Genomic DNA, 60,948 nt, shown 5'->3' on the forward strand with positions numbered 1-60,948 from the left:
TTTAATTTTCAAGCTGCCACCACGATGTTTGACCAAGTTCTTTGATCTCAAAATAGCGTTTATCGTATCGTTGCTGATCCGATTTCAAATCTTATTTATGTTCTGATTATATTCAGAAAAAAATTGCTCGACTGTTGCCGAGGAGTAAGGCATAGTGAGAACGTTTTATTATTTGTAGGCATCCTATTTTTGTCCACCAACCCTGTACATGCTCGTTTTCTGAAGTTGTGATTTGCTTACGGAGTAATTTTATCTTTAGGCTACAGAATTAACTCTCCACATCTTTTTAAATCCCATTGCAGAATCCTGGAAACGCTTCTAACACAACGTTGATGCTAGTCAAATTGGAAAAGTTTCTGGAACTTAACATTGCCATAGACTTGAGCGTCGAATCATCAAAATCGAATCTTTTTCTCATTTGTTTGATCAGCTCCACGAAAAAACTGCTACAAATATCCTTTGAAATGATCTGCTTTTCGCTGTCCATTGTTCTGATAATTTCTTCTGCTGCTATTCCAACCTAAAATTCTTGTCGCTTTTCAAATGATCTTCATATTTAATAGCATTGGACATTGAAACAACGTAAGATTCCTCGCAGATATTAGTGAAAATGATCAAATAAAAATCTTTCAGCTCTTCATGTAGCATCGTGAATTCAGGTTTTTCAGCCCTGAACAAACGATTAAATCTGTTGATCTGGGGCAAACATACGTTGCACCATCCGACGCGAATCCTTCCAGACGATCCTTGTAAGGAATTTCGACCTTATTAAACTGATGAATCATTGCATTGTAAATGCTTTTATGATCAGCAGCACCAAGCGATACTGCGGCGTAAAAGTCGTCATGTACCTCAGTGTTGCTTTGTTGAAATGTAAGGAATTTCACAAATGGAAAAAATCTGAACTTTTTGGCGAAAATATGTACTCTGTACCATACAGAATCTGTACCAAAAATAACGAAAAAATCTGTACCATTCCAGATAAATCTGTACGTGTGGCAACACTGCATCGAACAAATCTGAGGCACTAGCTCCTTTGGTGGTTTCTGATTTAGATAAATCTGCATAAAGTACCGTAACTTCACCTAACTCTGCGCACTTTCGTCTTTTTTAGGCTAAATTCACCAATTAACTATTGATTGTGCGTAATTATACTGTTGAATAGTTAGATTGTTCTTTTGTTTTTGTTATCACTATTTTTTTTCACCGAAAAAAATTTGTTTAACGGAAAAAATATTGAAAACAAATCCGACATCACTGGAAATTTCAAATTTTTGTTCCTGATAGCATCGAAGCTAAAGGTCAATTTATAAGTTGCTAGTAGCTGACTTGACAGTGAGCATCTTCTGGGCCGGTGAACTCGCTTGACAATTGGTTGACTCGCCTTGTCCGTTCACACAGTGTGAGCTACTGACGAGAAACTTGATACTACAGGCAGGACTCCGCATAGTCATAGACAACTGAGGATAGTCAGCTGACTATCTGACTGACTATATCCGTATTCAGTTAGTAATGACTTTTTGCTTCTTCACGCAGTTTCTCCGCCAACACGACTAAACAGTCAGTCGGGCGTTTAGTCGCTATTTCCCTTTACCGACTCGACTATATCATTTCATTGTCCTCATTGCATATTGAAGTGACTGCCCTCAAAACGAATTCGTTCCTCTCTTTCTCTCTCCCATGTACGTTTGTATGCATCAATGATTGAGTTTAACGTGGTTTGGCATACACTACAGGTGAGCTAGATTCGTTTGTATCGTACACGAAAATTACTCACACGTATAAAATAGCGTGCAGTGTGTGTGCGCTATTCTGCACGCCTAATACTAACGCTAGGACCTTTATAGCATATTATAGCATAAATCTCAGTTCGTTGGTTTGAGTTCACGATGGGTAGACAATAAACCGTCCATTGATGGGGTAACTTCTTTTTTGCATCAGTTAAAATAACCACTGACTGGACTAGTTCACCAGTCATCCTCGCTAGTCAACGCTAGTCAATTAATTTTCTAGTCAAATCACTTTTTGTTGTGGGCGACTGCCGAAGCAGTTCTAATCGAAGCGAAGCTGCTGAGAGTAGAGTCGGTCTTCATTTTTCACCTTCGAAGATTTCTGGCCCTGACTACAGCATTGGCTTACCAGGGATGCCAGATAATTTTTCAAATGTCCATCAAGTAGACAGAAACAGCAATCAGGTCCGAATTTGACAGATGATTGACCCGAAATCGACTTCGCTACAGTTTTCGTCTCAGGTTGTGCATTTATCATTACACAATTCTATCGCGAAATACACGCTGACCGTGTATAAAAATGCTTTGTGATGAATTTCTTCGAACTGAAGGTGCTGTCCGAAAAAGCAGAACGGCAAGAGGATTTGGACCAGGAGTTGGATGCAAAGAAAAGGAGCAACAAATACAATATTGAATGAACTCTACGATAATGATCCTTTAGAGTACAGAGCAGTGTTGAGAAAAACACCTGATTAAGTGGGAACACTGTTGGATTTCATTGGTCCAAAAATACAACGCCAAGATACACTCATGAGAGTGCTATACCTGCAAGAGTGAAATTAAAAAACGACATTGATATACCTTACTTCTGCGATATCATTCAGATTGTTGACGATATTTTATAGAATCTCGAAAGCATCCATAGCTAAGATGATTCCGGAAGTGTGTGATGCTATAAATCGCAGTCTAAAAGATTTTTTTAAATTTTATTTATGTCGCCTTGCCAGCAGCTTCGTGTACCAATTCGTGAAATGAAAATGATGGTAGATTTGCAGGTGGAATAAATACGCGTCAAAAATTAAAGTAATGTTCTTTTTTAAATAGAATATGCATTCTGTTTCTTAGAACAATCCTTTTTTTTTTCAAAATTGCAGGTTGTGAGTGAATTTTGAATTAAAATTGTGTCTGATAATGATTTCATATTAGAGATTCTCAAGAAAATTATCTCAAAAAGGAAGCGTGCCCCGCCAGCGTGCAAAACAAAATAACAACGATTTCGTTTAGAAACTATGAGGGTCAGGGCTTGGAAATATTGAGCTTGTTAAATAATATTGAAAATAATTTTTTATCAGTGTAACGCGTTTATTTTGCTTGTCGATGCTGCTGTCATTCACTCGACGGCAAACAAATTCATAACTGTGTTCATTCATATTCATTCTGTGCTATCTGAGCTTTTCTTAAAGCTCGAGTCATGATAATTCATTCACATTTATTCATTGCCATTGAATTTTCAGGAATGTTGTGACAGTTCATTTCCAATATCCCGATATGTGTGTGATTTTCTCATTGAGTCAGCCTTGCTTATTTTTGAAGTTACTCCGAAAGGGCAACGCAAATAGGTGGCGCAAACGGAAATGCCAATAAAAGAGCAAGATCTGCATGCACACTCACAGCTAAGGATGGCATAGGCTTGGACGGCAGGGAGGCATTGTGCAGAATCGATCCGAGTAGCGAATGCAGCCATGTCAGCCAAAGCTGGATGTTGGCAATTTCATCCGCTAATCCTATAGCACAGTTTAATCCGTTTGCAGAAGGAAGTTCGAAATATTCCCATTGCGGTCGTGTCTTGGACACCACTATTTTATATTCGTGTGTTCGGAATTTGAGTCAAAATTCAAATGTTTGAAATTTGAGTCAAGACAATATTTTTTTTACATCAGAATTGGAGTCTTTTGAAGCATTTCTGACAAGTGGAATTGAAATTGCATATTCACTATGCAAAATTAAAGCATTTTAACTTAGATGGAAACCTTGCATGCTTGAACAATTTAATTTCTTGTCACTATTATGAGCATTCTGTACTTCGTTATCTTCCTCAACGAATTTCTCCGTTTTGTCAGTGTCCGAGAACGATGCTGATAGTGAATGAACTGGTATATTAATATCAATGAATGACAAAACTAGGGATATTTCCTTTTGCTCACATTCCGTGAACGCAGAACAGAACGAAGAAGGTAATGAACAAGACTAAATGAATCAACTGTGAGGGGCTTGCTGTGATTGTGAGATTCGGCGTTGGTTCATTTTCGGTATCCCGAATGCAATGGTATAATGATCGAATGTGGTCGGGAATTCAGCTGAAAAGATTGATGTGATACAGATATTTCCAAGCACTGATGAGGGTTTTATTAGTTTTTCCAATAATTTTCAAGTCTGTAAATATTTTCGCATATTTTCGAACACCTTAAAAATAGAGACATTTCTTTACATTTGCCATCCCTGAATCGAACGCTAAATGGTTTTTTTGACGTTTTGAGGGATGCGAATGCGAGTAAATTGAATAAACTTTGAAGTAGCTCGCACGACGAATCACACATGACACTAACTGGCATGATGTGTTCACAAGGTGTGAGTAGCTGCACTGCAGTAACTGACTAGACCAACTCGTATGCTTACTCGCACCGTTTGAACCCAGCTTAAGACGCAACAAATTCTTCCATTTTCCCAATCAAAAGAAAAAAAGTATTGCAGGTCCTAAATTTATCCGAAATCAGTAAGTTTTATTTTTTTTTGTATCTGAATGTGATTTATTAGAAGCGATTAAAATAAATTAACTCTCAGAAAAAGAGGATTCAAAATGCGCAGAATGAAGCTTTTAATGTTTTGTTCATGTTCCATACTCTGCGCAGGATGAAACAAAGATGACTCCGGGAAAGGAAAATATACGTCATTTCCGTCAGCAGCTTGTTTTGGCCAGGGAGATGACAAGAAAAGGAATTTCAAAACGCCGAGCAGCCAAATATCAAGCAATCCCGGAAAGTACTCTCCGTGCACAACTGAAATTGTGGAAAGGTAACGTGAAACGCCCTGAAAAACACTCAGTTTTCCGGAAGGAAGAGGAAGAAAGCATCGTCCAGTGGGTATTCGAGGCATCCAAAACCGGGTTTCCGATTAACAAGAAACGTTTGAAGACATCCGTGACATATTTTCTGCGAACCGTTAAAAGGAAGAACCAGTTTAAGGGGAGTGTTCCTGGATACAAGTGGGTGAACGGTTTGCTAAGACGCCATCCCGACATCTAGCATATCCAAATTCAGCATCCAACAGGTAGCCTAACGGAATCCTTCGTCAACTATGCGATCGTGTCTCGGACACAACCCTCCACGGTTGCCTGACATAAAATGACAGTTCGATCGCGTTTTAATATTCTTACTACTATGCATCAATCCTCGGCAGCTGTCGAGTGATTTTTTTCTGATTGTAAAATCAGCAAAACTAAACATCTAAATTAATAAAGCAACGAAACGATAATCACAATCTTGCTTTTTTGGAATATATTTTTCCCCAGATCAACGGATTGAATTATTTATTCCAGACTGGAAAACCTGAATTCACGAGGCTACATGAATAACTAAAAGGTTTTTATCTAATCATTCTCAGTAATACCTGCGAGGACGTTGTTTCAATGTGCAATGCTACTGAATTTGAAAACCTTTGGCAATAATAGTTTTTTATGGCTGCAGAAGAAACTATCAGAACGATGAATTGTGAAAGCAGATAATTTTTAATGATATTTGTACCAATTTTTCATTAAGTCGATTGAGCAAATGAGGAAAAAAAAAGGTTTGATTGAACATCGCAACGGCAGATCGAAAATTTTATTGAATGATGGTTTACAATTCAGAAAGACTATGTATAAGTATCATAAAACGCACGAGTTTTTCGAGGCTTGGAAAAGTTAATGTACATTTACAGCAAATCTAGTATTTGTACAAAGTGCACCCGTGGCCGAGTGGTTAGCGTCTCACATTATCATGCCGGGTGTTTGGGTTCAACTCCCGTCCTGGCCGGGGGCTTAAGAAATCTCAACTTAGTATTAATAAATGACGCTAGTTAATGCATACGTTGAGACGGCAAAAGTTCCATAGGGAACGTTAACGTCATTCAAGAAGAGAAGTATTTGTACAAAGAAGTAAATGTAATATTTTGTATAAAATAAATGAGTAATGCTAATGAAAAAGATTGTTCTATGCAACGAATTGTTTCGATGGTAAAGATTTTTGGAAGAAATCGTACAGGTGAAAAAGTTTTTTACTTCCGGTACAGATGAAAATGTGGCAACACTGGTCATAAGTTGCTTTTTTCCTATGCCCACTACACTTCATCAATGAATTCAATTCTAATATTGAATGATTTATGGATTTCTGAACAGTTACAAAAATACGTTTCAAAAGCAGTTGTTCCCAATTATCAATCAAATATCCAGCTTCTTTTAAAGGGGTATTCTAGTGTAGAGACACGAATTTCGAACGTTTTTTTCGAGCTCCGTAGAAATAAAACAAAGAATACTTTTAGTATCCATTATATGATTATTTCTTCATCTATCTTTTAGCAATAAAACAAAAATTGAACGGAGAAAAATATTCATAACTAGAATAGTTACAAGCCGATGAAGTGAGGAGTTCAAAAAAAAGTTGTGCCATGGCGCACACGAATTCCAGCCCTTCTGGTTATCTACACCAAAAAATCGAACATATAACAAAAATCTCGGATAAGTCAAAAACATATTTTTTGACAAAATGGCGGCCATTTGAAAAACAATGCGATTTAAAACGTTTTTTCAAACACTCATAGAGTTGAAACTCTTAAAAATGCTGCACCCGTCAGCTACGCGGTGGCTTTCATTGGAAAGTGTTGTCAAACTTATATCGGAACGTTTAGAACCACTCCGAATTTATTCTGAAGGTTGATCAAGTCGATAAGACCCGCATAAGATCATCTATGACAGTCTAAATAACTCTTCGATGGTTATTTATTTAACGCTCTTGTCTTATGCTCTGAGCATGGTGAAGAATTTCAACAAATTATTTGAAAGCCAAAAGCCGGAATTATTTACTTTGTATTTGAGCATTTCAAGATTATTCAGGACAATTTCAGATTTTTTTTTTTTTGAGACTATATGAAAAATTTATTCACTCTGAACAACGTACAGTTCGATCGGGAAAATTATGTCAGTTTGGATTATGTATATGTAGGATCTGCGACAGAAATGTTGATCTATGAATATCTGACAGTAACTGAATTCAAGAGCGATTCGATAATTTTTTTACATTACACTATGTAATCAAGTTCTAACACGTTCTAATTTCAATTATCCATTGATCTTCAACATGACGATAGCTGTTCCAAGTGATTTCATAGAAAAGGAGCATATGTATGTCAATTCTTCTCTCTCACGAATCATTCCAGATATTTGAGAACGGAATGCTATTCAGGATAATGAATTAAGGCAGATCCGAAACCTGGTGTTCGCGACCGACAGCGCGAAAGAGGAGCACGTGTTCTCTAATTCCAAATTTCATGTCCATCCCTATCCTTTTCCCATACAAACCACTCCCTTCCTTCTGAAATGCAGTGTGTAGTGCATTACACAACCACGACCAGCAGCGAAACTCGAAATACAGCACCCGAACGTATACTTACCAACAAGTGCATTAGAACCGATCCCTTCCAAAGCAATATTCTTCATTCCAAATCCAACCTTTACCCGTGTAAGATCGCGAATAAACCATCCAAGTGTTTTTAGAAGTTTACCAAGTGTTTTTTTCCGAAGTTTTCCATTCTCCGAACAAGCCACGTACCAAATCCTGAGCTATCATTCTGGCCTCCTTCAGCCGAAGGAACCGCTATCTTCCTCAATGGTGTGATCCACCACCTGGAATATACTGATTTCGCTGTAAACGAACGCAAAAATACTTCTTTTTTTTGAGGCAAAATTTTCTCACTAAAAAATATGGAAATAATTTTTCTTATCCCAAATTGAATAAAATTTTTACAACATTTCTGATTCCGTCGCATTCCCCAGAAAGAAATAGAAATAGAAAAGGGACAAAACTATGAGAGAAATTCTAGCGTCCAAAAATTATGTACCTAAATCAAATTTCGGACAACATCATATTTCGGACACTTTGTTCTAATATCTTGAAATGCTTAATTCACTGATGATATAACTATAAAATTAATATCACAATTGCTTCTTTAGAGTAATACCTTTGTTTCACTATAATTTCATATGAGAACTACATTTGAATTATAACATAATCGGCAAAAATCTGACAACACTACTCATTATCGTTTGTGTTTGACGTCTCCTTAGCGTGAGCACGTAGAATTTACCCGTTCATCAATATTTAAATTTCTTCCGTGTTTAATCAGTTCTTATCATCGTTAACTGATTACTGTGATTGCTTGGTAAGTGTTTCGCAGTTGACTGTAAAATATAATCAAGTCTAATGTAATTATCGGTCAAAAAACTCCAAAATAAAGTGTCCGAAATTTGAATTCAGTCTGTCCGGAATTTTATTTTTTCTATAAATAGTGTCCGACATTTGATTCTTATTCGCTTCATTTGGAAAGAATTTTATTCGATGATTTTTTTTATGTTTTCAATTAAATAAGTACCAAAGTAAAAAGCTTAAAAGCATATTGAACTAATTTGTTGAAAATATTAACCAAATAATACTTGTATGCACAAGTGAAAAATCCACTCGTGAATACTACAGTGGTAGAGTTTACTTTAGCCGCACCATATTTTTCCTCAATATTTTTAAAAATAAGTCAATTCTTTGTAAAGTTTTGCTCACAAAAGACGAATATTGTTTATTTTCATCGAATTCATTCTAAAAAAAGTATAAATTCACTTTTTGTTTTCTAAGTAATTCAAATATGTGGAAATATGTAGCTAATATTTAGTATGTCCACCTCTGCCAGCCAGGAGGTCATTCAAGAAGCGGAATGTCCTTCTCGGCAAACCATGCATTCGATTGCTTGGAAACGTGGATCTATGCATAATCCTGCTGAAAAAAGCGACATCCTCGGTAGCGTTATTCTCAATATGGCCAATCAAAACGTTCTCCAGTAATTGAAGATACTTTTCGGAGTTCATTTGGGTGAAAATGAAACAAATGATAAGCTTGCTGTGATAGGAAACGGCTCCCCACACTGTCAAACTTCCGCCCCCAAAGTTTCGCTTCGATCTCACGACATGCCGTTGACTTAAATTGTACCATTAGCAACTGTAACAGTCCGGACCATCCAAATTGAACTTTTTTCGCCGGAAAATACAACATATCTCCATTCTAGTTTCCATTCCATGTATTGCCGGGCGAAAATGAGATGGTGGCGGTCAGTTTTGGATTCCCTTGAGGTTTCTTCAACATGATGTTTGGTGGCTCATTCAAGGTGCGCGCAATATGCCTCTCCGTTACTGGAACAACCGATTCTGCCTTAATGAATGAGCAGGACATCGTTCCTGGTTGCTTCGTGTCTTATTCGACCTTTAAGACGCAAGGTAACTTTGGTGTTCCCATTTGTTGGTCGTTATATCCCATATTTCTGGCATTACGAGGGTCACTATTTATATTTCGGGAATAGGAACAAAAACAAATAGTTAAGCTGCGAATATATTTTTATTGTTTTTCAAAGTACTCGCCACGATGATCGATACACTTTTGCATGCGCTTAAACCAATTTTCAAAGCATTTATTCCAATCGACACGAGCCTTTTTTTGAGCGATTGTCAAATTATGTGGGATCCAACGTGAACATAATTTTCGCACAACTAAGTGTTCATGTAAAATCGCATATATGCTGGTGGAACTAATGCTTAGGGATGCCTCAATCTCACAATAGGTTACATGACGATCTTGCTTAATCATTTCGTGCACAGCATCGATGTTTTCTGGCACTACAGTCGATTTTGGACGACCTTCACGAAACTCGTCGGACAGCGAACTACGACCACGATTGAATTCACTATACCAGCGATACACAGTGGTTTTTGATGGAGCTTCATCGCCAAAAGTCAAATTAAGTGGATTGACGCACTCTTGTTGTGATAATCCACGTCGAAAGTCGTAAAAAATCATCGCACGAAAATGTTCACGATTCAGTTCCATTTTTTTTGCCGAGACCAAACTTTCAACTAAATATAAAATAAACAAATAGCGTCCGTATGACAAAATGTTCTAAGTACGTATATCGTCAAAAATGTCAAACTTTACGATGGAACCGTCAGATGGACTCACATGACATCAGTGTTGCCAATTCCCGAAATATAAATAGTGACCCTCGTATTTAAAGAAATTCCGTACCACTTTCTCAAATAGACAAATTTTTGTTACGATCGAGCGATTAGAAAACTTTTGTTCACTGAATTTATTTATTTATTTACTATGACTCTACATCCCATTGAGATTAGATCTGATTCACTACTCTTCTCCAATAAACCCGGTCCATAGCTGCAGTTCTCCAACTCCCGGCTGCACCGATTCTTGCCAAGTACTGCTCCACCTGGTCCAACCACCTCGCTCGCTGGGCTCCTCTCCTTCTTGTTCCTACTGGATTAGATGCGAACACCATCTTTGCAGGGCTGCTGTACGGCAATCTTGCAACATGACCTGCCCATCGCACTCGTCCAGCCTTGGCGACTTTCTGGATGCTGGGTTCGCCGTAGAGTTGCGCCAGTTCGTGGTTCATTCTCCTTCTCCATACTCCGTTTTCCTGTACACCACCGTATATTGTTCTGAGCACTCGGCGTTCGAAAACTCCGAGCGCTTGTGAGTCCTCTTCAAGCATCGTCCATGCTTCGTGCCCATAGAGAACAACCGGTCGAATCAGGGATTTGTACACTTCGTACGGGGTCGGAGTTTGTTGGATTGAGGTCCAATTTGCGGATTTGCGGAGCCCATAGGAGGCACGACTTCCATTTACAATGCGTCTTCGAATTTCACGGCTGTTGTTGTTGTCAGTTGTTATCAACGAGCCAAGGTAGACAAATTCCTCCACCACCTCGAGCTCGTCGCCGTCGATCACAACACTACTACCAAGAAGAACTCTGTTACGATCAGTCCCTCCAGCTAGCATGTATTTAGTCTTAGACGCATTGATCCCAAGCCCAATCAGCCCTGCTTCGTGTTTCAGTCGGGTATACAAGTCGGCTACCGTCGCATGTGTTCTTCCGATTATGTCCACGTCGTCGGCGAAGCAGGTAAACTGACTAGACTTGTTGAAAATCGTGCCCCGCATGTAGAAGCCCGCTCTCCGCATAACACCTTCCAGCGCCACGTTGAAGAGCAGACAGGAGAGTCCATCGCCTTGTCGAAGTCCCCTGTGAGTCTCAAATGATTCCGACAGCTCACCTGAGATCCGCACACTGCACCGCACACCGTACATCGTTGCCTGAATCAGTCTTGTCAGCTTTCGGGGAAAGCCGTGTTCGTCCATGATCCTCCATAGCTGTCGTCGGTCGATTGTATCATATGCGCCTTGAAGTCGACGAAGGTGTGGTGTGTAGGGACCTGATACTCGCGGCACTTTTGGAGGATCTGCCGCAGTGTAAAAATCTGGTCCGTCGTCGAGCAACCGGGCATGAATCCGGCCTGATAACTTCCCACAAATGTACTTACTTTTGACGATAGACGGCGGAAGAGGATCTGAGACAAAATTTTGTAGGCACCATTCAGGATTGTGATGGCACGATAGTTCCCACAATCCAACTTGTCGCCTTTTTATAGATGGGGCAGATTACCCCGTCCTTCCACTCCTCCGGTAGCTGTTCTGTGTCCCAGATCCTGACTATCAACCGGTGCATACACTTTACAAGTTTTCTCGGACCTCCCTTGAAGAGCTCCGCTACCAAACCATTCTTACCAGCTGCTTTGTGGTTCTTGAGCTGGTTAATGGCCTCCTTAACTTCACCCATCGTCGGGGGTGGTACGTCGTCGTTGTTCATTGCACCGGTGTAGTCCTCCTCAACGCCGTCTGGGTCTCCTGTCTGCGCGCTGTTGAAGTGGTGGAGACCTTTCGATTACCTCGCGTTCGTTCGTCAAGATGCCTCCTTCCTTGTTTCTGCACATTTCGGCCCGCGGCACAAAGCCTTTGTGTGAGGCGTTTAGTTTCTTGAAAAACTTCCGCGATTCTCGAGAACGATAAAGCAGCTCCATCTCCTCACACTCTTTCTCTTCCAGACGGCGCTTTTTTCCCGAAAGAGATGTGTTTGCTGCCTTCGCTTCAGTTTGTATCGTTCCACGTTTTGTCGAGTCGCTCGTTGCAGCATGGCTGCGCGTGCTGCATCCTTCTCGTTCAGAAGCGCTCGGCACTCGTCGTCAAACCATTCGTTCCGTTGTCCTCGTTGTTCATACCCGATGACGGTCTCTGCGGTGCTGCTGATTGCTGCTTTTAAGGTGTTCCAGCATTCATTGAGGGGAACAGCATCCAGTTCGTCTACCCCCGGTAACGCAGCTTCAAGACGCTGCGAGTATGTTCGGCTCCTGTAGTCGTCGTAGGTGATACCGTGGTGAGCGCTGGTGTCTTATGTTATTGACGACTGACAGTTTAGAACGCAGTTTGACCATCACCAGGTAGTGGTCTGAATCGATGTTAGCGCCACGATAGGTTCTGACGTCGATGATATCTGAGAAGTGCCGACCGTCGATCAAAACGTGGTCAATTTGTGTTTCTGTTTGCTGTGGTGATCTCCAGGTGTAACGGTATTGTGCTGGAAGAAGGTGCTACGTATGGCCATACGTATGACCATACCCATTCACTGAATATCTTTATTATTTTTCGCCTCTCTTCCGTCAATAGAATACCTTTCGTCATTCCTTCAAATTCTACGTAAATCTCTAATCTGACCAACTTCTTACGTTGCACATCTAATATTTATCTTGTAAATTGAACATTCCCAAGTATTTTTTCAAAAAACACAGAAACACAGATAAAGGCTTGGTGATTATGCGAAAACTCGTTTTTATGCCCTGCGGCTAAACGTATGTCTCGGGAAAAACGACGTTTGAATGTTCATATCCACCGATGCCGCCTTGTGTGTGTGTGTGTGTGATTGTGACGCACGTCCTTTCAATAAAAGTGACTTAAATATACTACCACTACAGCAAATAAGTATCCCGATAAAAAGAACATTCCAAGTTGTTTTGTAAGTGTTTCAAGTTTTTTTTCAAGTGCGGCTAAACGAATGTCTATCACTGTATTGAATACTAATGGACAAATGCTCGTCATCAAAATTTGTTGCATCAAAACAATTAAATTGGTAAATTTTTAATTGAGTTTGAAGCAAAACATAATATTGGTTCTCATTTGATATTCAAGCGCTACACACAAATCTGTAAATCGAAAAAATTTGAAGCAAAGGCTGTTGAACATTGCTGTCCGATTGTCAGAGCACTTTGGATTTTTTAAAGCTCGGCCATCAACCCCAGGGCAGTGATAGCAGAACAAGCACTGTGTATATTGTAGAAGCCATGTGCAACGATTTCGAAATGGTGTGCATGTTTTTATTGTTCCGGAGCCCGTTAACCTATGCAAAACGGGGTGGAATTCTGCGCCGGAGGCCACATCGATCCCCACCATAAAAGTTCATGGAAGGGAGTTTTATTTCATGTCCCGAGTAATGTAAACACACTCCCCAAAGCGGTAGTAAATTGTTAGTTGTATTTTTTGTTGTTGTCGTGTGATACTTTCAGTTTGCCCAGCTCGAGAGAAAGATAACCAGAACAAACAAAAACAAACAAAGCAAAATTACTACCCCAATAACGTTGACTGTAGCGGGACCTAATCGAACGTGACGTGATTGTTGCGCTCTCTAATGTCCTCCGGAATTCACATGGTGTCGTTCAGAACCAACAGGCTGCGTGTGGAAAATTGCGATTAAGGGTCGTGAGTGGGTGCAATGGGCCATCGGAAAGTACTACAACGCGTCTGGTGAACTGGTGTTCACTTTATTATATTACGAGTGCAGAAAGAACGACGCGGTACGGTTAATGTTTGTTATATGTTACGTGGAATGGAAACTATAAATGCAGATCACTGCCCCGATTTGTGTAAAATATTATTTCGTTTAAAAAATACGGGACCTCATATGAAGAACAACCAGTTCCACGTAAGACGCTTCCAAATACAATCGATTCCTTCCCTGAAAACTATAGCTCATACGCATCACACGTGCTGTCTCGAGTCACATCTCGCGCTATCATTTATTTAAACCTAATGTGAACCGACGTAAGCGCCGCTGTCGCAAAATGGAAACATCTCCGATGATGAGGATAACATTTGAGACATGATCCCTTTCTTCGTCGCCGAGAGAAGGAAACCGTGTGGATCAGCTAGGAAAAAATGGGCTTAGTTGTACGCTAGACATGGATATCCCCAAGCTACTCCCATGTAAGTTTTCTTTCCCAACCGTGGGGCCAGAGTCAAAGGGGGGAAGCAGGTGACGTTTTGAAAAGCGCGGGAGAGCTGTGTGCTTTATGGGTAGAAAAACAATGAACAATATATGCCACACATGCTGAAAAAGATATGTTTGCTCTAGCTTCTCTTCGCTCGCATTCCAAAGTACCGACTTTGTTATCACGAGACAAAACTGAAACACGCGGAGGACTTTTCCGGGGAAAAGAATGGTGACTTCGGGTATCAGAAACGCTAGAAATGAGCACGGGTTTTTTCAAGTCATGAGACCGCTTCGCGTGAAGGCTGGCGTAAATAAATATGTGCCGGTATATACGATGGAACGAAAACATTACACCCGGGGTAACGAGATGATAGCATGTTGTGTACCGAAGTAATATTCTATTCTAGAACGAGGAACGGGAGCCATGTTGAGTGCTTTGTAATGACGGTGCTGTCGAGATAGCTGTACATTTGTTTGAATGTTAATTACCAGGGGCCTGTATAAATGAACACAACGTTATTATCGATGAGTTATTCTTCGTTTGAAAGAATAATTCACTGGAGGAGAACTCGTTAGTTTTTCATATTCAGTTCTTACAGATTTACATATTTGTCCTTAAGGAAAAGGTACTGCATTATTGGAATATACACCGATCCAATTTTACACAGTTCAAAACTCACAAGGCAATCTTATCTAACAAACCGACGATACGTTCTTACGTTTTTTACGAAACGTATTGCAATAATTGGGGGAAAATTGCAGCCCCCGACGGTCAAAAAAGCTTTCACATTGTTTGAATTCCCCAATACCCAATTATATCAAGTTGATCATTTGATCAGTTGCTGTTATGCTGATCATTGTGCTCGTGTCAGCGTTGAACTCTAAACAGAACTGTATACAATGGACACAGGGAGTTGGTGCACGCCCTGCAGGTCATCCATAAAAAAAAGCACGAGAAAATTCACAACGGAACTCGCTCGACACTACGGTGACCAACTGAACGGCGCGTAGACATGATACCAAGACATTGTGTAGGACAGCGGTACTCAATCTTTGGACGTAGAAATACGTCTTTCATTAAGGGTGCCAAATCAGAAAACAGGTCACGTTTTTATGAAATAAAGTTAATGTTAATAACCATTTTTGCTGCGAACGGATTTTGACGATCTACATACCAAACGTATCGTAAATTCCCTAAGATTTGTTTGATATGCTATACATTACAATTCCATAGTCTGTATATGGTTTAAATTGATGAAATTGGAAGCATTCCCATTTTCTCATACGTTTGTTCTGTCCATTTGTGTGTTTCCCCGAACACAGCTGTCACTAACGAGTCATCGACGAGCAACGAAGGGTTAACCGCACGGCTTACAGAGACAAGGCTAGTTCTTTAGCGAGTAAACATTTCTTCTTATGACGTCATCCGGATTGTCAGTGTAAACAGTCGCCAGTTGTATTTTGTTTTCCGACTTACGACTTACGCGTAAATGTTCCTGAAATGAAAAATCGAAAATGGTTCAATGCGCTGTGAGCGGGTGTATAAATTATGACAATGACATTATCGGGCCAAAAAAGAGATTCTTTCGCTTTCCGAAAAACCGAGAATTATGTTCTTTGTGGATAAATGTTTTATCAAATTATTCATGGTGTTAAATATAATCAACTATATTATCAACGCACAAACTTACAAAGCACGAAAAATAAAAAATAAGAACACATTGTTTACTTCAACGACTCAGATGACGTCACTAAAAAATGACTGATCCGGAGTAGCTAGCCTTGTCTCTGTAAGCCGTGGGTTAACCGTTAGATGTAATGTCTCCGTGAACAAAGGAAAGGAAGAAGAACGAAGGGGAATATTTGCCTAGAGTATAAACAGTGGATCTCGCTGAGGCAAACTTTCGCTCTTCGTGAGGAAATCGACTGAACAACATCGTTGCTGGGCGAGCTGGACGGCGAGGGATCGAATGCCTTTTTCAAGGCAATGGGGGTGGAGGAGTAATATGATGAATAAAGTAAAATTTTCCAAGAGCCCTTTTGAAGGTTAGAGACGAATGAACTGAAGAAGTTTAAAGTCTCTCTAATTCAACAAGCAAGGAATGAAGGCAAACTTTCAATCTCGCTCTGTATTCAAAGCAATGAATATCGCTTGTTCTTCCTTGTTTTGCGTCATCACATGTCTTCGTTTCGGATTGAGCTGTGGACGCGACCAAATTATTCACTCGCTGATGTCTCTGGCATTGCAATCATTGCACCAAACTTGGGGAATCATCAAGCTAGGCTATCGTCAGCTCACCAAGAAAATAAATGCTCTGGAATTTTGGCAGTGATGTGGTTTCGCATGACGATAGGAAAACTCTCTCCACAAAGGATGACAACTAAGCTAATCTAGACTGGCAATAATGTGACTGGTGTGTCACATCAAATTGCATCACGGAAAAAACGCTGTAGAAATTCGCCCAGTAGACCGATCCTTTTGAAAATTTTAGACAGTAAAATAAAAACTATTAAACAACTTTTGGCATTTTCTTTTTATTCATACTTCGAGCCCAAGCCCGTATGCTCGCACCTTCCTCTTTACCCCGTCCATAAGGTTCTGTACAACGTCAGGTTGTAGTTTTTTTTTTGAACAGAAATCAATTTTCTCTTGAAGTCCGCCTCCGATTTGACAACTTTTGGGTTCTTCCGGAGGGCCTGCTTCATAATCGCCCAATATTTCTCTATTGGGCGAAGCTCCGGCGCGTTGGGTGGGTTCATTTCCTTTGGCACGAAGGTGACCCCGATGGCTTCGTACCACTCCAACACGTCCTTTGAATAGTGGCACGAAATGAGATCCGGCCAGAAGATGGTCGGGCCCTCGTGCTGCTTCAATAGTGGTAGTAAGCGCTTCTGTAGGCACTCCTTAAGGTAAACCTGCCCGTTTACCGTGCCGGTCATCACGAAGGGGGCGCTCCGCTTTCCGCAAGAGCAGATCGCTTGCCACACCATGTACTTTTTGGCAAACTTGGATAGTTTCTGCTTGTGAATCTCCTCCGGAACTCTAAATTTGTCCTCTGCGGAGAAGAACAACAGGTCCGGCAGCTGACGAAAGTCCGCTTTGACGTAGGTTTCGTCGTCCATTACCAGGGAATGCGGCTTCGTCAGCATTTCGGTGTACAGCTTCCGGGCTCGCGTCTTCCCCACCATGTTTTGCCTTTCGTCGCGGTTAGGAGCCTTCTGAACTTGTATGTACGCAGGCCCTCCCGCTGCTTGGTCCGCTGGACGAATGAACTTGACAAATTCAGCTTATTGGCGACATCCCGGACCGAACTTCTCGGATCACGTCTAAACTGCTTAACTACGCGCTTGTGATCTTTTTTACTGACGGAGCATCCATTTTTACCGTTCTTCACCTTCCGGTCAATGGTTAGGTTCTCAATGTATCGTTTTAGTACTCTGCTGACCGTAGATTGGACGATTCCCAGCATCTTACCGATGTCCCGATGTGACAACTCCGGATTCTCGAAATGAGTGCACAGGATTAACTCACGACGCTCTTTTTCGCTCAACGACATTTTTCCAAATTTACGAATAATTGACAGTGAAGCATGGCCAACGTGATCTATACACTCTTATCTGATTATAAGCGAAAGCTGAAGATATAATTCCTAAAAATTAAATTTCTACAGCGTTTTTTCCGTGATGCAATTTGATGTGACACACCCTTTATTAAGAGAAAAGGATTCTGTTGAAAAGAGCGCAAAGCAGAGATAAGTGAGTGTATATCTAGTTGCTTTAAACCATCGATATATGGATATTTGTGTGCGTACGTGCGTGCTTCATAACCCGTACGTAAAAATAGTGCATCTTCGCTACGCTGAAACCCCAATTGTAATGACCCCATTTGTAAAGGAGGGGAGATAGCGTTAGGGAAATATTAACGTTAGGGTATTGGTAATGAATCAAATATTCAGCCTTTTTTTAAGCAGTTAACATTGTTTATTTTCTGTCATCAATGTATTGAACTGACGCTATGATGAAACAGGTGTTAAGGTTGTGCACCAAAAAATTATTTGGGGAATACCAGCTTATTCGATAAGTTATATTAAGTTATTAATTTATTTGGGCTCGCGTGCCAGTCGCAAAACTGCTTTCAACTAGGATTTCATTTGCGCTAATCTTGATCATAATGAAGCAGTGCTACTCTTTTCGAGGTTGTTGAGGTTAACAGATAGAGTTTATTTCGTTTATTTAGTCACTAAGAAATTTTCTCAAAAACTTCTCCACTAAGGATGACAGCTGCGCTTATCTCGAGCATGTATTGTTCTGCGAGCACAAGAATGAATCATCAAACAATTATCGTCAAATGATTCTACAATAAAAAAAACATTTCAGGGCGACCAAACTGGTAGAAAATTTTCATAGCATTATAAAATAATATCCGCAGTTATAAACAAGCGTCTTGAATTAAACTACAGCGTAGTTCTACGTCAACAATACGGTAGTGTTGAACACAACCTCCTATAATTTTTCTATCTCTTGAAATAACCGATATGGCCCCTTTTTTCTAAGTTACGTTAGAGTCACCATGGAAAAAACAGATTTTGTGCTCTAACTTTTATATTTCAAATTCTACATACAAACTGTCTTTGGAAGACTTTTAGAACTTACTAATACAAACATTTTTCGATGCAAGCTTATCAATATCGATACTCAAAGTTATCGATGTTTTTTTTACCCAAAAACTAATGGTTTCAATTTTAATTTCCTCAAACATAAAAAACAAACATTGTTTTGAAAATCACATATTATATAGAGTGAAATTTGTTCTTTCAGATAAACATTTTTTAGGTTTGCCCCAGAAAGAATGACAAACAAATGAAAGAGCGTGTTTTTTGGGGATAAATATCAATAACTTTGAGTGAAGTTGAGATATTGACAAGTTCTGCTTCGCAAAATGTTTGTATTAATAAGTTCTAAAAGTCTTCCAAAGACAGTTTGTATGTAGAATTTGGAATACAAAAGTTAGAACAAAAAACATTTTTTTTCATGGTGACCCTAACGTAACTTAGAAAAAAGGGGCAATATCGGTTATTTCAAGAGATAGAAAAAAAATATTATTCTACAAAGATGTTTTAATTAACTGGAACTACAACTTTATCGAGCTATTTTTCATTTCATCGAAAATGTTGGTCACCCTATTTTTGGCAACATGAAAATGAGCGCTCTATCATATGTAACAACTTTGTCGAAGACAGTTTTAACGTAGAACTACGTCTTTCAGGAAAGGTGCCAATTCAGAAAACAGGTCACGTTTTTATGAAATAAATTTAACGTTAATAATTTTTTTCACTGTGAACGAATTCTTATGATTTGCATACCAATGCATACCGAAGATTTGTTTGATATGCTATACATTACATTTTACTAATATCTAAACGGTTTAAATTCATGAAAACTGGAAGAACTTCTTTTTCCCATACATTTGTTTTGCCGATTTGTGTGCTAACCCTACCCGTATTTCGAATGCTTATAACTCGAACATTTCATAATAGATCGGAAAGATGTTTGCATCAATTGATAGGAAATATTTCTACGCGTCTATCACAATTAATAAAATGTTACTTTTCATGTTTTTCATTTTTTCATTTCATGAGAACAATTGAATAACTGTAAAATGTCAAGCGTTATCCAAACGCTCTGACTGCCAAGTTTTGGTTGGCCCGATTTACGGTTTCCCCAACACAGACTTCACAATCGATTTTCCTGTGGAAATCCATTTTGCAAATATACATGCAAGTCGGGGGTGTTTTGTTCCCACCGAGCTGTGTTCCCCTAACACGGACTTCAACATTAATGTGCCTGAGAGAATCCGCTTTGCAAATACATGCAAGTCGGGGTATTTTTTGGCGTTGAGTACTTTTGTACTCGTTGGTCGTTGTGCAGAGCGGAATATGTTTCCCTTAAACGTACTTTTAAACTGAGAAGCCTGGGAAAATAATCATTTCAGATACCAGAAGTGAATGAACTTTCGCGGTCCGAGAACTACGTAAATAATAAATAATAATGTCAGAGGGAAATGTAAAATACAATAATCGTTTGACAATTCTTCCGTTCACATATTTTGGGAGTCTTAGGCATCATATCAAACGTAAAGGGACGTTTATAAAATTCCTGCAACAAACATAATCTATTACAAAAATTTCGATGCATTTTAAAATAATATTCGAAGTGGTATACAAGTGGATTGCATAATATAATTGCGTAGTTCTACGTCGAAAATGCGGTCGTGTCCTAGATACAACCCCTTAGAATTTTTTGTCTAGAGAATAACTGGCGAGCTCTAAATGCTAATTTCCACTTAAATGCATCTCCTGGACCATTGTGAGTTGGCATGAAATTCTTCATATGCACCATAATGTTTATTTCGAAAGTATGCATGCTATGCATATTTTTAAACAAAATATTTTCTCGAGCAGGAGGAAATGCTTAAAGATATCTCTTGAAATCAAAATTTGGTATGTATAAGTCTGATATAAGTAGTAAAATTCCAAAGAGTCATTCTAAAAAATGGAGAAAAATAGCGTTTTCTAACAGTTCGGCTGAAAAATTCATAAGGTTGACGTCTAGATGGCGCCTCTTGCAAAAATCTACTTGACTATCACAAAGTACCATCTTTCAATGGATACGTGTCAAAATTTGACAGTAATCGGTCGATTGGTTCGCGAGTTACAGCATTGAGACTGGAGCAACTTTTGTTATTGTGAAAAAAATGGAAAAATGACAAATCTATGAAAATGATGGCAAAATTGCATGAATTGGGCTTCGAATTGCTTCCGTATCCACCGTATTCTCCAGATGTGACCCCCAGCGACTATTTTCTGTTCGCAGACCTGAAGAGAATGCTCGCTGGCAAGAAATTTAAGACCGATGATAAAGTGATTACCGAAACTGGGGCCTATTTTGAGGAAAAACCGAAAGAGTACTATAAAAATGGTATCGAAAAGTTACTGATCGCTATAATCGCTGTATCGTTCTCGAAGGAAATTATGTTGCAAAAAAAATAGTTTCACTGTGTTACCTTATGAACTTTTCATCCAAACTGTTATATCAAAATTTGATAATTTCAACAACTACAGCAGTGTTGTTTTTGTATTGTATGTGTCCGAGACACAACAGCATAGTTAACGTATGATTCGTGAGGTTATCTGTTGATTTTGGATATGTTTGAAGAATTACATCGTTAAACTCTTTGATGATGATTTGGTGGCATCCTGAAAAGGGCCTAGACGAGATGCCTCCTGTGTTATGTATGGATGAAATAAAGAAAAAAAAATTAGTGGGTTATATCTATGATATAACCGCAAGGTTCACGTGGAACTACCTTAGCTTAGCAATCATTCGTTTGTATTGATTAAATTCTTGATTGAATGAAACAGTTTCCAAATTCAATTGAGTTCAATATATTTGCTCTGTGAGTGAAAAAAATGAACAAATGCCGTGTAAAGTCAATTCATTTATTGTGATTGATTGTTCTTCTTTACAAGTAAATTTAATGACGGACCTTTTACGTTTGGTATGATGACTAGAACAAAATATATGTACGGAAGAATTATCAAACGTTTGATGAACCAGCCTAAGGCTGAAAATCTTTCCAATAAAGACAAAAAAAAATTATCAAACGATTATTTTATTTTACATTTCCCTCTGAAGTTTACATCCCAAAAGTGTACATACTTCTCGAATCTCGAATTTGCTTGAAACTGGGAAGTTCATTCGCTTCTAGGGGCTGCACGATTTTCCCAGGTTCCTAAGTTTAGAAGATCATGTTAGGACAGACATATTCCACTCTGCACAAAGGCAAGCGAGGACAAAAGTACTCGCAGTTTGCATTTATTTGCAGAGCCGATTTCCCCAGAAACCTCGGTTTTGAAGTCTGTGTTAGGGAAACACATTTCAATCGGAACAAAAATACCCCCGATTTGTATGAATTCGCAATGCCGATTTCCCCACGCTTCATGGATTTGAAGTCTGTGTTAGGGAAACACATTCCAGTCGGAACAAAAAAAACCCCGACTTGCATGAATTTGAAATACCGATTTCTCCAGGCACCTTGGTTTAGAAATCTCTATTAGGGAACAAAAGCTCCCCCTACTTTCGTGTGTTCTTTTTCTTCTTTTTGGCTTTAAGAGGGTTTAAACTTCTCAGTTCACTCGCCTCTAGGCTCTTTCGTGTGTTTGCAATGCCGATTTCGCTGCTTGGTTTTAAAGTCTGTGTTAGGGAACATTTTTCGATGAGAACAAAAGTCCCCCTACTTTCATGTATTTACAATGCCGATTTCCCCAAGGCTGCTTGGTTTTGGTGGCTGTGTTAGGGAAACCGTAAATCGGGCCAATCAAAACGATGCAGTTAGGGCGTTTAGATAACGCCTAATATTTTACAGTTATTCAATTGTGTATCTAATGAAAAACAACATTTTGTTAGTTGCGATAGATGCGTAGAAATCCTATCCAGTACGAAATGTTCGAGCTATAAGCATTCGAAATCTTTCATTTTTTCCTGCATGTTCTGTGTTTAGATTTTCATTTTACCCTCCATATATTCCGGTTAGACGTAGTCCCACGTCAAAATTGTAATGGGTTGTATCTAGGACACGACCGCAGTTTTCGACGTAGAACTACGGAATTATATTATTCAATCCACTAGTTTATGACTTCGGATATTATTTTAGAATGCATCGAAATTATTGTGATATCTTTTTGACTATTTAATTTTTTATTACTTCAGTAGACTCCAAAAAGTCGAGTAGAGTCGAAAGCTATCAGCACTCGTTTATTTGGTTCAACTAGCATCAGACTTTCTCCTTCCCACTCAGATATCGATCACAAACTATGAACCCTTTTGCTCCTATATTCCGCTTCAGATGTGATCGAACCCCACAACATGCAATAGTAAAGTTACCCTGCTGGAATTTGAAAGCATACTTCCATGGAAGATACGTTTACCTAAATAAATGCAGTGTATATCTATATTCCAAAATTCTGGATACTCTTCTGTATCCGCACTAGCACAAAAAAATCTCGTATGCTGCTCTTCTTTGTCGTAGCACACCTCGATACAGAGGGCTTCCTCTTCCTGTTTTTTTTTTTTTTTTTTTTTTTTAAAGAGGTGAGGAACGCTCTACCAGCCTTACCTGGGAAGGGTTAACCCAGACGTCGAGTGGGGATCGCACCCACAAAAACCAAGCCCTCTACTCGTTGCCTTATTCCCCCTGGGACCACATCTAGGCGACTACTTCAGGGGGCGGCTGTGCTCATGCACTTCTCGAGTTTTCAACGCAAACTAGCGTTGTCCTTCCCTTTTTCTCAATATTTTTTTCTTTCCATTCGTTATTAATTCCACTGCGCTGATGTCCTCTTCGCAGGCATTTTGAATTTACCCGTCGAGACGTGAACCGATTAGGAATTGCCCTCCAACTTGACGCGCAACCCGTCACAGCCACCCTCGCGGGGTTTCTCACCTGTCGAGACGTGAACCAATTAGGAAGCGCCCTCCAACTTGACGCGCGCCCCGTCACAGTCACCCTCGCAGGATTTCTCTTCCCAACGGAGCGCCGATTAGGCAGTGCCCTCCAACCTGACGCGCACTCCGTCACAGCTACTCTCGTGGGGTATTCACCATTTTGATCGTGGCTTCATCCTTGATGCTCGTTCCTTCGAAATGTTCGCGGTGTTCCTCCATCCAGGCCACGATCAGGCGTTGTCAGGTAGGCCTTTTGCTGTTCTCCGCGGCAGTATCCGTTTACCTGTCGAGACGTGCACCGATTAGGAAGCGCCCTCCAACTTGACGCGCGCCCCGTCACAGTCACCCTCGCAGGATTTCTCTTCCCAGCGGAGAGCCGATTAGGTGGTGCCCTCCAACACAACGCGCACCCCGTCACAGCTACTCTCGTGAGGTACCATCTCTTGCAACAGCCGTCGCCGTTGTTCACCTTTCACCGTCGGACGTTGTCAGCACTTTGGTCAGCCCTCCACCTTCGCTGCAGCTCCGACATGATTTGTGTGATTGCACTGCTCACGGCATTCCAGATCATCTCGTCGCGACACATCTCCTCCACAATATTCTCGACATGAAGTGCAGGCAGCCCCTCGCGCCTTTCGATGAACCTGGGACAGACAAAAACGACGTGCTCCGGTGTTTCCTCCATATCTCCACAGTCCGGACAGAGGGGTGAAACTGCGTGCCCGAACCGGTGTAGATATTGCCTGAAACAGCCATGCCCAGACAGAAACTGCGTCAAGTAAAAGTTAACTTCACCGTGTTTCCTGTTCAACCAGGTCGAAAGTACCGGTATCAGCCTGTACGTCCATCTACCATTTTCTGCCGTATCCCATTCATACTGCCATTTGTCCAACGACTCCGCTCTCATCAATTTCCGGATACCTCTGCTTTCCCGTCGCTTGTAGCACTCGCTATCTTCCGCCAGAGTGATGCAGATGGGAATCATTCCGGCGATTACACACACAGCTTCTGTCGAAATGGTCCTATAAGCACTTACGACTCGCATGGCCATGAGTCGGAATGTGCTGTTCAGCTTCCTCCGATTTCGGTGGGTTTCCAGAGCCGCCAACCAGGCAGGGCCACCATACCTCAGTATCGACGAAGATACACTTGCCAAGAGACGCCTCTTGCTGCTGCTTGGGCCAAAGCTATTTGGCATGATCCTCGCCACCACGTTGATGGCCTTTGACGCCTTCCCACATGCATAGTCGACGTGCTGGTTGAAGTTCAGCCGGTTGTCGATCATGACTCCGAGGTACTTCACCGCCCGCTTCGAAACGATGGTATGTCCTCCGACCGATACCTCTGCCCGCAGCACTGCCTTACAATTGCTCACTAACAGCACCTCGGTTTTGTGATGTGCCATCTGGAGCTTTACGCTGTCCATCCAACTACCGATCATGTCTACAGCCTCAGTCGCCAACATTTCCACCTCCTGAAGCGTCTCGCCGATTACCGTTGTTACGATGTCGTCCGCGAAGCCCACGATCTCCACACCTCTGGGTAGCTTCAGCCTTAGAACACCGTCGTACATCGTGTTCCAAAGCGTAGGACCTAGGATGGAGCCTTGTGGAACTCCCGCCGAGATATTCTTCACTATCTGTCCCCTGACTGTGTTGTATACCAGGATCCGATTCTGGAAATAACTCCTCAGTATCCTGTACAGGTAGCTAGGGACCTTCAATCTGTGTAGCGCCTCGGCGATGGCCTCCCAGCTGGCACTATTGAAGGCGTTCTTCACGTCAATCAAAATCACCGCGCAGTAACGGTCGCCTCTTCGTTTTTGTTTAAGCGAGACCTGAGCTTTCTCGATAACTGTCCGAATAGCGTCCACTGTCGACTTTCCTTTCCGGAACCCGAACTGCATTTTCGACAATCCGTGGTCATCCTCCGTGCATTTCACCAGTCTGTTGAGAATAACCCTTTCCAAGAGCTTTCCCAAAGTATCCAACAAACAAATAGGCCTATACGACGCTGGATCTCCAGGTGGCTTTCCTGGTTTCGGGAGCAGCACCAACTTTTGTATCTTCCATTCCGCAGGGAAGAGACCGTCATCCAGGCATTTCTGCAGCACCACCCTGAACATGTCGGGGAAAGCAAGGATCGCCGATTTCAGGGCCACATTGGGGATTCCGTCGGGGCCGGGTGCTTTTTTCAACTTTAGACCTTTTGCCACCGCGATGAGTTCTTCGTTGGTGACTTGTGCGTTCTCTGCTTCGTCCTCACCGTACAGTGTGGGTGGCCACGTCGGTGGGTCGTGCTGCGGAAAGAGTCCATTCACAATGACCTCGAGTTTTTCCGGACATAATTCCATGGGAGTCGTTGAACTACGGAATTTCGCCATCACGATTCGATATGCTTCACCCCAAGGATTTGCGTCGACGTCACGACACAGCTCCCTATAGCAGTTCGATTTGCTCCTACGTATCTCTCGTTTCAAGGCGGCTCTGGTCGCTCGGAAAGACGCGCGGTGCTCCTCTCTCTCTACATCGGTTCGTGCCCTCTGGACTCTTCTTCTGGCTCGTAGACAGTTAGCGCGGAGGATGCTGAGTGTCTCGTTCCACCAGTAGGCTGGACGTCGTTCATTCGTCGGGTTCAGTCTTCTCGGCATCGCTGTATCGCATGCCCTCACCAATGTTCCTGTTAGCCCGTCGGCGCTCAGATTAAGAGTTCTGCTGTCTATGCGTAGTGCTTCGACGAAAAGCTCCTTGTCAAAAACCTTTGTCCTCCACTTCCGCTCAAAGGTTTTTGTATTCCGTACCGCTGCGGGATTCCGTTGGCCGACACTATACAGGATTGCCTGGTGGTCGCTGTGTGTGTATCCCTCCGACACTCTCCACTTCGTATTAGCCGCCAGTGATGGACTGCAGAAAGTTACATCGATGATGGATTCGCGGCCGTCCCTTCGAAAGGTGCTGCTAGTGCCTTCGTTCAGAAGTGTGACGTCTAGTTTTGCGAAGGCTTCTAGTAGGCTGTACCCCCTGGCGTTGGTGCATCTGCTTCCCCACTCCTCAGCCCAGGCGTTGAAGTCTCCTCCGATGATGACTGGTTTGCGGCCGCTGACCTTATCCGTGAGTACGTCCAACATCTCGTGAAACTGCTCCGCTGACCATCTTGGGGGTGCATAGCAACTACACATGAAGATTCCGTTGATTTTGACGATCACGAAACCTTCCTGTGAGCTTTCCACCACTTCTTGGATGGGGTACCTTCCCATCACTAGTATTGCAGCCATCCCTGCTTTATCCACCACCCATTTTCCGTTATCGCGAGGAACTCGGTACGGTTCTGCGATCATTGCAACGTCGCATTTAGTTTCAGTTGTTGACTGCCACAACAATTGCTGTGCTATGTCGCAATGATTGAGGTTGAGCTGGGTAACCTCCATTACTGCGAACCCGCAATCGCCTTTTTGTACGCCGGACATTTGAAGCTACCTGTGACGTGGTCGTTTCCGTCCTCCTCCTTGCACAACATGCACCTCGGTTGCTTGGTGCAGTCTCTAGCAACGTGACCTTCCGTCCCGCACTTCCTGCACAATTTCGATCTGTCAGGACCACCGCAGTTTTTCGCCTGGTGACCGAAGCCCATGCATTGAAAGCATCTCTCCATTTGCTTGGCCATACGAGGGGGAGCTTTCATCGGGCACACGGACCACCCCACTTTTATTTTACCCTTCTCCACCAGTTTATTCGCAGCTTGTTTCGAGAGCCGTATCGAGGCCGTTTGTGTCCCACCGTATGCCTTTCTCAGTCGGATTGTCATTGGCACATCGCCAAGGTCACATTGTGACTGTAACGCAGTTCTCAATTCCTCAACAGTCGTGATCTCGTCCAGATACCGGCACTCGATGGTTGATTCCTGAGAGAGAGCTCTCACCTTCGCCTCCTCCCCTAGTGACTTCTCAATGAGTTGTTTGAAAGCGGAGCTCTTAACCGCTGGATCTTTTTTAAGCTCGAAGAGCATCTCGCCTTTCTGCGTGCGCCTAGTTTTCACGACGTTCTCGCCCAGTGTCTGCAACTCCGGATCGTCTCTCACTTTCCGAAGGATAGCTGCATACGATACTCCTGCTGACACTTCAACGATCAAAGCATCGCCCTTGATTCGCTCCACTCGAGGTCCGAGTTTCTTCTTTTCCTGCTCAACTTTTTTCTTCTTCTCCTTCTGTTTTTTGCGTTTTTCTGCCTGGTTATCGACAGTACGCCATTCACTGCTTTCACCTCCTTTCGCGTTACTCAGATCGTTCTTGGCCTTTTTCAGCTCTTCTTCTTCTCCTGGGGTGTCCCTCCTTCTCTTGTCCGATCGTGTGTTCAGAGGACCCTTCGGCGTCTCAAGTATCTCGACGGGTTTCTCATTCGCCTCGAGCAGAGCCTTTTCAGCACCCTCTGCTCTCATCTGCAGCTCCTTATGCTCGCGTTCAGCAACCATGACGACCGATCTGATGCTCGTCACCAGATGTTTTATTTTTAAGTGGACATTGTTTTTGTCCTTTACGAACTCGTAAAGTTCGTTGACCTTTTTCCTAACGTCCGTGATGCTGAGCCTCCCAAGTTGCCCTTCTTGGGATGCGCTTGAGGTCAGCGTAAACAACTGGCTCTGTACGGAGCCAAGATCTCCTTGGAATGCTTGGGCAGCAAACACTTCTTGTGGTTTTGTGTTGCTTGTACTCGTTGTGGCTACTCGAGTGACAGGTGACCTCAGCATTCGTCCGCTTCTCGCGAACACATTCTCCTCTCCATCGTTTGTTGGTGTGTTATTGCAACTATTCATATTTTTCTGGGTCCCAACTTCGGGCCGCTATCTCCGCTCGTTGTACATAGTCGCTACCAGTGATCCCATGGTTATCTATGCAAGCAGTGAGGCCATGCAGGGGTTGACACGGTCCTTCATGGGGACCGTGTTCAGAGCCAGATCAGCGCAAGTCAGGAATGTGACATCTGACGCCTAGTACCTAGTGCCTGGGCCTAGACGAGCATCGAACGTACCCGAAGACTTGCCAAGTTATTACCGGGACGGGGGCAACCGCACTATTAGCCCAAACGCCATTTCAGGACGGTGTCACCCTTCCTTACTCAGGGAACAGGATAGTACGACTGTCAGCCTTTAGCGTCGTGTTGAAATCGTTTCCGTATCGTGTCCGTTTTCTATGTCGTAACCAGTATGTCGTAATCAGGATCTTACTGGCGTCAATCCTGATGTGCTTGGCACTCCTTTCGTGGCTCCTGTACACGGTATTTCCCCCGTGCAATCTCCAATAGGCTTTACCGCGCCCTTACTCGCGTTGTCACCCGATTAGTCGCCTCATACGACAGGGACAGGGACCAAGACCCGAAGTGCTATTCTAGGCCGGCAACTCCACGGCCATCCTCTTCCTGTATCGTGCTGTGTGTGTATGTGTGTGAAACCAGCATTATGCATGAATGATATCCGCTCACTCGCATCTGTGTTTTCATTCTATTCTATTTTTGGTTTCCGCCTCTAGCCCTGAAAAGGGCCCGTGTGGAAAGAAACTCTATTCCATACTCCTCCTTCACCCGACAAGAAAACAATCCTCTTCCGCTCGATGCTCTGCGGCAACCATGTTGCTTCGATGACCACCTAATGAGAAGTGGTGTGGCTTCAAATCGCTGATGGAAGGAAGGAAGGGAGGTTTTGTATTATAGAGACTTTAAACTTTGTCAGTTCATTCGTCTCTAGCCTTGAGAAAGGCCCTTGGAAAACATTACTCTACTCCAGCACTACACCTCCACCCTCTTGCCTAGAGAAAGGCACTCGATCTCTCGCCGTCCAGCTCGTCCAGCAACGATGTTGTCCAGTCGGTGTCCACGCAACGAATGGCGTGGCTTCAAATCGCGGATAACTTATTTAAACCAAATATGTTGAAAACGGGCAGAAACGAATGTATCAGTTGCTCGTTATTGACAGCTCTGTTCGGGAATGCACACAAATCGGCAGAACAAATGTCTGGGAAAATGAGAATGCTTCCAGTTTTCATTAATTTAAACTGTTTAGGCATTAGTGGATTGTACTGTATAGTATATCAAACGAATTTTAGACAATTACCGATTCTACTGGTGTGCAAGGTATAAGAATTTGTTCGCTGTGAAAATAGTTATTAACGTTAACTTTATTTCACAAAAACGTGACCTGTTTTCTGATTTGGCACCCTTCCTGAAAGACGTAGTTCTACGTCAAAAACTCACCAATGTAATATAAGATAATTACCAATACCGAACATAATTATCAATTTTTCTCATCAGTAAAAACATGTTACTTTAATATAGAGAACACATATTTGAAATGGGAAAGGTAATTTTCTTTTATAATTTTTACTTTCTGAGTGTTTATTCAACCCAATTCGAATTTTAATTGGACTAACAACACCTAATATTATATGTAGATCAATCACTTTTTCTAATATTTCTTCACTTTTCCAATTTTCTCGCCGTATAAACTTTCCTTGGATGAAAATGAACACAACAAAACAAACAGCTTAAACCAAACGACCCGTTCTCGAGTGGAAACACACCTTGGTTTCTATTTATGAAAATTGAAAGTCATTTTTAACACAACTGCTACCATATACAATTTAACACTTACATTTTACATTTTACACTTACATTTGTGCTATTTTGACGTAGGACTACGTCTAACCGGAAGATATAGGGGGTGAAATGGAAATCTAGGCACTGAACAAGTAGGAAAAAATGCAAGATTTGGAACGCTTATAATTCGAGCATTTCTCAATAGATCGCAAAGGTTTTTGCATCAATTGATAGGAAATATATCTACGTATCTATCATAACAAATAACATTTCATTTTTCTTGAGATAAATAATTGAATAATTGTGAAATATCAAGCATTGTTCAAATGTACTATGTGCCCATTTTTGATTGGTCCATTTTGTGCTCCTCATATCGTACCGACCAAAACGGGCAACCAGAGCAGCAGCGAAATATAATGAAGCACGATTGGAAAGGAAAAAGAAAAAATATGAACGAAACATTGGTCGCAGTCTCACACATGCGTAATTCTCGAGCCAGCCAGTCAGCTTAAAAATCCCCGCTCCGCTGCCGTAACGATCATTCTCATCCAAACCGTACACCACATCGTTTCGCATCACATCACATCAACAAACCAACACAAGCAGCCATGGTTGGATATGGCAAAGGAGGAGAAGTGAAGGGAATGGCAAAATCCCGCTCGAACTGTGTTGGTTTGGAGTTCCCCGCAAGGGTAGCTAGGCCGAGCGCGTTAGTACCAGTGCACCAGTCCACCTAGCCAGCGTTATATAGTTTCGGCCGCCGAAGTGATCGAGTTGACTGGCAAAGCTGCTCGCGACGATAAGAAAACCTGCATTCAGAACAGACCACATTCGGTTCGGTGGACATCACGACAACAACAGGCAGTTGCAGCGAGTGGCAAACTCAATCGCAAAACGGCAGCGAGTAGCAGAAGAAAAAGTTTGTTCTTTATACAAACTGCTTTGGTGGCAAATCCAGAACAAGGTGGCATCAATGGCGTTCGAAAAGTTTTTTTTTCAAAACCACGAGTACTAAGTTTTCTAAATCGGAACCGTTCCATAAAACACGGCGCTTATCAGGGCCATTAAACCTTCAAAAAAAGAGTATAATAAAACACAAATTGATTTTTTCATAATTTGTTTGCCAGGATCTGATGAGTATGTGAATTTGGCAGTTGTTCTGAGCTTATTGATAGTTGGGGACTTTCCTGATTATTCAATTTTCACCAATTCTTAAATTGTTTCCAGATTGAAAGTACAGTGATTTACGATTAGTTCGACATTTAGCTAATTGGACGGACATGTAATGCTACATATTTAGTTGGACATTTTTGTAAACATAGAGATCCAAATTATGACCCCACATTGAAAGTCGACACTGTACCACTGTCATCGCAAATGTTCAATTACAGGTTAAAATCGCCTCCAATGCGACACTGAGTGGTGCTTCGGCACGTCGCGTAAAATATAATTTACTGTACAACATGTCACAAGCTGGATGGGAAGAAATTTTCCAACTGTGAAAGCTGTGGCGAGTGGCAAACGCAATCGCTAAACAGAAAGGTTTAGCCGAACAAGATGGGGATATCGAGAGATAACAAAACAATAAACTCTTTAGATTAAAGATGATTTTGTTTTGAGAAACTTGTGTAGGAATGAACCTGCTTCAGCACCTTATGATGTAGATAGCATATGACTCCTTCTCTTTCTTCTTGTCGGGTTCCGAGATATTCTTCTGCGCCGTGCCGAACTTTTTGGCGGCTTTTCCACTATTCCACTATTCTTCGGTGCCTTCGTGTTTGTTAGAAACAACTGCATGTGAATCCAACGAGCGAACAAATCGTAATGAATGTATTTTTCTTTTCTTTCTTTCTTTGTTTTTAAGAGGCTTTAAACTTTGCAGTTCATTCGCCTCTAATGTATTTTTTTGCCATCGCTGCCTTTTAACGCTCATTCGTTCGTCTCGGTGGAATCGCCCCTTTGGCTGAGTCTGCCGATTTGTCTCTATCCTGTAAGCGTGTACCGCTAAAGTACAAAACGTGCGGATCCGCTGAAAAATATATCATTCTCTTTCAAACCCTAAATCAGTGTGGTTGTATGGCATCGTTTCACATCGAAACGCATTAACGGATTGGTGCCGGAGCACCAGTTTGCCTAATAGCGGTTATAGAATTTCGGCCGCCGGAGTGCTCGAGTTGGCTTGCAAAGCTGCTCACGACAATAAGAAAACCCACCTACAGAACAGAGCACATTCGGTTCGGTGGCAACAACTAGTTTCAGCGAGTGGCAAACGCAATCGCATAACAGCAGCAGGTAGAAGCAGGAAAAAGTTTGTTTATACAGACTGCTATGGTGGCAAAACCAGCCACCGTAAAACACGGCGCTTTTCAGGGCCATTAAAACTTTTAAAGGAGAGTTATTAAAAGTTATTCACAATACCAATGCATTCTAAAGTGACATAATATGACGTATAATATGAACTGATTTATTTTGTTTATGCTTGTTTTTGAACTTATTGGTAATTGGGGTGTTTTAAATTAATCATTCAGTTTTCACAAATCCATGCATGGTTCCTGAATTGAAATTGGCTTCAAGTTACAACACATTGTATGCAGGATGGCATTCACGAATTTTCTCGGTAGCAAGAACTGCTTTCTTTGGTTAATAACTGATGTTGAAAATTGACTGAGGTTACATCTGCATTGTATAGAAATGAGAAATGAGCTGAGGACCACTATGCATTCCCTATCATAGCCATCATTTTGATTGTACGATATGTGCATCCGCCAAAAGATGACCGGCGTTGAACATTTAACAAGTACAAAGCCTTCAGAAAAATATCAAGAAGCAACTATAAGATAGTGAGAAACAATTGAGAAAGTTTGTAAAAAAAAACGCAAAACACAACATCAAAGGTTCTTTTCAGAACCTCCAACATGTGATATTGATAGTAAATAGTAAATTAATTCATTTTTCAGTTAGATAGGTAGGTATTCGCGTAGGAGAAGAAAATAAAACAATATATTTAAAATATATATTGAGCAAAAGCTGTCCCCTTTGTATAGTCCTACGTCACTCCGGTTATGTCCCCAACATTACCCACCCGTCTTTTTATTTATAAATCCTGATTTTTGGTAATTATGGTTGGCAAATCTGGTGACGCACATCAGCAGAAAATCAAGCACATACGCATATTTCATTGCATAGTTCCGTGTTCGCTTTGAATGACGATTGTTAGTTTCAAAAAATATATGATCTTCATTATTGTAATATTTTAATGGAAATCGATCCATGCAAAGATCTCGTAAATCCACCAGGAAATGACTCAACAATAAACGTTCGAAATTGAACCATTTTCGCGATGCGGCCGTTTTTCAATTTGCGCCCCTGATGTGTTCCCGAACGACGCAATTCCTGTTAAATTTCTGTTAATTCCTGTTAAAATTCACTGAACCTAACAAAGAAAAACTGTTCGAAAATTCCAGCAATACATCGTATAACATCCAGGACCCACGAGGATTTAAATCAGTCATGTATGTTTCCTCGTGGCTACGTGATGTTTCCTTCATTTTTCACTCCTGCAACCACGAAGTATTGAGCATTCCAATTCACTGCTCGTGTGCAATGGAAAACCATTCCCCTTTAATCACATTGGATAAAGTTATCTTTGGGAATGTCTCATGTACAGTACCAACGATGTTCCCACTTTCTGAGAAATCGTTACACAACTGAAGCAGTAAAATTACCTTCGTGCCAAAGCAATATTCTAGAGACGATGAACGTGCCTCGCGATTTCGGTTTGGCAGCCATAATGAACTTGCGGATTAGTCCTGCTGAAGGCACATGTTTCAGTTGGAACTGTAATATGGAATAGATCATGGGCAATGGAAAACCGAAACTTTCGACAAAATATAATCGAACAAGTGTTCCTTTTCGTTTTTTGCTTCAAGTGTTTTGTGGTCCAACATTGTCCAAACCAAGATCATTGCCACATCGCTCCCTTATCAGCGTCATCAGCATCCCCATAGTTCCGTCAACAGCCAGCGGTGGTCCGAACAATTTTAAATATTATTTTTTCCATCCGTCTTCATCCCACATTCGAGATGTGAACTCACTGCGCTGGGAGTTCCTATCGCCTGAGAAATGTTTATCCAGCATACCAATTTAGTTACACTGATAGCCCGAAAAATCGCTTAGGACCTCATAAATAGAAAGATGTGTCTACACTTTCTTAAATTATTTTGAAATATTGAATAACATTAATACAAACTTTCAACCCTTCTATAATATGGAAATTTACTTTCGCGCGTGCCACACTGTACCCAAACCAGCGTTGCAGAGGAAAAAAATACATTACCGAATGTCCTTCCCGCTGTATCGCCGGTCTGTCTTCTTGATAGCACTTTCGTCCGCCGGGCGAGAGTTTTAAGCAGTAATGAATTTCGTCGCAGCGGCAACGGCATTCATCCGGTAGAAATTTTTCCCATTTCCACGCGATTACAACAAGTTTCAGACCGGTGCTTGTCATCCCCCCCTGCTGGGTGGCTTTTATTTCCTGTGACGCGTAGCGACAGCGAAACGCAAAGATCCGGTTTATGGTCGGACCGAGGTCAACCTATCAGGTTCGTTGTTTGGAGTTCATGATCCCGGTTGAAAAAAAGACTGTGTTTTCCAAGAGATGAATTATCTTTTCTGCTTGGATGAGCTATTCATACAAGGCAATCTCAAATTTGATTCATTTTTCGGTAAATCATATTGATTTGGGTTATAATTAAGATATAAATTATTTCTCTCAATATAACACAGCACAATTGGTGACAACTCGGTGTTAAATCGTAGAATCTGGGCGTTCAATTAAAGTCTCCAAAACGTGAAAAATGTACTTGGCCAGAAAACATCGTGCGCCACAGCTCGCTTCTTTCCCGACTTGTATGGCCCGTGAAGTCTTCCCGTTGGTAATGAAGATAGATCCATCAAGAACATGGAAATATCTAGGTAGCAATCAATATGGAAATTTGACCTCCCAATTCGAGAACGCACAGTACTGCTGGTAGTCGGTCTGCTTTTATTCTTGTATTAATTGGACCTTGTAGACCTAGAGGTCCGAATGCTAAAGATATAAAAGTACGGAGAATTCAACTCCAACTTTATCCAGAAAACTATGAACCGCAGGATGAGACCGTTTATCTTCATGAATTATTTGCCTTCGAACACCATTTCTCAACCAATAAAAAGATCAACAAACATAATTTTTCAACAATTCAATATGGTAAAAATGACCGTCCTTAATTTTCTTGTGACAAAAAAAACAATTTGAACATGAAATTTAAAATATGGGCAAAATTGAAATTTAAAATATGGGCAAAAACTAAAGCGGAAAGAATGATTCAGCTGGTACGAAGTATCTCCATTCGACGGTACCACATTAAGGCAATTTAATAGCTCCATTCCGTTTCTTGAGCTCCCTGAGGCAGAATAATCGAAATAAGCAACGTTTGTGCGCTAAAATTACACAGATGGCGCTACTGTGCAACTTGACTAGTTTGTGTAATGGGTTAGCTATAAATTTTCACGTTGCTATAAATTTCATTCAACGCTAGTCGCGATAACAGTGGTACAGTGTTGACGTCTGGTGGCGACTTTTAATTAGGGACGATTATTTGGGTCTCAAACCCGTTAATGTAGGGCCTGATTCTCGAATACACTACGAATACATTTCACGAGGGAAACGGTATGAAACGCATTCGCGATGACAACGGTACGGTGTCGACATCTGGATGCGAGATTAGTTTCCCACTAAATGTATCATTATAATATCAAATTATCTTCAGATTAAATTTTTGTATGAGATTATTATATCACATGAAGAAAACAAAGTTTTCCACTCACATTGAATACCAGTTCGATACGAAGAAGTTAATTTTCATTCATGATTTTTTTATTTGAAAAGTGCTCATTCTGCCTGAAAACTCATCATTATCTTCGACACTTCACTAACTCGTAAAACGTAGTTCAATGGCGTGCCGTTTATTTCGTTTCCACCGTGAAGTGTATTCGAGAATCAGGCCCATTATATTGGCGATCTAACGCAAAACGTAAACGATCGGTGAGACATCTGGATTTTGTTTTTGAACTAAGAAAATGATGCTAATGTAACCTAAAACTCAAAAACAAATCACGTATATTTTACTTCCGAACTTTCCAAGGTAGTTCTCACATGCAGGAATCGTGCATTTTTCTACTTGCGTTTGATTGTGCTCTCGAATTTCCTTCTGTAATTCAACTATTGTCAACATTTTTATAGTTAGCTACTGAAAGAGGTAAATAAATAACATGTTATATATAAAATTGCGCAGAATTAAATTTCTCACAAACTCATCGCAATCAAATAATCTTTTATGATTATAAGATTGTAATTTATGGAAACAACTACAAACCTTCCATAAGCTCACATGGTAAAATTTAAAACCATCATCACTTTCACCGCAGCGCCGCCTAGGTGTAGATTTGTACGTTAGATCGCCAATTTCTCTGTTGTTCAAATTATGAGTATTCGAAATCTTTGATTTTTTCCTACTTGTTCAGTGCCTACATTTTCATTTTATCCCCTACAACTTTCAACTTGAATTTGGAACCGAATTTGGAACCGCTGAGGAAGAAGGCACTATTATTATCAGTTGTTGCTTTGCTGTTGTGCAGACTATTCGCATCCAAGTTTCGAAATGGACACTCAGTTCATTATGTGCATTGATACTAAGGAAACAATTGGCGACATATTATGGTCAGCTTGTTTATTGTTCTTGCGAGGCTGATCTTTCCAAAAACCCTTATTTTCAACGTTACGGAAAAAATATGCAATAAACATAACGTTCTGAATGCAAAGTTCATCTGATTGAAAGAGAATTCTCTATTTGAGAGCGGAAGAAAGTCGATACGAATGCCTAAAGCAGAGTTACCGGTTTTATTTTCTAAAATAATATTTATGTCAATATTTGTTACTGGAAGCTCAAAATATGGCAATTAGTGATTCTAATTTATCCGGCAGTTCATCCTTAATGGTACACCTAATAAACAATAGGCTTCACATGATGCCGGATCCAGCTTGATCTAGCGTAACTTTAAATTGTTTTTCTTATACTCTGTTGAATATTTATTATTTTTACAACGAAAAAGAGCATGAAGCGAGTATTTGTTGATTCGACCACCTTAACATTCTTTATGCTCTAAGAGGCATCCGCCATCATGAGTTCAATTTTTTCGAGCTCATCCTCCTTGTTGATCTTGGCACAACGATCGGTGAGGTCATCCTGCAAATAGAGAAAAGAACGTTAGAATGCCATGGGGTTGCATGATCTGTATCTGCGAGTACTGCACTTCTAATACCTCTTCCAGCTCCAAACATTTACCCCACTCTTGCAGGGTAATCCTGTGGTCATTGTTGGGATCGCAGCTCTCCAGGAACGGTGCGATGCAGTGCTCCAGCGCCATCAGAGGAGCCCGAATGGGGAACAGCTCGTGAAGCGAGACCGAGTTGTCGTTAGGATGACCATCCAAATCGCACCACTTCCAGATGGCAGCATTTGTCCAGCGTTTCGTAATGTTCGCCTCGGCCTCGGTTTCCAGCTCCATGTAGGCCTCGGGCAATTCATTGCGGGCGGCTAAATCACGCATCACGTTGAACAACCAGTCACGCATGCGACGTGGGAAGTCCGCCAAATCATTCTCGGAACAGTCCTGGAAAAAATGATATTCCTAGAAACGCTTCACTTGGTCACTTCGTCTCAAACTTACCGGCATGCTTCTGCAGTTTCCGTAGTAGTCAATGTGGACATGCTTCACCTCCTCGCCGCGGCATCGCGGATCATCCGTGTTGCACAGACATCGCTGCCGGTGCACCTCGCAAGCTGACTCCCACGTCTCGTTGAAGTTCGTACAAACTTTCCTCCTGCTGTCGGACTCCTCGGGGCACTCGGGAATGCAAACACATTCGGCTTTGTTGCCATTGGCCTGACAGATTCGTCCCGATCCGCAGCGGGAACCCTTGCACGGATCCACCAACCGGGGTGCATTTTCAATGTCCTCCGGGAAGTTATAGTGCTCGGCGGCAATCTTGGCCGCCAGCTCGCGAGCCATTTGGTCCTCCTTCTCGAACTCGCGCTGCACGTGGCGAGCCTCGATCTGGCGCAACAGATCCTCGTCTTCCTCGTCGAAATCCTCACTGGCGCTATCGTCCAACAGATCGTCCTCTTGCTCGGCGACGGCCACTAGACACGACGCCAGCAGAAGAGTCAACGACAGGGTCGTCAGAGCGAATCGCCTCATGGTTTGCAGTCGCAAGCGATTACTCGCCCCTCGAGTTGTGGATTATCTAGCGTCTACAATTGAAATCGCAAGAAGAGCTAATTAGTGTACCAGATTTGTGATAGTGTTATTATATTTGTGATAAAGAACCAAGTGGATGGCGAGCATTAGTTGGGGTTAAGCAGTCTGGCAAAGATATCAACATTAGCCCATTTAATGTTTATCGCGAACATCCTGTCCCAGTTCCAGATGCAGCAAGAGTATTGTGTTGTTTTGATGAGTGCGCTTTGACACGCACAGATATTCATGCCGCATTGAATGAATAATATCGCGCGGAAAATAGAGCAAAACAAGTACATCCATACCCTCATATGGTTGGCACTGCGTTTTCAATTAAAATTTATTAAAACTATCATCGTTTGGCTCACATAACTTTAATTGCGCGGGCGTGTTGCCTTTGGCGTATGATATGACGATGGCGTTGATGCGGAAATATGCTGAACACAGGCATAAGTCTCGAGCTAAATCAAGAGAATGCGATTTCAGTGCATTGAAAGTACTAATACCGGGGAGTGAGTGTGATGGATCATCAGAATGTATGCACTCCAACTCGAGGTTATTTTGCGATAATATTGTAAATTTTCTTGGAATCAAAAAAATAGATACGTATCATACGAGATTGATATAGGAGTTGTTTTGCATAAAAAATTCTAGAAGTTTTCACAAGAAATATATTGCTTTTATTAGAAACCAAATACAGAGGTAAAATTCTGCTGAATTACACGTTGTAGTGTTTCTTTTGGTATCTAGAAGTTGATAAGTCTTGAGCTCTTTCGACGAAGAAGCTCAATCACCAAAATGTAGTCTACATAATTTACGAAGTAAATACAGGAATAACGGAATAACCGTTCGTATCCACGTAAATACCAGGTGGATAAATATGAAACCAGAATTCACACTTGATAATTATACAGGTTAAATGACGATCGATCATTTTTGACGTAGGATTACGTCTTTCGGGAACATATTGGGGTACAAATTGAATGTCGAAAATCGAGCACATCGTAAAAATTGTCCAATTTTAAACACTTATTGCTCAGTCATTTCATGATGGATTGATGTGATTTTTGCGTCTATCGATTTCGACACTCCATAACAATTTTTTACATAGAATAAAATAATATATTTCATTGTTAGTACTATTGAACAATTGAAAAATCTCAACCCCTATCCTAACGGAAATACCCACTTCTGATTGGTCGAAATTGACGACACAAACGGCGGCTCATGTACTTACAATTATTGGTCAGTTATTTCCTGATGGATTTAAGGAGATATTTGCATCAATCGATCTGAGCACTCCATAACAATTCATCACAATGAATAAAATAATATATTATACATCACAGTGGAAATGGCGCTTACGCCACTCCGTTTTCAAGCGTTTTCAACAATCGAAAAATCTCCAAACTGAAATACCCTAAATTGAAGGTACTGAGAAATCTGCATTGCAAATACATCAAAGTAGGGGGAACTTTTGCTCCCGCCGAAATGTGTTCCCAACCACAGACTTCGAAATCAAGGAGCCTGGTGAAATCGGAATTGCAAATACGGAGACGAATGAATTGTTAGATTTAAAGTCTCCGTAAACAAAGAAAAAGAAGAAGAAGAATTGCAAATATATGCAGGGGCATTTTTATATTGTAAGTAACATGAGTGATACGATTAATACTAGCAAATAGAATTTTCATTTGGAACTTTAATGTTGGTTGCTTCGTAAAATTTCATGTCAATGACCGATCATGCATTGTGAAACATTTAGCACATGTGTAGGTGTAAAATTGTATAAGGTAGCGATTGTGTTAAAACGACTTGAAATATGAAACGATTTACTTGAATTTTCATAAATAAAAACGAATGTGTGTTTCCGCTTGAGAACGGATCAGCCGGTTTAAGCTATCTGTTTTGTTGTGTCCATTTTCACCCAAGGAAAGTTTATGCGGTGAGAAAAAAATGGAAAAGTGAAAGAATATTCGAAAAAGTTTCCAATATCCTCTACATATTGTAGAGTAGGTGCTGTTAGTCCGATTGAAAGTCGTATTGAGGCATATAGCATCGTGTTCCGTTGGGTTTGAAGTGAAAATAAACACTCAGAAAGTAAAAATTATAAAAGAAATTACCTTTTCCATTTCAAACATGTTTTTTTCTATAATAAAGTGAATTGTTTTTTCTGGTGAAAAAAAAGATAATTGTGTTCGATATTGATGATTATCCTATATTATAATGGTGAGTTTTTTTTTCTTCTTTATGTCATCCATACATAACACAGGAGCCATCTCTCTCATCCAGGGCCCCAGAGGGCGGCTTTCACCATGTCTCATTCCACTTCGACATCTTCTATCGTGATATGCACCATCCAACGACTATCACCATCTTTTTGTCATCATCACTCTGTTGTAAACACAGGTGGAGTGAACAAACAATACCCAAGAACCAAACAAAAAGAGTTTAGCAATGTAATGCTACAAACATATCCAAAATCAGCATGCAACAGACAGATAGCCTAACGGAATCCTACTTCAACTATGCGGTAGTGTCTCGGACACAACCCTCCTGTGACTTTTTATATGTTCGACAACTGTCGACATCAGAGATTTCACGCGGCCACAAATATTTTTGTTGTCAAAAATTGTGGATTTTGTGCCTACGAACTGCGATCTGCCGATTGATATAAACTAGCTCACGGAGCTCACGTCAATCATGATCTCAGCAAATCGCGATGCTATGATTCAAATATTTAAAAAAAAATATAGGAGGTTGTCTGCCGTAATCTCGCAAAGTGACGCAAGCGACAGAGGGGAAAATTTTCAGTTCGAGGATTCTTAAAATTGCATGTATAATCACCATACGCGTGTATTACGAAAATCTGATCTGTACAAAATGTGTACACTAGATGGAAATTCATTGCCATCGGCTTGATTCTTAAAATAATGCAGTTTTATTTAAACTATGTTACCAACGCCAGTTTGTTGTGGAAACAGCAAATCAAAATCGCTATTTCCACAACCGATTGGCGTTCGTTCATCAAAGTATGCGAACATCTGTTTCCAATTATTTTCTCCAAAATGCCGCCGTTGTGCGGATCATGAGGGAGCATCAGGGAGAAGAGTTCTACACATTTTTGGACTTTGTAGCATGCGTTGAGCAGGTTATCGCAGTTGAGAGCCCGATTATAGCAAATATGGACAGCACCGTTTTTTTTCCAATCCAAAATGCAATGGAAAACATCCGTGTTAAATAAGATGATGCCGTCTGAAACTATCCGATATAAAGAAAAAACAATTTACGCGAGGATGTTTTGATTTTTGTTATAAGATGCGTTTCGATGTAGAATTTAGAAGAGTGCAGCCGTTCACCAAATCCGACATTTACCCTTCAATCAACACTTAGCTTCAATTCATCCGAAAGATAAACTGAGCTGGTGAGGTAAGTAAATATCGCCAAGAAGCTTTGACCCTTGATTTCTGAAGATAAAAGACACTATCACGTTATGTGCAATATGCGAGAACAGCAATACACTTCAATCTATATATATTTTTTCCTTTTAAGATGAGTTTGATTTTATGAATTCAAATATTTGACGAGACTTTTAAACAGTGCTTCTAAGTACATGATTTGTAGTTCCAAAACAAAATTGCTATTATAAATGTAGTACTGCATGGGGATCAACTGTTTTCGATTATAATGCTTGACATATCGAGCTTTTCGGAGAAGGGGTTTTTTTAAAGACAGGACGTATGTGACTCTCATTATGCTAAACGTCCATTACGGAAGATGTTGTTATGTGAATTTGCTGTCCCTGCTCGTTTATTCTATCAAAACCATCAGAACAGATAAAAAATCACATCGCATCATAATCAAAATACGTCCATCATAAGGAAGACGGCGCTTGCGCCACATCACAGTGGAAATGGCGCTTACGCCACTCCGTTTTCAAGCTTTTGCGGGGTCATTTTTTCTGATTTCTGTTAAATTTCGCAGTCATTTGAAAGGATTTGATATTCTTTATCGATTTATAACAAAAAAAGTAAAATATCAATTTTGGCGCTTGCATCACTATCTCGCAAATACGGCAGTTGTATTCAAGACACGACCGCATTGTTGACGTAGAACTACGATGTGGTTGATTTCAAGTCGCTGGTTTATAACTGCGGATATTATTTTATAATACTACAAAAGTTTTTAAATAACCATTCTACCGGTTTGGTCGCCCTGAAATGTTCATTTTATGTACAATCATTTGACGATAATTGTTTGATGATTCATTCTTGTGCTCGCAGAACAATACATGCTCGAGATAAGCGCAGCTGTCATCATTAGTGGAGAAAGTTTTGCTACTGGCAAGCGAAACCAAATCACATACAAAATTCCACAACGGCTTTTACATTCTTGGTGACTAAATGAATGATGACAGAAAACAAACAATGTTAAGGTGAAGGTGGAAGCTAGCCACAAATGGCTGCCACAATGGCGCTCATTTCTTTCATCTCCGTCCCTCACCCCTCGCCCGAAAATCAATAATTTCGCGAAACAGTGTGAAGAAAATTATCGTTTTCGCACACTTCCCATGGAGTAATATCAACCAAAATTTAATCGATTACTCACAAGATATCAAATTTTCATCTGCTGTCGCACTGTATAGTGAAAAACGTCGGAAAACGCGAGCAAGTGCTCTGAAAGTTAAATTTTCATTTTTCAATCTTCGGCAATGGTTTTGTTTGTGTTGGTGAAAGCATCGTTATTTTTTTGACACTGATGCCAGACAACATCATCGAAAAAGGCTATCAAAACCACTCAATAAAATGTTATTCCTGAGTCATAGCCTTTCATGTCATGAAAATCAATAGAATAAAATAGTGTTGATATCAATACAATCATTATTTTTACGTTTAATGGGTCTATAATGTAAGTTTTAGCAACTTTAACATTGGGTAAGAAAATTGTATTGCAGAGCTCGGAACACTGCCACGGCTGCCTATGCTTTCAAAAACAATAAACGGAAAAGTATTACATTCATTAAAAATGTCTCAGCCAACGAAGAGAAGGGTTAAGGTTCTCCAACGTGAATATGTGAAAACAATACGACCAACGAAGGAAAATATTGAGGAATTATCAGCATCGAGTTACTATGCGGTAGAACTTGTTAATATCAAAAGAGCCCCAATTCGCATGTGTTATAAATTTGCACATGTTACGCTCGCGTATAATCAGAATTTTACTTCATATGCAAAAATACCCCTTCTATATATTTATGTTTGCAATTGACTTGGTTCATCGGAACATATCGTTCATACATTTAACTTCAGTATTGAATTGTTATTTTTTTTCAAATGTATTCAAAGACTCGTGTCAATGAAGCGCCACACAGTCTGATAAGTGAATTGATCTATTTACATGTGCTTTGCTCTTCTCTCACAAACACTATTACCCCATTTTTACACGTGGTTTTACCTATACTACTACAATGGATAGCTTCCACCTTCACCTTAATTGCTTGGAAAAAGGCTGAATATTTGCCTCAGCAGTGATTCATTACTAATACCCTAGCGTAAATATTTCCCTCTCGCTATCTCCCCTCCTTGTTTATATTTATCATTAGGGCTGCATAATTTGCAACACAAAACAATCGTCAATCAAAGCATAAAAAATTAGGCGATTGTTGCATCGTTACAGGGCCAATGCACACGGGAGCAGATACAAATGGGGTTTCAGCGTAGCGAAGATCCACTATTTTTACGTACGGGTTATGAAGCACGAACGTACGCACACAAATATCCATATATCGATGGCTTGAAGCAACTGAATATACACTCACTTATCTCCAATTTGTGCTCTTCTCAACAGAAGCCCTTTCTGTTAATATTGCCAGTCTAGATTAGCTTAGCTGTCATCCTTTGTGGAGAGAGTTTTCCCAACGTCATGCGAAACCAAATCACTGATAAAATTCCAGAATGTTTATTTTCTTGGTGAGCTGACGATAGCCTGGCTTGATGATTCCCCACACAATTGTGTAGCTCAGAACCTTAATGCAATGGCGTCAGTTTGATGCTATGATTGCAATGCCAGAGACATCAGCGAGTAAGTAATTTGGTCGCGTCCACAGCTCAATCCGAAACGAAGACATGTGATGACGCAAAACAAGGAAGAACAAGCGATATTCATTGCTTTGAATGCAAAACGATACAGAAAGTTTGCCTTCCTTCCTTGCGTGAGACTTTAAACTCCTTCAGTTCATCCGTCTCTAACCTTCAAAAAGGCCCTTGAAACTTTACTTTATCCATAATATTACCCCACCCCATTGCCCTGAGAAAGGCATTCGATCCCTCGCCGTCCAGCTCGCCCAGCAACGATGTCGTTCAGTCGATTTCCTCACGAAGAATGAAAGTTTGCATCAGCGAGATTCACTGTACATACTCTAGGCAAATATTCCCCTTCGTTCTTCTTCTTTTCCTTTGTTCACGGAGACATCTTTACATCTTACGATTTCTCCTTCGTTGCTCGTCGAAAAGTTGCTCGTTATTGACAGCTCTGTTCGGGAAAGCACACAAATGGACAGAACAAATGGCTGCCACAATGGCGCTCATTTCTTTCATCTCTCTCCCTCACCCCTCGCCCGAAAATCAATAATTTTGCAAAACAGTGTGAAGAAAATTATCGTTTTCGCACACTTCCCATCAAGTAATATCAACCAAACTCTAATCGATTACTCACAAGATGTTAAATTATCATCTACTGTCGCACTGTATAGTGAAAAACGTCGGAAAACTCGAACAAATGCTCTGAAAGTTAAATTTTCATTTTTCAATCTTCGGCAATGGTTTTGTTTGTATTGGTGAGAGCATCGTTATTTTTTCGACACTGATGCCAGACAACATCATTGAAACAGCTATAAAAACCACTCAATAAAATGTTATTCCTGAGTCATTGCGTTTCATGTCATGAAAATAAATAGAATAAAATTGTGTTGATATCAATCTATAATGTAAGTTTTAGCAACTTTAATATTGGGTAAGAAAATTGTATTGCAGAGCTTGGAACACTAACACGGCTGCCTATGCTTTCAAAAATAGTAAACGGAAAAGTATTACATTCAATCAAAATGCCTCGGCCAACGAAGAGAAAGGTTAAGGCTCTTCAAAGTGAATGTGTGAAACAATACGATCAACGAAGGAAAATATTAAGGAATTATCAACATCGAGTTACTATGCGGAAGATCTTGTTAATACCGAAAGAGCCCCAATTCGCATGTGTTATAAATTTGCTCATGTTACACTCGCGTATAATCAGAATTGTATTTCATATGCAAATGCACCTTCTATATATATTTATATCTGCAATTGTTCATCGGAACATATCGTGCATACATTTTATTTGAGTATTGAATTGTTATTTCTTTCAAATGTATTCAAAGACCCGTGTCAATGAAGCGCCACACAGTCTGATAAGTGAATTGATCTATTTACGTGTGTTTTGCTCTTCTCTCACAAACACTATTACCCCATTTTTACACGCGGGTTTACCTATACTACTACAATGGCTAGCTTCCACCGTCACCTTAATGCTTACTGTGTCGATAAAACATAGTTTTCATGTCTAAATATTTTTATTTCGTGTTTACACCTCATTTTTAGTCGTATATTGCGATATCCGCGATTTTCGTTATTCGCGGTAACCTAGACAGACTATTTCGCGGATAATCGGGGTTCTACTGTATTGCAATGCCGATTTCCCCAGACACCTTGGTTTAGAAGCCTGTGTTGGGGAAACACATTCCAGTCGGAACAAAAATGCCCCCGATTTGCATGAATTTGCAATGTAAATTTCCCCACGCTCCATGGATTCCATGAAGTCTGTATTGGGCAAAGACTTTTCAGTCGGAAGAAAAATACCCCGACTTTCATTTCAAAAAAAAGTCACAGGAGGGTTGTGTCCGAGACACTACCGCATAGTTGAAGTAGGATTCCGTTAGGCTATCTGTCTGTTGCATGCTGATTTTGGATATGTTTGTAGCATTACATTGCTAAACTCTTTTTGTTTGGTTCTTGGGTATTGTTTGTTCACTCCACCTGTGTTTACAACCGAGTGATGATGACAAAAAGATGGTGATAGTCGTTGGATGGTGCATATCACGATAGAAGATGTCGAAGTGGAATGAGACATGGTGAATGCCGCCCTCTGGGGCCCTGGATGAGAGAGATGGCTCCTGTGTTATGTATGGATGACATAATGAAGAAAAAAAAACTCACCATTATAATATAAGATAATCATCAATATCGAAAACAATTATCTTTTTTTTCACCAGAAAAAACAATTCACTTTATTATAGAGAAAACATGTTTGAAATGGAAAAGGTAATTTTTTTTATAATTTTTACTTTCTGAGTGTTTATCTTCACTTCAAACCCAACGGAACACGATGCTATATGCCTCAATACGACTTTCAATCGGACTAACAGCACCTACTCTACAATATGTAGAGGATATTGGAAACTTTTTCGAATATTCTTTCACTTTTCCATTTTTTTCTCACCGCATAAACTTTCCTTGGGTGAAAATGGACACAACAAAACAGATAGCTTAAACCGGCTGATCCGTTCTCAAGCGGAAACACACATTCGTTTTTATTTATGAAAATTCAAGTAAATCGTTTCATATTTCAAGTCGTTTTGACACAATCGCTACCTTATACAATTTTACACCTACACATGTGCTAAATGTTTCACAATGCATGATCGGTCATTGACATGAAATTTTACGAAGCAACCAACATTAAAGTTCCAAATGAAAATTCTATTTGCTAGTATTAATCGTATCACTCATGTTACTTGCAATATAAAAATGCCCCTGCATATATTTGCAATTCTTCTTCTTCTTTTTCTTTGTTTACGGAGACTTTAAATCTAACAATTCATTCGTCTCCGTATTTGCAATTCCGATTTCACCAGGCTCCTTGATTTCGAAGTCTGTGTTTGGGAACACATTTCGGCGGGAGCAAAAGTTCCCCCTACTTTGATGTATTTGCAATGCAGATTTCTCAGTACCTTCAATTTAGGGTATTTCCGTTTGGAGATTTTTCGATTGTTTGATAGTTGGTTTCATATAATATATTATTTTATTCATTGTGATGAATTGTTATGGAGTGCTCAGATCGATTGATGCAAATATCTCCTTAAATCCATCAGGAAATAACTGACCAATAATTGTAAGTACATGAGCCGCCGTTTGTGTCGTCAATTTCGACCAATCAGAAGTGGGTATTTCCGTTAGGATAGGGGTTGAGATTTTTCAATTGTTCAATAGTACTAACTATGAAATATATTATTTTATTCTATGTAAAAAATTGTTATGGAGTGTCGAAATCGATAGACGCAAAAATCACATCAACCCATCATGAAATGACTGAGCAATAAGTGTTTAAAATTGGACAATTTTTACGATGTGCTCGATTTTCGACATTCAATTTGTACCCCAATATGTTCCCGAATGACGTAATCCTACGTCAAAAGTAACTAAATGCCGATGAGAAAAATGTTCATTTATCGTTCTTTCAATACAGATTTTCGGTTGTTTTTCAATATCAATATTTTACTAAATTAAATATTTCACGACAATTTACTAGTTTACAAAATGTTATCATATCTGGCATATTCTGAAACTTGCCAATCGGAATACATCCAATGTGTCTTATTTGGCATAGAAATCTCAATCTAGTACTAATAAAAATGACGCAAGTAATACCACGTTGAGGGTGCGCAGTTTTTCTGGAACGTTAGTGCCATTCAAGAAGAATTCCGGAAGTAAATGAATAGAGATCATTTCACATGAGAGTTGCATTCTGATATTCACACTTACATTTTCCGAAACGTTCGAATTCGAAGAAAGTGAAAGACAAATTGTTTTCCTGAAGTGTCAAAGAAGAGGCAAGACAAGCATCGGAAATAAGACCTTCTCTCAATGACTTCAGTTGTATTCAGCTGCTTCTAGTAGTTCAGTTAAAGATAAATAGAAAAAGTGGCATCATTATTCACGTGTACCCCTACGAAATGGAGAGGGTTTAGGTTTCTTGAATTCACGATTAAATGAAATGTATCAAGTTTAGATCGACTAAATTTGATAATAACAAAGATTTAGACTTTCCTTCCGGATGCGTTGGAGAAGCACGAAGTATAATAAAAAAAAAATCTTTCAGAAAACAGCCAAACCGTGTGCAGTGTTGGCTTGGGAAGAACGGTTATCGCCGTCTGATAGTACATAGAAGAATTACGCGTCAATATTAACACTAAACCTTCCACGAGGGGTCAAATGACCCATTTTAATCTTTTAGTCAGAATGATCTTGCAAATTACATTGTCACAACATAATTTGCCTACACTACTTTTCTTAAAACATACATCGGACGTACTTTTCAGTGTTTGCTCCTCTCTTGTTATTTTTATTTACTGAGAAATGTATGTAATCTGCCCTAACTACCGCAACGGGTCATTTGACCCGTGCAAACATTCATATGATATCAGAAAGATTTGTATGTGTGGTTGTGATACAAAACCATTACATTGCACATTTTTGTTATTGCATCAGATATTTTGTTGTATTTGTGAATGAATAATGAATTAATTGTATTGCTGACTATCCAAGCGATCTAACAGTAACCATTCCAAGCTACAGTGCTATACTGCGTGTCCAAAATTGTAGTTTCATTATTTTGCTAATAACTTCTATCCTAAAATGTCGAAATATACAGGGGAAATATGGGATGCCACGTTTCTCGACGGAACTATTCGAGTCATTGTTCACTAACTATTCAGAAAGGGTCACTTGACCCGCTGTGGTAGGAATAGGTATACATGAAACATCGGTAGGTTTAGTGTTAATATCTCTTTAGTAAGGAATGCGGAGATATTTTTTGAAGAAGGCATATTCTTATTGACTGTAAAGATAATAAAACGAAAATAATATACATAACATTAAATACACATAATTCCAGAACAAAGGACATAGTCTATCTTACGATGGAACAGAAGAAACCAATTTGTTTAAGTTAATGCGATACATACGCATGACTAGTTCGTAAAATCTAATTTTATTGAGGACTTTTTTTTGTGTTAACACAGTTTTTTTTCAATTTGTAAATATAAAATTTGTATATAGATAATAAAAAAATCAAATTTTATAAATACCACATTGTATAAATGCCAATGAACTTGAGCAACTACGTCGCGTTTTCTTTCTTATACTTCTTAGAAAAAAGAAACAAACAAGAGATGGTTCCCTCCGACGCATTGTGCCCAACCCATCACCAATAGCGTGTTGATTCTAAACCTCTAACGACGCAAACATGAACTACCGGATGCAAGCCGATGCGCCGTCAATTTCTGTGAAATGTAAACACACAGGCACATTCTGGAAGCGGATCACATCAATCGCCAAGGTCGGAGAATTCATTTCCCTCTCTCTCTTTTCGACCCGTCAGCTCGCGGGTTTTTTCAAAATAATATTTTTGAATTTGTATTTCTTTGGCGCAAAAAATGTTAGAAATTAATCGTGAGCCCGACTTATTATTGCGGTTTGATTTAATTTGGACACCGTTTTACGATTGATATTGAGAACGTCAATCGTTTCATTTATTAGGTACTGTTGAATGAGAAAAAGTGAAGGTCGAAAACAAATCGTCAAACTGTTCTGAAATATTGAATCAAAATCATCCAGGGTTTTGCAGTTTGATAGTTTGTCCATCTGTTGTTTGGCGTTTAGATACACATGATGTCATCGTATTCATTTATATTTGTTTCTACTGAGGCTATGACATGTTTTTGCAACTTGTTTTGTTCGCGAGCAATTTTAGGTAAAATTGTCCTTTCTCCGTCGCTACTCCATTCTGATTTTTTTTTGACGTAGGACTACATGTTTCATTTCTGTACCGAGGTGTAAGTTCAAAGTTTCGAAAACAGAAGAGTGACGCTGGACTGCAAGGTTTTGAACGTGAATACATATTTTACGGATGACAAAGTGGTACGATAATCATTTCATTCGAAAGACAAAATGGCCATGAGTTATATGATTGTTAATTATTGACCCGAAAACTTGTTTCAAAAGCTTCAAAATTGCTTAGAAAACAGGTTGTTGAAACCGTATATAAACTCGCATCCGCTCTGGAAATCCATTCAGTTGATGCGGCGATGTGAGATGAGGACGGTCGCACTCAGACGTCTATGCATTATGGTCTTCTTTTCCAATTTCATTTCTTTTCTGCAGTTGAACCGAACGGATGGCTATAAAACATGACGCTTTTTTTGCTTTAGTTCATTTCTTCCTCCACTCTCGCACCGTAGTTTCATTGGGACCAAGCAGACAGCTCGTAAATCTACCGGTGATAAGGCACCACGAAAGCAGCTCGGAAAAGCGCACCAGCGGCAGGAAGTGTGAAAAAACCACATCGCTACCGACCGGGAACCGTCGCTTTGCGTGAAATTCGCCGCTATCAGAAGTCGTCCGAATTGCTGATCCGCAAGCTACCTTTGCAGCGTTTGGTTCGTGGAATTGCCCAGGACTTCAAAACCGACTTGCGCTTCCAAAGTTCCGCGGTTATGGCACTGCTGGAGGCCTATTCGAAGATACCAATTTGTGTGCTATCCACGCAAGACGCGTCACATCCTGCCCGAGGACATCTAGCTGGCCCATCGTATTCGAGGATCGTGCTATTACTTTAGCATATAATCAACAGCCCTTTTCAGGGACACCAGATTTATGGATTAGAGTACAGAAAAGTTTTTGCAGGCCGAACTGAAAGAGCATTTAGCAAAAATCGTGGTGTCAATAATAATTCGATCCCGATGGGTGCCATTGACTATGGATTTGATAATGAAGAATACGAAATATATGACATGATGTAGTGGATATTTCCCCATATCGAAGAAATCACTTTAATGAAAGCTGCATTATAAAATTATTTGTGTGCGAATGCCGCAACCGTTTGTCGTTTCTAATTGTCGGGAAAGGGCATTATTTTTGCTGAGTAATTCCAAGGAGGAATCCATTCCTTTTTTAAGCGTTAATACTTCTGCTTCGTATCAACGGAACAGTATGATATTCATTCCATACGAAAGATAAAATGACCAACAGTTATATAGGGTTGGGAAAAAAGAAATGTCGTATTTCTGATCGAAATTTGACGCTTTATTTAACATACTTAAAATTATCCAATTTAAGTCAAATATGCGCCGTTTTGTTCGCAAACTTGTTGCCACTTAGAAGGCAACATCACGCCTTTTTTCGCTTTAGGTTGTCGTACGTGATCCACTTTTCATCACCAGTCACAATCTTCTTCAAAAATGGGTCGAGTTCGTTCCGTTTCAGCAGTGCATCGCAGGCGTTGATTCGGTCTAAAAGATTTTTCTGCGTCAACTCGTGTACGTCCAGCTTTTTTGGAATCTTCTGCAAATGGTTCCAAACGGTTTTATGGTCCTGGGCAATCGAGCGAGTGCTCACATGCCGGTCTACTTGGATGATTTCAACGATTTTATCGGTTTCCACGACGATTGGCCTACCAGTACAGGGTGTATCTTCGACAGCCACTACACCAGAACGAAATAGATCAAACCAACGCTGTGCTGTGCCAATCGTTACAGTGTCGGGTCCATAAACTGCACGAATTGTTTCGGCCCCCTTCGTTGCAGTTTTACCTCGCAGGTAGTAAAAACGTAAAATATGGCGAATTTCTTGCTTGTTGGACTCCATCTTTGACGCGCTTTAACTTGAGACTGAAAAGTACAATCACAACACTGTCAAAATGACACTTGTATTGTCGTCTTTAAATAGCCGTATAGTATGACCCGATGCGATAAGTACAACACAAGATATGTTTGAGTGTTGTCATATATTGACAATATACGACATTTCTTTTTCCCCAACCCAATATGATTGCTATTTATTGACTCGAAAAATTGTTCCAATAGCTTTGAAAACAAGTTATTGAAATCATCCGTATCCGTATGTAGCGCGCTCACTTGGAAACCCATTAATATTATTGGAATGTGAGATGGGGAAGCTGATACTCACGTCTATGCATTATGCTGTTCTTTTCCAATTAATTTCGTTCCTGCAGTCCTAACTGAAAAATTTTCAGTCGAGTCAACTCTCTTTTACAGTAATGCTTTTGAATCCGGACACTTTGCATTACACTCAATATCATACCGCAGCCATAACATTTTGTGCATGTTGAATAAAGCGATTGATTAGTAACTATCAATCGTATTAATTCATTCGTATTTAATTCGTATTAATGAAGGAGTAGTGTAAAGTTTTCCAAGGGCCTTTCTCAGGGCTAGAGACGAATGAACTAAAAAGTTTAAAGTCTCTCTAATTCAACATCATCATCAAGCAGCCAGCTCGTAAATCTACCGGTGGTAAGGAAAAGCGCGCCAGCCACAGGAGGTGTGAAGAAACCTCATCGCAATTTACTTTTAATATAAAAGGCCTGGCCGGGTGAGGGAGTAAAAAGTGCCCCCAAACCAAATCACCAGTTGTATGGCAAATATTGTATAGGATATAAAATAAGAAATTCTGGCGATTTTTTTGAACCCCTATGTGGCTAAACATACGATCTATAGTGCTACTTTTTCGTTAATTTCACGCCATCCTCAAAAGCTTCGAGATAAAAATTTGGAAAAAATTCTGTATGTGCATCTTAATACGGTATATCAAGAAAAATTATAAAAAACAGGAAGTGGGTTATATCTATGGTATAACCGCAATGGTGACGTAGGACTATCGTTGATTTAGTGATCATTTGTTTGAAGTTGAATCTGAATTCATTCTGGATGAATGAATAAATAAATATTTGGGGGACTTCGAAAACGAGAGCGTTACGTTGGAGGTACAAGGTTTTATGCATCCAATATTGGAACGAAAATATCCTACTGATGGGGAATACTCTTCAGAAGCTTTCCTGCTAATTGAACTTGATTGAAAAATCACAGAATTGAAGTATTACAGGGTGGGCCATTTAAAGTGGAAGGATTTGTTTTTGCAATAGCAAAGTAAAGAAGTGGAATTTTATTTTTTTTTAAATTCATTTATTTTGGTCCAAGGAGATTTGTTCTAACTACTTTTTGATTATGATATCTCGTAAATGACCGCCTCTGGCCTTGACCGCAAAATGTGCCCTTTTTTCGGCATTTTCCATCACTTTGCCCAATGTTTCGGCCGATATGGCAGCAATTTCTTGTCGGATATTGTCTTTCAGCGCAGCCAGGGTCCTTGGTTTACCAGTGTATACTTTGGATTTTAAATATCCCCATAAAAAAAAGTCAGGAGGCTTCAAATCAGGTGATCTCGGTGGCCAGTCATAATCGCCGTTTTTCGATATTAATCTTCCGAGGAACATTTCGCGCAATAATTTGGTCGTGGCAGCCGCTGTATGGCATGTAGCGCCGTCCTGTTGGAACCAGTAATTGTCCAATTCATTTTCACGAACAAATGGCAATAAAAAATCGGTTATCATTGTCCGATAACGCTCCCCATTCACGGTTACCGTTGCTCCATTTTCGTTTTCAAAGAAGTACGGGCCGATGACTTTATCGGCATAAATGTCACACCACACAGTAACTTTTTGGTCGTAAAGAGGGCGCGTTTCGATGAATTGAGGGTTTTCAGTAGCATAAAACCGACAATTTTGTTTATTCACTCCTCCATTCAAGTTGAAATGCGCCTCATCAGACATTATGATTTTTTGCCAAAAGCCACAATTGAGAAGTTATTTTGAATGTACAGCTGAACAATTTCAGCGCGTTGTTTAGGTGTGTATTGTTCCATGGTTAAAATTGTACTGAAATGACGCTTCCAACGCGGTATGACATTTGTTAATCTGACATCTCTGTCAAAAGTTATGGGGTTCCCAGATGCTTCCACTTTAAATGGCCCACCCTGTATATGGATAGAAAACATTAAAATAAACTCTTCCGCTTGAATGTAATTTTCAAGTCCAAGGGGGACTGGCTGATTATTTTGCAGCAACGACATCTTTCCGGATTCTCCTCGATTCTTCTCGAAATCCACCAGTGGTTAATGCTAACTCGATAATCACCTGTTGATTGCACTTGATTGAAAAATCACAAAACCAAATGCATTTGGTTGCAGTGTTATATGGATAGAAAACTTTAGAATAAACTCTCGCATCAATGTATTTTTCAATTCCCAGGGGAACTGGCAGAGTATTTTTCAGCAACGATTAGTTCTTTCCAGATTTTCCTCGATACTGGAAGCCCACCAGTGGTTAATGCTAACTCGATAACCACCTGTTAATAGCACTTGATTGAAAAATATTCGGTCGCAGTGTTACATGGATAGAAAACATTAAAATAAACTCTGTCGGTAGATCATCAAAGCAGCAGACGGGCCGATGTCCTTTCCAGCGAAACGTCTCCGAAAAATCACTTGCAGCCGGTAGCAGATAACAGCAGGTAGGTATATTTCTCCTATTTCCCTTTTTATTTCAGATCATCAGGAAACCAAACGTTCAAATATTTCCAGGTCAGTATTTGCTTTTACTTCAAAAACACACTTCCTTTTATTTAATCTAATTTAATCACTGGTTCAATTTTTTTTTACTCTTCTAATTAAATGTCAGTTGCACAAACAACTTTTCTTCGCTGATGTTCGCCTTTTCACTAGATGGTTGATAGCAGGTGTCGTCGGCCGGAAACAGGTTGACAGCAGGTGTCGTTGAGCAGAATGTTGACGGCAGGCGTCGTTGATCAGGAAAGAGAATGAGTCAACCACGATGTGCTCTCTTTATACCCGTCGTGACGTCATTCGTTCGGTGTGCGGAAACGATGAAACGTCAGCGAAACGCGAGACAAACGTATAATCAAAATAAACGCATGGCTCACGAACAGGGGGTTTTTCGCTTTTGTAGTACCTCAATCCACAGGCAGTTGGCGCTCCTTCGTGTTGTTACGAATAAACTTTGTCGCATGAATGTATTTTTCAATTCCCAGGGAACTGGCAGATTATTTTTCAGCGGCGATTAGATATTTCCGGAATTTTCACGATGCTGAATGGCATCCAAACGAAAAGTTCCGCGCGTATATGTGTGTGTTGCGGCTGCTCCGATCTATTCCCGGGGAACCGTTTGTGGCATCACTCTCCTCCTGATGGATTCCCTTCTGGCTTAGAGTGCACAAACAGGCTCTTGGTGACACCGTTCATCCGCGCTTTCAAGATAAACGAAGAGCTTCAACTCGACTCTTTGTTTCTAAAAGGCTTTCAACTTTACAGTTCATTCGCCTCTAGTGAAGAGTTCACCACAACAGCGACAACATGCTCCAATCGCTGTTCAATTATAACTGAGTGGATTTCCGAGGGGCGCTCGCTTATATACAGATTGGTGATTTCAATAGCCTGTTTTGAAAGCAACTTTAAGACTATTGAAACAAGTTTTTGGATCAAAAAGTAACACGTATATAACGCGTAGACATTCTATCTTTCGAATGAAGTGTTTATCATACCATTTCGTTCAGTTGTTTAGGAGCTATTAACGTTCAAAATCCCGGTATCCGGCGTAACGCTTTCGTTTTCGAAACTTTGATTTTACACCCCGGTATAGAAATGAAAGACGTAGTCCTACGTCAAAAAAAATCATCAAAAATTTAAGTACTAAAGAAATATTGAAATTTTGATTTTTTTTTTTGGATTTAGAGATTCAGTACTACTCTAATTTATTTTTAAATGTGTTCCTACGGCTTTTCTTGATATCCAGATTTTCCAGATTTTTTATCAGTGTATATTTTTTTCATATTTCTCTTTATGTTCTGACTGGGTAAGGGAGTAAGAAGTCCCCCAAACCAAATCACCAGCTGTATGTAAATTATTGTACAGGGTTTTCCAACTTTAAATTCCGAAAGTAAATTGAAATAAAACACACTTAGAATTCGAATTTCGATGAAACTTTTATTTCAAATTAAAGTTTGGTTTATGCCATTATGTGTGAAATACAACATCATTCAAATGTCCACCTAGGGCTTCCTCGCACACCTTGATCCGGAACAGGTAATTTTCGATGACTTTTCGGCACATATGGGGCGGTATCTCGGTCATAACTTCACGAATGTTGTCTTTCAAATGTTCAAGAGTTTGCGGAGAGTTGGCATAGACACGGTCTTTCGCATAACCCCAAAAAAAAAACAATGAATGGGTTATACCTATGATATAAACGCAAGGTTGACGTAGGACTGCCGTTGGCTTAGTAATCAATTGTATTTCTTCAGTTAGCAATAATCCCACCTCGGATGTTCCTCATTGGGTACGATATCGCCGCTGCGCAGAGCTGTATTTTGTGTGTATTGATTGAATTATTGATTATGCTAGTGAATGGATGAAACTATTTACGAATTCAATTGCAAACAAATACCAATTGAAGTCAATTCATGCATTATGGTAGTAGTTATCGCAGCAAATAGTTATCAACATTTTTCCCAATCATCAAACGGTATGCGTAGAACTTCAGTGAGCTGGTGACATGATAAGATATTTTTCAATGCAGTCTTGAATAATCGAGTCAAAGCGTTGCATTTGTACCCTCTTTTTTAGACCGTATTAGCAAAACGAATTCCGGAGTGTAAAAATGCATAGGGGTATAAAAGTATTGCCGACTTGAATGAATCTGCAATTTCGGAATCTGTATCAATCGTGTATCGTGTAAACATATCACGCGTAGACATTTTATCTTTCGAGTAAAGTGTTTATCATACCATTTCGTTTAGTTGTTTGGGAGCTATCAACATTCAAAATCTCGTTCTCCGGCGTAACGCTTTCATTTTCGAAACATTTAACTTACCCCCCAGTACAGAAATGAAAGACGTAGTCCTACGTCAAAAGTCTAGCGGGTTCAAATCGCATGAAATTATGCGTCCTTCAAATTTCGTTCGCAATATAGCCATGTTCGGTCGTGTTGTGTGGCACGTGGCGCCGTCCTGCTGAAACCACACGTCATCCGTATCCATATCTTCAATTTGCAAACAAAAATCGGTTAACATGCGGCCATAGCGCTCACCATTCACAGTTACCGTCTCGCCGTCCTCATTTTCAAAGAAATATGGCCCGATGACTCCACCAGACCATAATGCGCACCAAACAGTGACTTTTGGCGGATACAATGGCCTCTCAACAATCACGTGTGGATTTTCTGAGCCCCATATACGGAAATTTTGGGTGTTCACATAGCCACCGAGCTCGAAATGTGCCTCATCGCTGAAGAAAATTTGATGCGAAAATTCAACATTTTGCTGCTGTTGTTCGTTCACCCAATCGACGTATGCCCGACGCATTCCATGGTCACCACGCTCTAATTTTTGTACCAGTTGGACTTTATATGGATGTAGGTGCAAGTCCAAATGCAAAATTCGCCACAATGATGTGTTTGACAAGCCCAATTGCTGAGCACGCCGTGGAATCGAAACATTCGGGTCATCCTCCACACCGGCAGCAACAGCAGCAATATTTTCGGCCGAACGCACATTACGATGATGCACAGGTTTCACAATATCCGCTACGGATCAAGTTTGTTCGAATTTACGCACTACATTAGCGATTGTGTGCTCTGTAGGCTGTCCATGACGACCAAAATCCGTCCGTAATGCTCGAAAAACATTTGCCGGGTTTTCATCATTTTTATAGTTTAATTTAACAAAATTAACACGTTGTGCGACGCTAAAACGATCCATATTGTAAAATGGCAGACATTCAACTAACGATATGACGCTTTGGTTGACAGCTATGTCAAACGGTTGTCAACGCAAGGCTGTATACTTTCGGAAACCCGAAATGGAAAACCCTGTACATAAAACATTTCGGCAGTGGTGCCATATATTTAAATCCTTATATGATCTATGGTGAAAAATGTACCTCGTTTTTTTCACGTCATTCTCAATAGCTTTGAGACAAAAAAATAAGAAAAAATACTGATAGTACATCTTACTAAGGTGTATTGTTCAATATTTTCAAACAAGTTTTTCATCAAAAAATCAAATACTAAAAAAAATTAAATTAGTTTTTATTTTAATTTTCAATTAAATTATAACTTTTGTTGATTTTGAGATTCAGTACTAATTTGTATTCACATTTCTTCCTACGTCTATTTTAGGTATATGTGATTTTTTTCAGAATTTTTAGAGTGTTTTTCGCGGTACAAAAAAATATTTTCAGGCATTTCGAAATTTTGAAAAAAGAATTACTTTGAGACCCAATTTTAATCTAATATTTATTTAAATGCGTTCGTATGTGTTGTTTTTTCCACATGTAGCGTAATTTTTTCTTGAACCTTTAAGAAGATTGCGCAAAAAAAAAATGTTCTGCCCTTTAGGCATTATTAATTTATTTTGAATCTAGAGACAGAGAGACAGTACTGCTCTAATATTTATTTAAATTTTGTTTTTCATATGTCTAAATTTTGCCGATATATTTAGAGGAATGCGCTGTACAAAGTTTTTTTTTCTCGTATCTTAAAATATATGAGATTATCTTTACATTGGATTTAGACCAAATTCATAGGAGTGAGAAAAAATAAAGTCCTTGTGGAAAGATCATTCGGATTAATGAGAAGAACACTTTAAAAAAATCTAAATTATTATAATTTTTTTACATTTTAATCTTACAATTGAAAACCACGAATACAATAAAACAATCGATTTCAAAAAAAATATATTTTTGTGCCTCGCAATGCTCCTAAAAATTCAGGAAAAAATTACACCACCTGTAGGAAAAAAGAAACATATGAACGATAAAAATTAGAGCAGAAGTGGGTCTCAAAGTTATTTTTTTTTTCAAAATTTCTAAATGCCAGAATATATATATATATATATATATATATATATATATATATATATATATATATATATATATATATATATATATATTATATATAAGATTTTTTGATGAAAACACAGTTTGAAGATACTTATCGATTTCATCATAGATATATGGTACTACTGCCAAAATGTTTTATTTAGTACCCCATACAATATTTTCCATACAGCTGGTGATTTGGTTTGAGGAACTTAATTGACACCGTACTAAGAATCAATATTTAGCATTGGAACCAAATACTAATAAAATGGACGTAAATAATCCTGTATCGAGATGACTATGGAACGAGTCATACTATCGAAGAATAAGATTTGCTGACCACTTATTCTGCAACTTGATATCGTCTTCTTAATGTATGTCACTGTTCTTTGTAATATAGCCGAATTTAAGTATCCAAGTATGCAAACGATAGAAACAAAATAATGGAACTGATACCGGCATGTGCCTCATTTAAATCAAAATATTCTTATTAGGGTCAGAACAGCACTTTTTAATTCCTGTAGACACATTTCCTTTTTCCTTGAACTTTGGTAGTCACTATCGCGGCAAACGATTCATTTTTTTCGAGATGTGTTTTTATTCCACAAATAAGAACAAATTAACCGCTGGCATGGCTGCTTAGCTGATAACATTATTCACCATTAATAACATTGCTTGTTTTACTGGAACTCATTCACACACTATTCTTATGTATGGGAGAATTTGGAACAGTCCTTATCGAAGTCTACGCTTCCACTTCCTTTCCGAGCTGCGCATCAGATTCGAATATTGCGCTGCGCTGTGAACATTATTTTCGGAAGTAATAAACATCTGTCGAACGTATGCTGTCTCACGGGTTAACAAAATACTTTTCACTTCATCAAAAATCGAGGAAACGTACGCACGGATAAATAAACATATTTCACTTCACTTACAATTGTTTGAGCCGCTGACAGCGGGAAATATATGGTGGGCAAGATTTTCTCTCCACTTGCAAAGCGACGATCCGCCTCTGCAGCTGCACTAACGAAAACTGTGCGTCTTGAGCGCGTCTATCAAAAGTCCTCTTCTGGTTTGTTCACTGTTGCACTGTGAGCTCTAACTCTCTCGCGCTCGCGTAGGAGTTGTTCTAAGCCAAACGCCCGCCGCGTACCACTTGTGCGACCGCCAATTGCAGACTGACATCATCTCGGAAAACTGAGTCAGGCTATATGCGAGCGTGGTTAGCTCAGAGCTTGCGATAATGATTATTATTCCATACCCGAGCGCTGTTCCTCCGCGGGGCATCATTCTCGAGTTGATCGATTTTCAACGCATCTTTCGGCGGTGATCTGGAATGTACCATGTAATCTGGAATAATGAATATGGGATTGATATTGGCATACAATTATTGCGGACTAATTCATTCGACAAAGTCGAGTTGTACTTGCAGTTCAATAATTTCATTGAAGAAGTCAATTCAAATATGACATCGGGAAGTGATCAATCTG

The 60,948-nt window shown here is 40.1% G+C and overlaps 1 protein-coding gene across 1 annotated transcript; it reads right to left on the minus strand.

Annotated features, from left to right (window-relative positions):
• Nucleotides 1-37,198: 37,198 nt before the first annotated feature.
• LOC129762757 (SPARC) lies at nucleotides 37,199-60,631 on the minus strand. The gene is made up of 4 exons (XM_055761277.1): nucleotides 60,394-60,631; nucleotides 38,052-38,635; nucleotides 37,644-37,994; nucleotides 37,199-37,567 (listed from the first exon to the last, which is right to left on the minus strand). The coding sequence occupies exons 2-4, from the start codon at nucleotides 38,580-38,582 to the stop codon at nucleotides 37,484-37,486; spliced, it is 966 nt and encodes a 321-aa protein (XP_055617252.1). The 5' UTR covers nucleotides 38,583-38,635; nucleotides 60,394-60,631; the 3' UTR covers nucleotides 37,199-37,483.
• Nucleotides 60,632-60,948: the final 317 nt, after the last annotated feature.

The sequence above is a fragment of the Toxorhynchites rutilus genome, chromosome 1 (genome assembly GCF_029784135.1).
Source record: "Toxorhynchites rutilus septentrionalis strain SRP chromosome 1, ASM2978413v1, whole genome shotgun sequence".
NCBI lineage: Eukaryota > Metazoa > Arthropoda > Insecta > Diptera > Culicidae > Toxorhynchites > Toxorhynchites rutilus.

What these genes read in the sequence shown, in the direction of transcription:
- LOC129762757 (XM_055761277.1), bottom strand. Translation starts at nt 38,582, where the DNA reads ATGAGGCGATTCGCTCTGACGACCCTGTCGTTGACTCTTCTGCTGGCG. An exon ending in GAAACTGCAGAAGCATGCCG is followed by an intron (nt 37,995 to 38,051) that starts GTAAGTTTGAGA and finishes CATTTTTTCCAG; the next exon opens with GACTGTTCCGAGAATGATTT. An exon ending in AATGTTTGGAGCTGGAAGAG is followed by an intron (nt 37,568 to 37,643) that starts GTATTAGAAGTG and finishes CTCTATTTGCAG; the next exon opens with GATGACCTCACCGATCGTTG.